This window comes from Lutjanus erythropterus, chromosome 14 (genome assembly GCF_056507025.1).
Source record: "Lutjanus erythropterus isolate fLutEry1 chromosome 14, fLutEry1.hap2, whole genome shotgun sequence".
Lineage (NCBI taxonomy): Eukaryota > Metazoa > Chordata > Actinopteri > Lutjaniformes > Lutjanidae > Lutjanus > Lutjanus erythropterus.
Genome location: NC_139330.1, coordinates 20,624,740 through 20,696,828, shown reverse-complemented (window position 1 = coordinate 20,696,828; position 72,089 = coordinate 20,624,740). Strand labels below are relative to the sequence as shown.

The following is a 72,089-nucleotide window of genomic DNA, read 5'->3' as shown; positions in this document are numbered from 1 at the left end:
CTTTTCCTCACACAGGAATGTGGATTAGTAAAGTGCCCTTTGAGCATATTTTCTATCAGTAATAGTGTAAATCTTGAAGTTAAAGTGTGTGGGTGTGTGTGTCTCATGCTTGACTGAGGTGTGCACACATCTCCACAATCAAAAAGACCTTTCATTAATGTTAAACAGCACACCCATATGTGTGTGTGTGTGTGTGTGTGTGTGTGTGTGTGTGTGTGTGTGTGTGTGTGTAAAATTATGCTCACTAATAAGGAATCAGGAATTATTATTATAATTATAAAGCCCCATAAATCTGTGCACAGGACGGGATCACAGCTGTCCAATTGTCTTTAACAGATCAGTCACATGCCAACTGGAGCTGCTGTAGTGTTTGTGTCTACGTGTTTATTGGGATCCAGACAAACAATTTCCTCCCAAGGATCCCAGTCAAACGCCTTCTCCAAATCCACAAAACACATGTAGACTGGATGGGCATACTCCCCCGCTCCCCCCAGGATTCTCATGAGAGTGAAAAGCTGGCCAGTCTTTCTACGGCCAGGACAGAGTCTGCATTGCCCCTCTTCGATCTGAGGTTTGACAATCAGCCTGACCCTACTTTCCAGCAACTCAGAATAAACTTTCCCAGGGAGGCTGACTAATGTGATGCCTCTGTAATTGGCAGTCACCCTCGGGTCCCAGTTTTTGAAAAGGAGAACCACCATCCCAGTCTGCCACTCCTTAGGCACTGCCCCAGACTTCCACGCAATGTTGAAGAGATATGTCATCCATGACAGCCCCTCAACACCCAAAGCCTTCAGCATTTCTGGATGGATCTCATCAATTCCTGGGGCTTTGCCACTGTGGAGTTGTCAGTGACTTCGTCCATCATCCTCCAGCTCTGCCTCTACCATACAGGGTGGGTTAGTTGGTTTCACGAGTTCCTCAAAGTGGTCCTTACCACTCTGATTACCTCCTTATTTGAGGTCGTTTCCACCTCCTGAGGTACCAAATGGTGTTGCAGAGGCACTTTGGTGCTGACCGAAAGTCCTTCTCCATGGCTTCTCCAAATTCCTCCCACACCTGCTGCTTTGCCTGTGTCACGGCTGAGGCTGCCGTCCTTTGGGCCTGTCGGTACCTTACAACTGCCTCCGAGATCCCTGAGATAACATGTTCTGGAAGCTCTCATTCTGCTGTCCACCACAATGTTCAAGGTTTACTGCCCCTTGAGGCACCAATGACCTTGAGACCACAGCTCTCAGCTGCAGCTTAAGCAACGGACGTTGTGAACATCAACCATTCTGTCCCCACCCTCCACAGGGATGCCAGAAAAGCTCCGCCGGAGGTGGGAATTGAAGGTCTCCCAGACAGGGGCCTCCTCCAAACGTTCCCAGTTCACCCACACAACACAAATACAATTTAAAAAATTAACAAAAGATGTTATCACCCAGATGCACTGTGTTAAATTGTTAAATGAATGCTACAAATAAAATGCTAAAATACAATAAAATGCTGCCCAGGCCTGTTAACAAGCACTAAAACAATGGCTGCTTAGTACATAAACACCATTTAATGTCCCAGTTCAATCCAGCAGTTCCTCCTGTGTCCATGTCCTCTCTCTGTCACTCCAACACCACTCTTGCACGCCACTCTTGCATGTCTCCCACACCAACCCCAGGATGCCCCACTGCTACACTAGCTAGCCAGCAATGTCTCCTACTAGCCGGCCTTGCTGTGTCCTTTTTCCACATTAATGAGTGTATTTCTGTCAACTATCATGTAGATATACCTGCTGTATTTCACCATCTGACCATTGTTTGCTGAGATGTAAGCTAGCTTTATCTTCAGTCTTTTAGCATTAATGTTATAACATGTTTGCAGCTGCTTTTTGCGAGTTCTTGTTTTAAAATGTGCCAGATGTAAATATTCAAACATCAGCTGGAAAATAACTTCTTTGCTCACTCAAGGAGTTGGCATTATCTTAGATTAGTCAGCTACACTTTTGAAACCTGCTGGTGAGAGTCGTTTTAGCTGATTAAATCCACTGTCGTAAGCTAGAAATGAGAGGCTCTTTTTGTTTACTTTTTTAAGGAACCACAGACCTCATGTTTCAACAATTACTCCCAATGTCAATGTTAAATCTGCCACTGTTATCACTGTAAACACCATATATTCAGCGCGAGGAGTGGGTGTCTCTTCTGAGGTCATCATAGTTCAAAAAACAAAGCAAAGCAAATGAAGTGATTAAAAAGTAAGGTATTAGCGCACCAGTTTCAAATCTATAAAAGCACAAAAAACGAAATAAAAAACAGGACTAAATAATAATAAAAAAAATATGAGCAGAAAACATAAAATTATAAAATTATGTGCACATACATTTCTGACCCTGCCACAGTTATATCAGAGGAAAGCCAGTATTAATGTGATTGCTCCCTAGTTTTGATGCCTGAAAAAAAAGTCCAGCTATATTTTGACAGCTCTCTGATTCAGATCAGTAACTCATTACACATGTGCAAGCCTATGTATAAAATACAGTGTAGCCATAGTTATTGACTGCACTTTTTGCATAGTCATCTGTACAGTCCATCACAGTTCCCACTGCGTTGCATCGTTTGCATAATTTTTCATCCCTTACGATGGCAGTTAGTTACATACAACAACACTGTATGGAGTCAGAAACAGCGCACACGCTTTACAATTGACCTTTATGATTGTATGCAGTATTGCTATTTTATTCCCTCATTAACTAGTGCTACAGTAATTGCTTTAACTCAGCAGATTAGATGCGGTGCACCTCCTCATCTTTGCGGTGAGATTGAGCGTCTGTTGTTAACACAGATAAGAAGCGTGACACTGTGAGGGGCTGACAGGATTGGCTGTCATGCCAGCTCAAATCAGAGGGCATATACACGTGTTTGAATTGGCTAGATGGAGGCTGCTTGTTACACTCCTCACCTGTGACAGTCATGCCTACAGCATGTGGGAGGGAGACTCTCGCTCCAAACACATACACACATTCACAAACATCTCACTCAACCTTGGCAGTTTGTTATAGCGTTGCATTCATACAGTGATGCTACACTTTTTGCTGGTAGCTGTTTTTTTTTTTTTTTTTTTGCAAAGGTTAGTTTGCATTATAATACATTTTTCATGAGAACAACTTTGAAATTTACCATCTGTTCCTCTCCCTTGCCCATTGTTATGTTCTTATGCAGAATGTATTATTTGCATCATAAACCTCAACTGTCTCCCAACAACAATAATTGCTGCTATCATACATGGGAAGCTCCCTGATACATATTCAGTCTAACAAACTGGGAACAACATACATGAAATGTTGGGAAGTACGGTACTGGTGCTTTGCTCGCTGATGGTATTCTTACATTATGTTCAGCCAGGCAAGCGGCTCTTCCAAAACCATTTCAGCACCAGATCAGCTGAAAGTGAGCACACAGTCCTGCCAAGGCTGCACAGTCTTCTAGATTTGCTGTTGTAATAAAAGAAAATGCACAAGAAGTACAATGTAAGAGAAAAGCAGAAAATGGCCCAAAATGTGTTGCATTATTAGGAAAATAAAAAATGTAAAAAAAAAAAATCAGTTCTCACCCAGAAAGTAATCATGAGGGTGAACTTTTCCCCACACTTCACTCTGTTTTGACGTTTCTGAGATGCCCTGCTAACTACCAAAATGACAAACAAACGGGACTGCAAACAGAACCTCAGTGGCAGAAGTAATTACACTGAAGGTATAAGGGAGGCACGAGAGTTCATAATCAGTTTGTCAGCCTTAATAAGACCTCACTCCCGCTGAGAAGAAGTAATCTACTGGAAACTGATTTGACTGATGAACCTCCAAATAAGCCACCAAGCCAGTGAATCCATCACATTATACAGAACATTATCTCAGTGTTATTATGGTGATCACAGAGGTTACAGTACAGAACCTGTCTGTCATCATTCGGGCAGTTTAGTCAGTGATGATATTACACTCTAAATGATTTATGATCCAGGCTCTGACAACAGGTAGTGGTGAAATTAAGTAAAGGCCTACATGCTACCTCACCTGAATTAAACAGACATAAGAAACTCCTTAGTCTGCTGTGCATGCCTTATAATGTTTTACAACTTCTGCCACTGAAGAGTCACACATATTCTCTATGGGGAGATGAATGGGGTTTTCTGTCAGGAACTCTGTTATACACTGTGAAGGTAAAAAATTTCTTTAAACTTAAAAAATGAGCTGCCTTAAATTTTTAAGTTGACTGAATTTGGAAAGACAAGTTGATGTGGCTTTGTAATATAAATAATAATAAACATTTCTTTTCAAAAGAGCTTGATATTAATTCAGTTGTACTTGAGAAAACATCAGTAAACTAAAGATGTTGCGTTGAACCAGCAACTCCTCAGTCACTCTGAAAAATATTACAAACAAATTAGATTTCTTTTTGCATTTTCTCCACTTAAAGTTTTAGAGTTTTAACTCTCAAACAATGCATGCTGGGAAGTCTGCTTATATGCTGATCATGTTTCTTTAGGCACTTAATTTCATGGGTTGGTTGAACTCTGTACAGCACATTAATTCATCTCATCATTTCAAGTTAAAAGACTTCAAGTCAGAAGAATGCATGTTTTTAAGTTCTCAAGTGTCCTGAAAAGAAATAGAAAGTTTAATTTAAAGTTTTATGTTTAATTAAATAAATAAAACTTGTATAAATTAATTATAAAAGATTAGTTGATTCCACTAGATTCCTTAATGAGTTATTACAATGTATTTTTATTTTAGGGAAGACTTTTCTCAAATCATATTAAGAGATTTTGTAACTTTGGGATCCAAGTGTTTCTCAAAAGGTAAAGTCTGTATGTTCATTAACATTTCATTGTTATTGTTAAAATATGGAGGATGATGATCTTTGTTTGTGTTGTTTCTTGTCTTGTCTCTGTGATTGTTTGCATGCTTGTGTGGGTGTAGCATCTGTGTTATGAACCATTCTTTTTGATGGTGACGTTAATGTATAAACTGTACAAACTGAAAATAAAATGATTGAAAGAAAGTAGGTTACAGTGAGCTCTCGAATAATTTCTTCGTCACTAGACCTCGGTCCAAAATAAATCAATTCAAAACCACATTTGTGAGGCTCAATTTTAAATTAAATGAAAAAGATTTGTATTAAATAATATATTTCATTGGGCTACTACACAGCATTTTAACATCCTTGTTGTGAAGGTCACTCAAAAGAAACTGTTTACATATTTTATCTTCCAGGTTTATAACCAATTTCTACCTGGTGATTTAATAACATCCATATTCACGCAACACAGACTGCGAAACACTGAGCCTTGATCTCGATGTGATAAAAGATGGACTTGAAGAGTCGAGGGCCAGATGATAGTGTGATACTCAGTATCACACAGTAATTGCTCCTCTCTTCATTACTTAAAGCATTAAAAAAACACACATAGTATATTGCGGCTATGATGGGCATGTGCTAATCATGATCGCTTAAACCCCATAATGTAGGGCACACTGACAGAGGTTTCACAAATTAAAAGATCGCTGAATGTGCAGTGTGACATGATAAACATGCAGTAAAGGGACCATCTGCCCATATGGTGGGCAATTACATTACAGCTTCGGCTCTTTAATGGTGATTGAGTGAGAGAGAGTGATAGATTCACCCTGCATGACAGGTAAATGTGGTCAACATGTTTTTACAGTATGATCCAATGTAGTCAGAGATTTTCCTTGCCCATACAAAAGAGTAATTTTTCATGACAAACTACAGATTCATAATACATTTGTCGTCCTTCTTTGGAACGCCTCACATTGATTCCTGACACGTCTGTCTGCTGCTTCGCGCTGAGAGTTTAATGTTGTCTGTGCAAAAGTACGGAAAGGGCCTGTTGAGTATGTGTGCCCTTGGAAGACATGCCGATTTTAGTGAATGAGACTCATTAGAATGAAAGTGTCATGTGGCAAATCGTGACAATTGTTTTGCGCAGGGAACAGTTGCCCCTGTCCTGGCAGCGACACACAGGACGGCCATCTGCAGCCCACATGTCAGAGAGCAGCGGCCAACATGGTGGCAGATAATTGGTGAGGGAGGAGGGCTGGAGCAGGAGCCTGGGTCTAAACCTGCTGAAATCAATTTGCAAGAGCTGGACAAACAAAACGGTCATAACCACATTTGTGTGCATGTGCGCACACCCATAAACTGGCACAACACATAAGCCCGCTTTGCCCTCAGACTTGACAAGTCCCCTCTTGGCTGGTGTGTTAATTGTATCAGGCTATTATTATTATTTTTGGTAATGCAGGCCACAATGGAGATTTTTGGACACTGTGCCAGAACAATATTTACCTCTATGTAGGAAGCTGACATGTGCACAGATAGACTCCAAGGGGATCTTGAGCCCCTGTTCTTTTGCCCTAAGACTTGACGAGTGCCCTTGTAGCTGCTGTGAATTGTATCAGGCTACTATTATTATGCTGTATTTTTCAGTTAATGAAATGAAGTAAAGGTACATCAGTGGGGTGGGTCAGCAGGGGGGTTTGGGGAAATGTGATGTGCCCTGTGTTATTTTTCTTTCTTGAATGTTATGCTTGTATATTTCACATATATACTGTATTCTCCAGATAGGAGAAATGTCAAAAAATATCTCAACAAAGATTCCAAAAATAATATTTGAATTTGAGCCTGTTCTTTGTTCGATTAAAGTCTGTAAAAGATAGTCAGAGATTTTTTTTGAACACATTAAACATGTTAGAAAATAATTGCTGAAAACATTTGAAAGGTGGTTAAACTATTTGTGTTTACACACCGGAGCCATATTTCCCTTAAACCTATATAAAACCTGGAAACTTTATTTATTTATTTATTTCAAATCAGATTTGACTATGTGGTTAATAACACACATTTCTGTGGTGCGACAAACTCAGAACACATATTATTATACATATTATTGCTCTATGGAGTCTTTAGGGACTTACAGGTAAGTAACTGTGTGGAAATTTGTGGTTAGGGTAAGTGCCCCCTTTTTCTGCTTGAGCCCCTGCCCCCCAAAATGTCTGTGCACGTCCCTGCCCATAAATACAGAGGATGCGAGGACATTACCACTTAGGTATCGTCCATGTATTCTGCAGTACACGTGAGAACCCTTCAGATAGATTCACTGACTGTGAAGGTCTCTGAGTTATTCATGGCCTGAGGGGGGCCATCATTCTTACACATTTCACTGCACCATTTGCTTCCATTTAACATCACTCATGTGAGGTAATGACAAGAGTCAATATGTAAAAAGAAACGAGGAAGCACTATTGTAACAGGACTGTTGACTCAACACAAGTGCTGTGTGCAATGCTTCTGCATTTATGTCTGCATTTGCATGAAGTGTTTATTGTTTGAGTCTGAGTAACAGCCCATAAACATTAATGATTGATTACCCACGCCGTGTTGAAATGAACTCATGTCTTGTTCAATGTGATTTTCCTGGATGCAAGTGGTCACCTTGCTGGTTGAAACACTGCACACACACTTTTTGAGGGAATATTCTCCAACACTGCATTGTGAAATGACAACATTGTCTCAAAATATCCCGAAACAAACACACCCACACACACATGACACACAGTCATACCCACCAAAAGCTATCACACACTGAATGACAGACAATCTGTCAAAACTTGCGTATGTCTCATTTGTCTGGGAATTAAAACAGGAAGACAGCTGAGGAATCTCAGACAGCAATCTATTCCTCAGACAATATGCTTCCACCACTTGTATGAGCCAAATGATTATTTACAGCCTGCTGTCAGCACAGAACGTATGAATAAATTCATGGGAGTGCTTTGGACTGCGTGAGGCGCAAGAATCAACTTGCACGTCTTCCATGCATGAATTTGAGCTATTGATTCACAGATGAGAATCAAGTTCTGTATTCTCATCTGCCACTGATCCAATTACAAGTGAAAACATAACTTGTATTATTCAGTATTTTTTTGTTGTCCTGTCATTTTAGCAATTCTTTTTATGCCTTTTCTAAACTGCTAATCATCTGTTTCTTTAAGAATACACATATATCAACCTAGAACTGATTACACTACTTTGATTACACTTCCCTTGATCAGTTTCACCGGCTGTTATCATTGATTAATGTTATCTGTTTGGCAGCAGTGTGAGCCTGATGTTGAAAAGAGAGGCTACACCGTCTGGTCCAGTGTATTTCTAGGAGGCTTCATATCAAAGTTGTCAAAACTGGCTTCCAGCGACCAACCATAGCCAAACAGTGATCTCAGACATCAAGCTCTCACCATCCAGCAGCTCAGGGCTGTTGTTTCTTCAAAAGACAAACAAAGGACCATACTGCTCATTAGGACACTAAGTATGACACTGATCATGGACTGTAGGAAGTCATTCAAAAATTAAAATTCTGTTTATTCTCTATCTTTAATCTGTCTCTAATGATCTACTGCCTCCTCTTGACTGTGGTAAATGTGCCCCACTAATTGTACTTGACCTCAGCTTTGCATTTGGTGTAGTTGACCATTCTGCTCTCCAGAACTGTCTTGTGCACCAGGTCGGTATCCCAGTTTGCCTCCTATCTAGGCCAGTCCCTGACTAAGAATTTATTCAGTCAAATCGAATTTGGCTGCACAAAATGTCACGCTAAATTGCTGTATCAGCCTACATGAGTATGTTTTACAAGTAATTTTAATGCCTTTCTTGGTCATCTGTGATGTGAAAGCATTTGATTTTCACACAGTCAGAGAAAGTGAAAGTGCGTCCTCCTACAAATCAATTATAAAATTAACACACCGCATGAGGATCTCTCCCAGGCTGTACCCGCTGTCCAGCTTCACCCTCCATACAAAATCAGTGCTCCTGTCCCTAATGATGTCAGACACTTAAAGTAACAGTCTGAGCCTGGCAGTGGCAGGCAAACAAGACAGAGTCAACTGCCCTGCACGCACTCTGGTGAAGTGGCTGATCACTCCTCCCCTCTTTCATCACAGTTAGTTTTGTTGTTTGTGGTGATTTTGAGACTCAGTTTTCAAAAGTTTACAGCCTGCCATGCTACTGCACTGTACACAATGACGCAGTTAAAGAGCTGAAGCTGTAAGTGGGTTTGAGTCCTGCCTACGGCTCTTTGCTGCTGTTATTCCCCTACTCTCTCTCATTCTTACCTATCATCTCTAGCATAACCCCCCAAAAACAAAACTGTAAATCTGTGTCTGCTCCCATCACATGTGGAGTTAAATAAAATATCTCTAACCTTTGCCACGCACATGACATGCAACTATACCTCCAGTTAGAACCTGGTGGTCATAGTAGTAACTCAGGTAGGTCCCTCCTTGACTGCCTCCAAGATGTGAAATATGAGATGGCAAAAAATTGTTCGAAATGAAATGGCAGTAAGAAAGAAGTGGTCTTATTTGGTCCCATCAACACCATCACTTATGGCCTCTGGCGCCTAACCTTCATGCACCTGCCAACAGAAATCTGAGTGTCATCTTTGATCCAGCTTTAAAATTTGACATTGTTTTGAAATGTTGCTTTTTCCAGGTAAGAAATATCACCAAACTCAAACCATTCCTCTGTTTTAATGACCGGAAGATTCCTCTCTGCTGGATTACTGCAGTGCTCTTTATTTGGGAATTAGCCAGTCATCCTTGTCTTGCTTGCAGCTGGTGCAGGATGCTGCTGTTAAATTACTAACTGGAAGCAAGACAACATCACACCCATACTGACATCCCTGCATCGACTGCTAGTTAAGTATAAGACTGAGTTTGAGGTTCTTTTATTTGTTTTTAAAGCTCTACACTGCCTGCAGCCCCAGTACATATCTGAGCCCCTCTGCCCCCTTTCCAACCCCAGATCTCTCAGAACCTCAGACCAGCTGCTCTTGGCTGTCCCTCGATCCAGGCTTAGGGCTTGGGGCAATTGGGCATTCGCAGTAGCGACCCCAAAGCTTTGGAACCATTTTTCAATTAAGCATTCCCCTTCTGTAGACCCACATGTTTTCTTTTGAGTGTCCTTAAGGTTTTATGTGTCACTCTTTACCCTTCTGTGTTATATATTGTCCACCTGTTCCTTTACTTGTTTATTTGTGTGGGATGGGATGGTATTTTTGTGTTATCTCTACTGCTGTTTTGCTGTTACCATGTTATATTTAAGTTTTGGTATTTTACTGAACAGTAAATTGGTCATCTGATGTTTTTCTTAAATTTGTTTTACAAATAAACTGAATTGATTTTTAAATCTTTTCTTTTCCTTGTGTTACTGAATAATTTTCTTTTCTTTTGCTTATCTAGATCTGGAATGCTTACAAACTAAAAGGATTCAAGGATTCAACAACATTTATTAACATGATATGACGTAGGGTTATACAATGAAGTTAGAGTTGTAGTTCCTTCGTAATGCACACAAAATACAACATATATAGCGATGATTAAATTCACAGTGGAATAGTGTGTAAATATACAACAAAGTAAATACACAGTGTATAAACATACATGTACACACCCAGAAAATAATTCTGTAGTGTATTTTTTAAAATTGCGTCAGTTTGAATGTAAACAGCAGCAAGAAGATGGTGATGACTGTACGAATACAGTGTACGATACAGTACAAAACATCATCGATGTAAAAACACAGAGCCGTCCTCCGTCGTCCTGCGATCCACCCCTCAGGTGCAACCGTCCAATCCAGGATGTTGTAGAGCAGGTCTCTGTGTGTGTTTGGCACAACAGTCTCTCTCAGTCTCTGGTATGCTCCTCTTTAATGCAAACCCTACGCTTCATTTTCCAAACCCTACAATTGTATTTCTGTCATAAGTAATGTGTGTTTCGGCAGTAAAGCCAAAAATTTCTGAAAAAAATCAGTTGATTCTGCTGATTTTCCTTTGTGTCTCTGCAGTGAAACAGCAGAATTTAGTCAAAAAGCAAAACCTGTTAACACGGGGATTATCATCTGTGACGGTGTCACTAAATTTGGAGAGACACACTGCTGACGTCAGATATAATCTCTGTCTATGTTGATCACCACAGAGCAGATGACACTGAGTGCATTGTAATGGGGTGATACAGGGAAAGTTTAAGCAAATAGTCAGAATAATCTGAATGAACAGAAGAAGCTTGAGGTGAAACTAATGATAATCGTAAATGTGTTTTTATGTTATGCTTTCCATCAAGGTCATTCAAAGATGTGTTGCTCTAATAGCTCTTTGTATGGAAACTTTTGCTGTGCTTTTGCATTATGTTCTGTTTATGCTGCAGCAGCTATGTGCATATTTGAAAGTCAGCCAAAAATCTTGTTGTGTGATGTTTGCTTTATCACAGCCAGCAGCCATTAGATAGAATACGTTTGAAGCACACAGAGAAAGAAACTTATTTTTCACATAGTGGATTACAATCAACTGCGACTTCTGGATGCATTAATCAAATACTGTTAGCACATCAGAGGATTTATTCAAGGGCAGCTATTAAGTCTGCATTTATCAGCTGTTACAGCATCTCTGACTGTCCAGGTACATTTATTATATAATACAAGTCCAGGACCTGCATCCATACAGCCGTTAAAGCATTATTACCTCTGCCAAAGAGGTTAGGTTTTGGTTTGGTTTGTTTGTCTGTTTGTCAGCAGGATTAAGGAAAAACTACTGGCACAAAGCTTGGTGGAAAGGTGTACCACGGGCCAAGGAAGAACCCATTAAATTTTGGAGTGCATCCGAATCACAGGGCAGACACACGAGTTATGTTTTCCTTTTCTTTTTTTGAGTTCTAGTTTTTGGCTTTTTGCCTTAATTGGACACGACAGGCGAAGATAGACAGGAAAGGAAAGGTGGTAGAGAGAAAAGGGATGATATGCAGCAAAGGAACACATGCCGGAATTGAACCCAGGCTGCTGTGAAAGAGACTCAGTTTATGTACTGCACCTATTTTTCATTTTTATTAACATTACAAGATAGATTTTAAACAGTAATTGTTATATTTATTATTCTTGGTGTGGATGCTCCTTTACTGTTCAAAGTCGATATAACCAAATTAAGACTATTTAAAGCTTATTGTGGACTAGCATAATGTAAATAACTTCTCATTGTTTCTTACGATGTATTAGCTTTAACAATCATACAATTTGACTTAGCTGTTGATTAAACATTGATGCAGATTGTCTTCATTTCAGCCAGCAGTGCTTTGTCTTATCACATGTATACATACTGTATATGTATGTAATTACAAAGTGATTTGTGTGATCAGTGATCCTGTATAATGCTTATAACAGATTGTGTTCATGTGTGTTAATGCAGCTTCATTCTGTTTTTTTGAACCATTGATAATTGTATATAGTTGTATTTTCACATAATGCTGTCTGCTTTCTACACTGTAAAACAGAGCCTGCAATTATTTCACTATGTGTAAATATTAAGTTGCTAAATCACACTGGTTTGTGTATTTTTTGTTCTGTTTGCAATGCAAATTTGTCTCAAGTTAACATTTCTTCACTGTTTTTGATAAGATGCAATGTTCATGATTCATTTGACATGTGTACATGTTTAAAAACAGTTTATTTTTCACAAATTCCATTTCAGAAGTGCAAAATAAATGCACAGCTGAGCTGATGATGCTTCAGATAGGCACAACTATTTTTTGACATAATTTTATAGGTTTGGAAATATATGTGCTTGCATATTAGTATATCATAGAAGAATGGACTATTGGCCTTTGTGGTGGTCTGCATTCTCCAAGTGTCCCTCTAGTTTATAAAGGATTTTGAGCTTTTTGGTTTTCTACATTTTGGCCTCTTGGGGCTGGACAATATGTCGGTTGGGTGGATTCTTTATTCCAACAACAACATGACATCTTTATCACAAAGATCTTTACTGAAACAGAAATATGCAACAATTACATGTCCACACCTTATGGTATGCGATTATATTTTTCTGTTATTAAGGCAGCCTAGCGTTTCCAGTTAGTTTATTAAAGATCAACTAGGCCTACTTGAATTTGTATAATCTGCAGTTTAAAAAATGTGCGACTTGTGAGAATTGTGGTTTGAATGTGGGACATCTAATTGATAATGAATATTAATATTATGCAGAATAAGGATGTTTGGCACAAGACGTTCATGTGATACTCAGCAGTAGATCGTTTAAATTAAATATGTATTGTTTTTATCATCTTTAGGATGCTCTATTTCAAGCCATGACACACCATACAGTGTGAAAGAATGAAAAATACATGCATCTCTCAACAGCTACCATGACCATAAACTGCTATTACTGTATATACATTCAGACCCATTAATCAACATAATACGGTTTAGTGGGGCAATTAAGAGTACAGGCTTAATTTGAACAAATCTTCCCATTTCAGAAACTTGCAGTGAAGTGGCACTGGCCCAGTATAGAACATCTTTCCCGTCCACAGTATCATAGTCAAGAATTATTATGAGAAAGGTTCCACACTGATAATGCAAAGGTCAACATACATCTAACGACTTTATGCAGGATAAGCAGTCTGTACAAAATGCACAGGCACTGCTAATGGCAGTGTCAAGAGGAGTCTATAAACAAACACACTTAACCTTTTCACCAACCCTTGCCTCAGTAACCCCCTGAGCAATGTTATGCTGATTATCCATTTAGACATGTGTGGTAGTTCTGGACATCTTGGTTTAAATGGAATAGCTTGACCTTCATGACCTGAGGTATTACAGGAGAGTTCATAACCCTAAATGCAGCCTCTTGGCATGGGTTGCCCTGCTACCCTGTACTTCGATTAATGATCATTTTATGGAGTATGTGGAAGTAGCTGCTGACTGTGTTACTGACTCCCCCTCAGCCTGAAATGATCCTGAGTGCAGCCTGAGATCCTACGATGGGTCCTTGAAAGTGGTTCTGAAAGCAGCCTGCCGTAGAGAGCAACCATCTTTATCTCTTTTACAATCTCTTTTAAAAGTGCATCATCATCGCAATGTCATTTATGATTCTTGACAGTTAGCACGACATGGTGGGTACCAATGATGCCCTAGTTCTTCCAGTTGCATCTGTTACCAGTTTCCTCATTCTAGCTTTAAAACTGAGCCTGCTACACTCTGCTACAGCCTTGTCCGACACTAATGTCAGACAAGGTGTCTCTGTGGACTTTACTGATGCAGTATGTGGAGCTGTGAAAGGCTACTTTGGTGCCCCCTCTGAGACTTGGTGCCCCAAGCACACCATGTTATGTCCATGTGTGTAGCAGCAGCCCTGTCTTTGGTTTGTTCAGTTGGTTCAGCCTTAAGGCCTTAATACACGAACAGCAGCAAGGAAAAAAAATGCATGAAATAAAAAAAAAATATCATGCTGTGGCAAAAAGGATTGAATCAACTTCTGGTGGTCCTTTTACTTCATAAAAAAGAGGATAAAATAATATACCTGGATACACCAAATATTGAGAAAAAGAGAACTTGGCGAGGTTCACTGCCTGTTCAGGAGCTGAAACTGAGTCGCAGCCGCTTCACAAAGTTAGCACTGCTGCAAAAACTAATGCCAAGCATGAAGAAGCAGAGGAGTAAATTCAGAGACCCGACTGGATCAGCTAGCTGTAGATACGATGTATATTGTGAGTTGTAAACAGTTCCAGCTGTGCACAGTGCTCATTTGGTTTCTGCTCAGGGTCGAAAATATTATTAATGTGCAAGTTAATCATTTGAGAAAAATGTATCTGGTACACAAAGGCCCTTATATTTGTAGTTTTAGTAGTTATTACTGTGGGCAAACGCTTTTAGCTAAGTGATGCAATATGTAGAAAAAAAAGTGGAAGTCATAACAGTAAGGAGCCAAAAACAAACTTGTACACACATTTTTTAACTTATTGATAAGTGAGGCCCAATGAGAGATACAGCAACCTACAGAACTGTGAACCTTAACCTCCCTGCAGCTTATCTGTGTTGTTCTCATCCTGTCTTAAATAATCAATTATTTACTTAGATCAAATATCACTATTAGTATCTCATGGTGTCATAACTGTACAATCTTCCTCTGCAAATATTTAAATTGCGCCGTCTTTATTGAACTCGCTCAGCGGTTACTCCGCACTTTCTTGTTATAGAAGCAGCAGCAGTGTCAGACTTCACACTGTGACAGACTGGCTGCTTCCAGTAGTGCCCTCAGCTCTTGGCTCTGTGACAGTTCAGTTGAAAGATGGGTGTAGTTAAAGTGGGACAGAAAGGGGACGCCTCCTCTGTCTCTCCCAGCATCAGTTCTGTGCTAATACAGACGGGCGTCCTGCTCTTGTGCGGAATGGATACCACACACCGCTACCAACCCATCCTCTTGCTTTGACTAATGACCCACCCCTGGCTCTGTCCGTTCAGAAGCCTGCTGCAAGTGTGTGTTGACAGGAACAGAGAGGGTGGTTCAGTGTGCGCGTGTGTGTGTATGCATGTCTCTGTGTGTGTTCATGCCTCTGTGGTAAAACACGGAAACTGAAATTACAAGGACAGATGATGAGAACTGCAAATGGTTGCGTGCTTTATCAAAAACGTTTAGTCTTTGTTTTCTTTCTGTGTTGACATCTCCCATATGTTAGAGGCATGACCAGCAGCAGAATGGGCTCAGTGCTTGTCTTACGTGGCATCTTCAGGAGATATACTGGCTACAGTGGATTACAAGGGAGACTGATAAATTGGCTGTCATAATTTGTCATACCTCTCATCGTTCAGCAGAGTCATAGTTTTGTCAACTGAGATAGAGAGATACTGCATGCAAAATGACTGCATTTTAAAAGGTCCCACAACATAATCATGTAATCTTAATGATATGAGTTGAATAATGCAATAACATGCTTAATCTTTAATGCTTGGCCTAGAGCTTTAAAGTAGCCTATTTTAAAAAAGGAGTATTTAAAATGTATACATTATTGATACAGTACCTGAAAACAACAAAATCCATGCTTGTCATTTACAACATGTTCTCATTCCCAGTTCATCAAATGGTCAAGTTTAAAAAAAAAAAAAAAAAAAAAAAAGGAAATTAGCGTCTTGCTAAATCTTGTGCAACCATGTTTTCATTTCTTGTAAGTGATCAATGTCACTGCATACTGTCCTTTTATAAATCAAATAGACTAAACTAAATGTCCGGGGAGACTTTCAAAATAAAGGTGCAAAACTACATGGTTAAGTCTAGGAAAATATAATTGTTAAAATTAATATGTTACTTAAAGTTCCCATGAAATTGAAACTGATGTTAAAGTATTTTTATCACATATGTTTTGATCTATATGTCACCTATATGCCAATGATATTCTCTCAAATTTTTAATGATATTTCATAGTTTGTCTTTTATTGCAAAACAATTTGGAACTATTCATGAGTCATCCTGCACGTGGGGGTGATACTAAATCTTTGTCCAGTGAAACACTTTATCATTTATGACGCAGTGGAATATAGAGGACAAATACATCTGTCCACTGGAGCGAGCAGAGTGGTTTATTCTCTCTAAACTCCCTCTAAAATGAAACATGGATGCATCCTGGGAAAAAATTACTGAACCCTAAAGGTCTGCAAGAGGAGGAGCTTCAATGTTTAAGCTTTAATTATGGTGTCCTCTACAAACACCTTTATTCAAATCTTTGCTAATCTCCACCGGTTACATCTGGCAGCTGTGGTGGCATTGCAGTAGGTGTTTCACTATCTGTTGTCTGGTGGAGATTTGCATTCTATCGAGAGCAGTCCTCTAGTTTAATCTGCACTCCATGTGATTTTTCACATCACTCACAGTTATTCACACAAGTTGTATAAATCTAACATTTGCATTATTAATATTTTTACAATTCAGTTATATTGAATTATAGTTCAACCTTCAAAAATTAGAGGCAATTATATAAAAAATAAAATTCATTTAAAATACAAAGTCATACGACTGGCATATGATTGGTTCATTATAGGTACAACTGCAGTATAATGCATTGTCTGAACAATAACCTAATTTGACCCAGTTTAGCCCCAATTAAGTGTTCCTTCTGCATTCTGTTGAGCTCTAAATCTCACATTGTGATGGTTCTCACAGGCTTTCTCAAAACTCGAAACTTAGCCAATTATTACAGCAGCTTTAGACTTTGATGGGTTACAAGAAAACTTATTTATGTTTAAAAAGCATCAGCCAGGTTTTTGTTAATGAGCCCCAGTGCAATAAGTATGGTACAGCACTTTCACTACCCACTTTCACATAACATGGTTAGAGCAGTGAAGCAGCGTGTAGGAGTGAGTTGCTGTGAAATTGACTTTGTTATTCGTCCAACTGTGGGTAAATAAAAACTGGAATTAGGCAACATTTGAAAATGTTCCCCCGAGGATAGGACTGTCAGACTTAAACAGGCTTATGTTTGACACTTGGATGGTGCATCGTTTGACACATTTCATAGAGAACATTTAGACAAGCCCTTAACCTTAGTTTCATTGCTTAGCTCGCCTGCAGCCAGGATGACTGTGCATGGGGAATTATTTTGAATGAATTACAAATAAGGCAATTTGCAAAACTCAACACATGAGATGACAAAGCCAGGACCTTTTAGACCTCTTTGTTAATTAAAACCAGTGGATTATGTTTAAAAAATTCAGATTAATTGCAAATTTGACACTATTTCAAAGGGAAATATACATTTAAATAAAAAAAAAACTTGGATTATTGTGTTGAGGAGAGGTTTATATTTCTGCTGCTATTGCTGCCTCAATTTTATTTTGTGTTGTGTGATCTTAGTAAATCCAAAATAACATTTTAAAAGAAAAGGCAGCAATAGACCAGTAACTTCCTTGTTCTGCAAGGTAAGATGACTTTGTTTGATAAAATATTTTTGACAGTGGAGTCTGGTTGGTTTGGAGAGACCTGATGGCAAAGTAAAAAAAAATAAATAAATGCAGTGTATACTTGAAGTGATATTATATTTTTTAGGTAGGTCTTTTTTAAGTGGATTTAGGTGATCCCTGTTTGCTGCTGGAGAGAGTGTGCCTACCTTTCATTGACATTAAGTGTTTTTTTTATTTTATTATGATCATTTCTGATCTAAAAGTAGCTCAAATGTTTAAAAATAGCGAAGTAATATGATCAAAAAGCTGGGATGTTAAAGCACACGTTTGCTCCCCCAGGTCTAACAGTGGGGTGTGGCTGCTCCACTTGCTCCATTGCTCTGGTGCCTCTGACTACACTCACTGTCAATAAGTACCTCATATGACCCCACATCATATAATCCAAACTATCACTTCAAATGCTTTCCACCATGTTTTAATCTCATTCTTACACATATTGTACACTCAAAGGAGCACAAAGAAGGAAAGCGTTTCTCTGACTGTTCCTCTTTCCATCGGTTGATGTGCCAGTTGGACATCATTCTTTTGCCTGCAGACAACATGGATGTGGGAGAGGAAAAAAAACAAGTCAGGGACATGCAGACAGTGAGCAAGAAATGGAAAGAAATGGGGGATTTGTGACTGAAACAGTGTACAAATTTAAGATGAACCTCAGTTCAAAACACTGCTGCTCTTGGTATTCCCCTTTCACACCTTGACGTATAGTATTCCACAGATGCTGCCCTGATTTCATGTCCCTTTTACCAATTTATCAACCCCCCCCCTTGCAGAGTAAATGTACTGTCTTTCTGCGCCCCGTGTGTCTGATAACTTGGTAAGTGGACTTGAAATTAATTTGAGCACTGCAGTTTTCATCCCTCGTGCTCTTCTCTGCTCTCCTCTCTGTTTCTCCTGCTGCTTTAGAGGGTTAAATGGTTTGAGAGATTGCTGGCAGCAGCAGTAAAGCATGCTGACAATGGGAGACACGAGGGCTCACATGATAGGTGGGGGCAGGCGATGGCTCTGCAAATGTTGCTGTGGTGCAGCCGTTTGACAAAAGAGCTCAGATATGAGTCTAAATGCCCGACCTGATCAAATCCCAGAGAAAGAACCTGACATAGATGACAGAGGACAAAACAGCCTCTTTATGAAACTGGTTCGCCCATTAGAAACAAAGCCTGCAGTATATTGCATGCATGGCATGTTCCAACTCATGCAAAATGCATGATGGATTATAATATAATTTTAGGTGGGATATACTGTGTATCAATATACATGATCTCATATTTCAGAGGTATTATTGGCACTATCTTTTTTGGCACATCAACTAAATACATATCCCATAGCACCCTGATATGTTATGATAAAAACCTGTATATGTATATAGATCTATGAATGTATTTATGTATGTCATTACATTGTCATAACCATGTCATGATGCCTGTCATGAAGAGACTTCTGAAATGATGTCGACTTGGCATTACAACTGATAGAAATGACTGAGTGACACTTCATGACAACAGTCACACTCATTCATAATACTCTTTCATGTAAATGACAGGTGTCATTACATGGTATTGGCAGTGTCATGACAGTCTTATGCACATCCTGTCAAATAAGGTGTTATCAAACAAACACTCATCTATACCAAAAGGTATGAAAAATACACATCTTGCCCCAAATATTTTAGTAGGAAATTCTGGTCTTTTTCTAACAAAATGAAAGGGGATGATGCACTAATGAAGCTTTTTGGAAATTCTTTCCCTTAATTGGATGTTTCACATTGTTTGGACTGAGCTTGCACTGATGTGCAATGCAAGGAAACTGGCACAACCCTCTCTAAAGATCACATTTGGTACACAGCCTTGGTCAACACTGCAAATTTCTCTTGGCATCTCAATGTACCCCACTGGGCATTGATTGTGGAGCTACTGCAGATACGTTTGAGTCCATATAATACATGCATTTCAAACAGAGAAAACATAAAATGTGCCAGGAAGGAAGCGGACTGGAGCTGTTGTGTTAATTATAAAATCCCAAACAAATGTTGCGGGTGATCAAAATTCTCATTTGTTTAATTTCATGCTGTAGTACATTTGTGACAGTGCATAAAAAGTTAGTTACTGTGGTTTAGTTTTTCATACAAGCTGCAGTGCGAGGGAATAAATTAAGATGTAGTGGGACAAGCTAAACTACTTGGAAACGATACATTCCTTTAGAGCACTAATGGATGTTTCAAGCACTACTTCCACCATAGCAGAACAAATGTATTAAGTCGAGTGCTTCTCAACATGAAAACTTGGGATCAAATCTCTGCTGATCGTAATATGCTTCTTATACAGTTTTATTGTTTAACATATATTTTTGTACTTAAAAGAATACAGGTCACAAAGATTTGAAAGATAAGTTCCTTAAGTGCTTATTTGTTTTCTTCCATAGAGTAGATAAGAAGTCAGGACTGGTCTGTCTTTACGATAAATATGAGTCTAGATGGTGATTAGCTGAGTCTGTTACGACACAGAGGATGGAAGCAGGTCAGTCAAGGTTTCAAAAATCCTTCTAAATGCATCTCTAAAGCTGAACAATTGATATATTGTATCTTGTTTATTTAAAGGGTTACTTTATAGGGCACTTTTCATGTGGATGTCCAGTCAGTGTTGATGGTAAATGTAGTCAATTCACCATTGTGCCCCTTGCATAGGAGGAAGTGGTGGTTTTAAGGGGTGGGGCCAGAGTATCACTGGGTGTTCAGGGCAGGCTGGGGGAGAGATGACATGACATGATCATGTCAGAACCCAAAACAAGCAAATTCCAAGAATTTGAAATATCCAAGGTCATCCAAGGCATACTCTATGTATCTATCTATCTATATGTCCAGGCAGTCTGAAACCATTCTCATGGCCGACAGATTCATCCAGATATATGAGAGAGAGAGAGAGAGAGAGAGAGAGAGAGAGGGAGAGAGAGAGAGAGAGAGAGAGCTCTACTTAAAATGCAGGGGCAAATATAATGTTTGTCCCTACAATCAGTGCAGTCAATGTTGAAAGATAACGTTTATGCCTCTTGGAAAAGCAGTAAAGATCATTTCTCAGAATCAGAATTGACAATGTCATCATGACAAGTAGTTTGTGATAAAAAAGTAATTTGTTTTGAGACAAAACTAACACCTTGAATTAATTAGCATACTTGTATGAGTTTTTATTGTGTGGTTTTAAATGGTGGAAAAATGTGTTTTTGTACTTGAAGCATTCAAGCACTTTTTGGTGCTTAGAGCTCCAATAAATAATCAAATAAAACACAATCATTCGATTTTTCTCACCTCACATGATCATTAATCTGTGGAAACTGATTCTCTGCTGGCACCATCCATTTGTAATCATGCCTTCCTCAGCAAATGTCCTCTGTTGTGTAAGTTGTCAACAACCAGAGAAACACTCAGAAAAAAACTGAATACAAGGTCTGATGCTCAGTTAATGAACTGGGTGGATGGGTTTGACTCTCTTAGGTATTTGGGTTAAATTTGCAAAATTTTGTCTCAGTCTGTTTCTTTGCCTGGAGCGGATCATGCAGTCGCGTCTGTGTGTGCATGTCTGAGTGAGTGAGTGTGTGTGATCACCACATGTTCACCGCATGTTCACAGCTAATATTAGATTCTACAGGACTGATTAACCTGTTTATTGGTGCACATGACACATGACAGAAGGGACTCTGTGCTTCACAATGTTTGACCCCACTATTGTGAATATGATATTTCATGAACGCCCTGAAGGAATTTCTTTAAACTTGGCACAAAAGTTCACTTGGACTCAAAGATGAACTGATTAGATTCTGGGGTTCAGTGATCAATGGCCAAGGCCAGGATGACCTCACTAAACACACATTTTTGGCCACAACTCAAGATTGCAATGACACAATTACACACAATTATTTAATAGGATAAAACGATGGGGCTTCGACATTTCAAAAAGGTTAAAGGTCAACTACACTGTGACATCATAATGTTCAGCTCTCTATCAGTCCTCTGTACTCTTTTGTAAAATCTCTAAATGCAAATGTAAATGTCTCTCAATGAAGACAGCATGTACAACATTCACTGGAATCTACATGTACAGTGAGAACTTCCATTTTGGCAAAAAAAACAATACCTTTTATTAAATTCCTTCAAAGTTTTCACTTTTAAATTTGTTTCAGCTCCAGACAATGTATGTGGAGATCATGTTAATGTTGGCAGAACATTTCAAATCTCTGCTAGTTGCATCTGGCAGCTGTGGTGGTATTGCAGTAGGTGCTTCAACATCTGTTGTCTGGCAGGGATCTGCACTTTACTCTTCTTAACTGTGGCTCTTTATCTTATTGTGGATGTTGGAATCCCCACTGATGACGAATATCTTAATATTAAGACAATGTCCATCTCTAATGTGTATTAAATATTTTTGTTGCGGATCAACAACATACAAATATGACACCCCATTTATGTGTAGAAGGCATGGTGGTATGGAAATAGAAGTCTAACTGTTTTTCAGTGATGATGAATCAACATAAGCCTTTTTCAATAATTCACTGTACAATGAATTTGTAACAAATAGCAATTGTGTGTATTATTAAATCTTTTTCTATTCATCTCAATAGCCGACTCAAATATAATCATCACTACTGCAAAGGCTGAGTCATGTAAACATCATTGGTACATTTAGCAGATTGTGTGCAATTTTTATATTTTCTGTTATTTGGCAGCAGCTATTGTTTTCAGTTTGTTTCATCAGCTGACAGAAATGGGAAGATGTTTATACAGCATGCTGTAGAAAATAGGGAATTCCAGCTTTGGTCTGTGACTTTACAGTACAAGACATCTGATTGGCTGTTTGGTGAGAGTGTGCAAAAAAGGGATGTGACAAAGGTAGTAAAAGCAGACTGAGAACAAGTGAAACAAATTTTATCTGTGTCAGACACAACAACTCTCTCATCAAAGCCAAACTACTGCAGTATGGGGAATAACAGCAGAGACAGACTGCAGACATACTTTGAGGCATTTGATATTTCTAAAGAGGTTGGATTTGTCCTAGAAGAGCCACTGGTAAGTTTCACTGTCATCTTTTGTCATACAACAGATGTTTCCTGTCTTTATAATTTATTTTCAATCAAAACAAGCATACCATGCCATAACAATACTGTCCATACTGTACAGACAGGTTAGCTAGAGCTATTTTCTCTCTATCTGTTTCCTTTCTTTAAGTCAGCAGTCCCTCTGGGCTCACACAGATTACGCTTGTTTTTTTGAGTTACATTACCAGGAGTTATTGATCTGATGAAAACCTCTCCATAGGTTCATATTGAGCCATTCACATGACTGGACCTGCTCACTGTCCTCTGCAGCACTGTCTATTACACAGTGTTATCAAATGCAACATTAGGATGTTTTTGTCATTTTTATTTCTGAGGAGACATTTGGTATAAATAAAACAGCTGGCTCAAAAATGGCTCAAATTTGACAGTTTATACAATAGGAAAATAAGTCGACAACTTGTGAGAATAATAGATTTGTAAATGTTGTGAAACTTATGAGCATTGACGTTAATTTAAAAATAAAATGCTGAAGAACTTAACATTAAGCACAGCCTACTTGTCTGATTGTACAGTGATTTCCCATCTGGGCATCCCCTGTTTTATGCTTGGCTAATTTTCTACTGTTTTCTACTGCCTCCTCTTTTAAATTGCTTTTTCTTTCTGATTGATAGCTCCAGTCATTCCTTGACACTCAGGTCAGGCACCATGGCAAACATGAGCTGATGATATTACTGATTACACCCTACATGAAAATCCCCCATGCAAAAAAAAACAATCAAAAATCAATGAGCAAGTCATTTTGTTCTTATTATCGTCTAGACTACCCTTCCAGACTATTATCGGGTGTGGATGGACCTGGCAAATAATCTCGCACATCTGATAGAATCACATAAACTGCGGGACCTGGTTCATAAGGTGAGAATGAGCAAGTGCAATCACGGTTGAATCCATGCATGTAAATGTGGACACAGTTTCAGTTGTGATGGTGCTCACTGTTCCTGAAAGCCAAAATATAAGAACAGAAAATCTGATCACAATCCAGATGCCGGTCTTGAGTCCTTGTTTCTTGAGTAACCATCGGGAGTTCAGGCTGGCTCACCTGGCGCTGGGATTCATCAGCATGGGATATGTGTGGCAGGAAGGACAACATGCTCCTGCTGAGGTAAAACAACACTACAGTGAAGCGAGGAATTGTAGAAGTCTGTGAAGATGTGTATGCTAGTGGGTCCTTGAAGCTGTACTTAGGCCAAGCAATGCTTTGAACTAAATGCTAGCATCAACAATCTTCACCATCTTAGTGTAGCTTGTTAGCAAGATAACATTTATTAGTTACCAGAAAACACAACAACAGATGGGAATGTCCTTAATTTTGCACGTATTTAGCCATATACACAAGTATTGGAAAAAAAATAATGTTGATTTGATGATGGCACCAGAAGAAAAACCAGGGGGTTTCCAAATTATTGCAGTTCATTTTGAAGGGTACCAAAATCAAATTTCACAGTTAATAGTTGTTAAGACTTAACTTAAGCAGATAGTTTGAATTATTTGGTGTAAAGTTGTACGAGGTACTTATTGATAGTCAATATATTACTACAGTAGATGCCAGTCTGCATCTTGGAGGAGTTTGGAGAGGCAGAGAGGGCCACCGGCATGGAAGTTAAGCAATGTACTGCCATGCACAGCATCAGCAACAAAAAGTTTGTTTGCCACTTAAAAAAACCCAAAACAATATCAGTTAAAGTGCACACTATATTTAGAATATATTCACTGCTTTACTTTGCTATCAGACAGCCTTTTCTGACAGGAAATTGCCATTATATGAGCCAAATACCCCTCTCTCCAAACCAAACAGACTCCTTTGTCAAAAACAGTCATTTTACCTCGCAGAACAAAGAAACCTCTGGGTTTTTTAAAGGTTAGTTTTGATTTACTTAAGGCACACAATACCATAAAACAAACCCACACATCAAGGCAACAGTAGACCTGCAACTCCTGTGTCCTGCGCGATGAAATGACTGTTTGTGCCGAAGGAGTCCGGTTCAGCAAAAGAGAGAGATATTTTGTAATATAACAGCAGTTTCAGGTTACAAAAAGCTGTCTGACAGCAAGATAAAGTAGTAAAAATATTCTCTACTCCATAGGTGAAATCAGTAATTTTACCTCTCAGAACATGGGAGTTTCTTGCTGGTATTCTTCTCTGCTTCTCCAAACTAGGGGCATGCCGACCGGCATCTATTATAGCCAATACAATATATTCCTTTAAAACTACAAATGTGAGCCTCATGGTGGCGTAAAAGTCAGAGGAATTATCTGAGTCAGAGGGATTCATCCTTTGGGCACCAGAATTTCACGACAAACCATCAAATAGTTGTTGAGGTATTTCAATCTGGTGTTGCACTGACCTACAGACAGCCAATACTAACCCTAGAGACATGCCCCTGCCATGACTAAAAATGTCCGATGTCTCAATAAGGCAGCACAGCAGGAGTTGAAACTGTACCATTATGGTTGTTTGACAGATTCTCCCAAACACACTGGCCTGGCCCTATTGGCTGGTGTCTCGCAGGCTCGGCCTCCCACCCATCCTGACTTATGCAGATTCTGTTTTAGCCAACTGGAAATTAAAGGATCCTGCAGGGTGAGTGATGTTGTTTTGTTGCCTCATTTAATGTCCTGATAATAACATCCATAGCCTACAGACTGTCCTTCATTATAATAGTTATATTACAATAAAGCTGCATGTCTGAACTTCTGTCTCTCACACAGAAAAATAACTAGATACTTCTTTTTCCCTTTCTGTCTTGCTTCTCTTTTCTTTCATTTTCATTTTAGGGATATGGAAATTGGGTGAGTAGAAGGAAAAGAAAAATCATCCACTTCCCAATTGCACTTTCACATGATTTGCATAGTCTGACACTCATGTGATGTTTCAAAACATCATTTCAAAAATAGGAACATGGACTTGATATTTTCCTTTCCTGGTGGAGAGAGTTGCAGGGGTTTCTTCATCGTGTCATTGTTGGTTGAGATGGCTGCCAGCTCAGGCATAACGGTTAGTACTGTGTTCCTTTTTTTCCATGTTAACACTTTCTGAATCTCAGCCTGATGCTATCTGTCCATTTGTCCCCTTCCATCCACATCCAGTGTATCTTTGTTGCCTGTCCCTTAGTGATGGATTTTAAACTTTCAACTCTAACCAGGGGGCTCTGGAGGTGATGCATGCTATGAAAGTCTCAGACCTCATTGGCATACAGAAGGGTCTCGTCAAAGTAACTCAGTCTTTGAAGAAGATGAAGGAAACTTTCAAACTCATGCATAGTAAGTTAGAATAAAACCTATCGCAATCTGAATTTAATCGATTTACATGCTGAGCCTTTTATGAAAGCGGAGAAATTCAAGGTAATTAGAATAACTGGATTTGTCCTCTTTGCAGATCATGTGGATCCAGCTGTGTTTCACGGAACATTGAGAATTTTTGTCTCAGGGTGAGTTTCAGGGCTGTCGCAATATCCCACATACTGAAGTTATTAATACTTTTAATATTTATCTCATCTGGTGCAGATTTATCTCACGACAAGCCATCGAAATCCCCCTCTGCTTCTAATTCTATCTATTGCAGTATGTTTAACTGGGTCGCACTTTATTTTACAGTACACTAATTAGATGTAACTAGCTTTACTTTGTATCAAATTAGACAAATAATAATGAATCCACATCCTTTATTAGATGTTATGTGACCCTTTATTAAATCCTTATCAGAATTTATTATAGGGTAATTATGGACACATTATAACAGAACTGTACTGCAAACAAAGTGAAAACATATCTGCTACTTGAGACACACCTTCTGTTTATTGTCCCATATAACTGGCAGCATAACCAGGACTGATGCCTACTTCTTTGATCAAATCACATTATCTGCCTACAGTATTACAATTAGTCTGTGCAGTCACCCATAGACAAAATATTCATCTGCTTCTATGATTTTGGCCTTCACTTGGTAGATCTGGCTCACATTTAGCTTTTAAAAGTGGGAAGAAGAAGATATGTGGTTTCACTTTAGTTTACGCTACAGTTCTGTTGTAATGTTTCCCAAATTATCCTCCAAGAAAGGCTAATAAGGGCTAAACAGTGGGAAACAATACATTTTAGTTTGCAGTAAACTTGTTATGTGTCTCTAATTACCATCTAATGGAGTCTAATAAGTGTCTAATACTGTCTAATAAAGGACATATTTTTCCTAGTTTTTTGTTTAATTTAATCCAAATTAGGGCTTGAAGCGCACTATAAAAGAAAGTGCCAAAGCAGGTTTATAGAACATGTATATTGTTTGGATTGTTTTAGGTGGCGAGACAACCCCATGCTACCAAGGGGGCTTGTGTATGAAGGTGTGAGCAATGAGCCAATATTGTTATCAGGTGGAAGTGCAGCCCAGAGTTCAGCCATTCAGTGTTTTGATGCTTTGCTGTGCATCCAGCATGAGGATGAGACAGGTAAAGATGCATTTTCTTCCACCTTTGACCCCGTCAGATGCTTGTCATGAATGAATCACACTGTTTGTGCAGTCAGTTGATTGCTCTGACAGAAAATGTCTCCAGGAAAGGTTGTTATTTTCTTTCTTTCAAACTCTCTTTTCTGTTCTCCTCATTGATTCGGCTCTATCCAGGAGCCTTCCTGACACGCATGAGGGATTACATGCCTCCTGCCCATCGCCAGCTGATAGAAACTCTGTCTGTCTGTCCATCTCTGCGAGACCTCATCCTGTCCCACTCCAGCTCTGATCTCCGCCAGGCCTACAACTCCTGTGTCGCAGCGCTGGTGGATTTGCGAAACTATCACCTCAATACTGTGACCAAGTACATTATTGTGCCCGGTAATCGATCCCGTGCCATGGGATGCCCATTTAGAGGTGTGTGCACTGCGCTGAACACGACCGGAACTGGCGGGTCCAGCCTGATGGTCTTCCTCAAGAGTGTTCGTAACACCGCCCAAAAAACACTGATTTTAGAGAGACCATCTGCGTCAGGAGAAACTGAAGTGTAATTTATAGCATGGGTATTATAATATGAGCAATATTAAACACCTTTTTCTGCAGTACACTCTTGAGGTTGTAGTTATGAAAGATTTACAAAGGAATAAGTATTCACAAATACAGCTACCATTATTGTAATCATACAATTGTATTTGTCATCACAATTCAGTGGGTCAGCTGTGTAACTTGCTGTATTATAGTGCTTGGTGAATGTTTAGAGTGCTCTTTAGTAGCCATTACCCTTAGATAAATCCAGAAAGAAGAGCAATTTAAAGGGAAAATTCAGCACTTTTCATGTGGAGGTCCAGTTCCACTAGAATTAGTGCCTTTGCTGCAAAATCTTTTGCTCTTCCTCCATCCAGTGATGTAACAGTGATGTAACTTGGTGCAGGAAGAACTACAGGCTGTTCCAGCTTGGATTTCTAGTCTCCACCTCTGGGTAGTCAGGAGGCTTGCTGAATGAGTGTTATTGTGACCTAACACTATGTTTTGGCCAAAGCTGAATAGCTAAGGTGGTGATAACATGGCAGCATGGACGTGGGAGTCATAAGCTTGACTGCAGTGCATTCTGGTAAATGTAGGTACTGCTGTGCGGCTCAGTGAGCAGGAAAAGTCAGTTTTCTTGGTCAGTATAGCAGCACTGAGGAATTCACTGCTTTAACTGACTACATTTGCCATCAACAGTGGACTAGATATCCAGCTGAAAACTGTCAAATCTTCCCTTTACTACCAGCTGAAAGTGTTATTTTTGTTGATCTCTGGTGGTTGAACTTGTCATTTTGTTGCAGTGATGTAGTATATGTAGTTTGTTTGACATAGACATATATACATAAATGCTGCAGTGACTGCGTGACCCTGTTGCTGCGATATGTCAGTGTCACCGTTATATTGGAACGGGCAAGACTGGCTAGTGATCCAATGCAAGCTGCAGATTTTCTGGATACAGAGTAGGAAAAAGTTTTCTTTCAAATTTCTTTCTAAACCCTTGAATATCACTCATTGAAATTGGTTGAGTAATGCAAATGCTTTAGTACTTTTTATCTATAAAAACTGCATTTCCCCTGTTTATGTGTTTTTGTTTACAGGCCAGTCTAGCCCCGCCCTCCAAAGGCCAATGTGTCATCTTTGTATATATCTATGGAGTTTGATGTGTGGTAGGATGTGGTCAAACAGAAGACACTTTTTTTCATTCCAATGTTTTTACTTGATAATAACTACTGTCATGCTTTGGAAGCCTATTTCTGCGAGGGGAAAATGAAATCTATTAAAAGTTATACATGATAAAAAATGGAAATAGTCATGGTAAGCGAAAATGAGGAAATACAAAATCAAAAACACAACAAACCAATTTTTCTGACTTACTGCCTCAAACAAACTTTTTCTTTTTCTTACCTTTTCTTAGCAGTAATTGGCTTCCATATGGCACAGTTAGTTAGGCGATATCACTAAATAAACTGCACTTACACAATACTTTATTATATACATAATCATGTGCATGATTGTATCATGAAATGTGTAATTTGCAGAATCCAAATGTATCTGTATATCCTTGAATCTTTAATATTATTTTTGAGCTGCATCATTTCAATTATATTTTGAAAATATTTTAAGTAATATAGATATAAATAATCTTATCAGTTAGTCTTACGATGCCTGATTTTTATCTGTTTTATGACTATAACAAAACAAAAATGTACACATACATAAAATGATACTAATAAAGCAAAAAATGAAGTGTTTTTTGTAAACTGCACTTGATCAATACACTAATTTGGCTTTTGTAAACAGAAACTGTAAATGGGAACTCCTACGTGCCTGAGAGCAAGACGCAGATGGCAGAGGAGGGAGATAAACGTAGAGAGAACCATGAGCTGTGGAAAAAAAAGGAAGGAAATGCGGAAGGAGTCATGTGATAGAGGACATTGGTGAAATAAAAGCAAAAGTGAGTCAGCTGAGGAGAATGAAAGAGACAGACTCAGTAGGGGTAATCAGGGTACAGGGATGGATGTGCGGGATCAGGTCACTCAGTTTGATGGACTTCAACCCCTACTCCCCTCCTGGTCTTCACTTGAAAGTTGTGACTCCTACTGCTATTGAGGGCTAATCACATTTGAAAAGAGAGGCAGGAGCTCAGCTGTACTGGTGCTGAGCCCTGGTCATGGTCCAACTCTGCTTCACTACAGCACAAAAGATGTCAAATGTGGGCTGTTTGACACTGGGTGAATGTAGCTCCGACTGCAACTACACCCAGCACTGGTGTAGTTGTCTGCTGTTGTATAGAGATGAGAAGTGTGAGAGGCCACTGGTGCTCCAAGTGTTTTAATCCTTTTTTTTAACACTTCTGTCAACAATATCCTCAATGTTACTTAACATAGAGATAGAGCCTTTCCGTCCATCATTTTAGCATGGGGATGCTTTTAAATACTACAATACCCATGATCCTCAGCTGCTGCTATACCAGGTGCAAGCCACAGCAGTAGAGAATTTGTTCTTGCAGCTGTACTTGCTGAATTCAACCAAAATTGATCCTTTGTTAAGCCCTGCTCCCCTTAGTTACTGTTGCTACATCTGTCAAGCTTTTCATTCTCGTCCTGCACATACACACTTTACAGTGATATAGTGAGATTTAACATCCATATTGGCATAGTGGCAGTGATTTTAAAACACTCAGGGTTTGATTCCACAGATAAGTACACAAAAGCAGCTTCTCACTTCTAGTTGACAACCACGGAGGGTAAAAGATGACTCTCGTTAGCAGATTTTTAAGTGTAGCTTGTTAATATAAGCTAATCCTAATGTTTGCACTCCTTGAGTCAGCTGAGAAGTCTGTCTCCAGGCTAAAGCTAAAGCTACATACAGCAAACACTGAGATTGTACATGATTGGTATTTGTGCCATTCAAATCTAATGTTAGCACAGTTTATAACTCACCTGTTACTAAGTGGATCACCTTCTCTTAATTCTTAATCTGTTTGGTGTGTGTCAACAACTGCAATTGTCACAGTTTCAAACAATGGGAGAATTAGTTATGTAACAAACTTTATTAATTTGATATAAGAAATCAGAACAAGTAAGGATTAAAACAGGTGTGGTGTAGAATAGGATGAATGAAATACTCGTGCCCTGACACGAGACACTGATGCCGCTTTTCACAAAACTACTAAAGCAAGGAGAAGCCAGGAATTTGCCCTCTTGTTCCCTGGCCATCTGTGAACTTCAGATCATCTCTGCAACCCTGTGCCCTGCCTTGTCCAGCCTGTAGGCAGGTTGTCCTGCACAGAGACCTGATGAGCGCCTAAAGCTGTAGCCCAAGCACCAATGAAGGTGCTGAAGGGCCAACCTCTTGCCAACCTGAGGGACAAGAACCACCTGAAAGAAATCTGGTCCATGCCTACATTTCTAACATGACCAAAGTTAGAAGGCAAGACTGTGAAAAACTGATAAATGTCACCATCGCATCTCCAGAGCACCCACTGAGGGTGTGTGAGGATGTCCTCACCCTGCTGCTTGCTGAGAGAGACAGCTGACACAAGCCATGTTGCTACATGGGATCAGTTACACCTAAGATTGTCTGAGGACTCCATGAGGGTCACAGAGAAGCAACCAATCTCCTCTTCCCCACAAAAACAACTCCTTCCCTGTCACCTAAGTCACCAGAGATGCTATGGTTAGACTAAGAGCATTTTAAAATGTTACGTCTACTGCAAGTTGGGGTCTCCCATCATTATATCTTCATTTCTTTAGATGGTTAATTATTCCTGGTAATGATGTCTAATAATGTTGTTTAGACTCAATTGGTTCTCTTCTGTTGACAGACCTGTGTTTAAGGGAATTTCACATCTTAATCTTAGAGATTCAATCCTCCTGTCTCCAAGGTTTCACTTATTAGTGTACTTGTACTTGTACAGTGTACTTGTGTACATGACACGCTTGATCTTTCACTAATTTTGTCTGCTGCCGTATCCATGGTTTCATTCATTTAAATCTTTTGTTAATTATTTGTACACTACTGTAATCACTGCAATCATTAATGATTGTTTCTAAGTTGATAACATTTATGAGTTCATTAATTTGTGTGATCAGCCGTCTTTAGTTGTGTGTGTGAGTGAGTGCATTCATTGAAACTATTCACTTTTATTCATGGTTGCATTTAGTCCTTCATTTCCCAGTAATTAGTAGTTTTGTGTGTAGGTTGTCATTTGTTGTATGTCTGTAGTTTGTGGCGAAAAAAACCTTCCATTTATAAAAAACTGTACAGAAGTTTAAGACCCTGCTGCAATGTTCAGATCAAGACTGAATTAATAAACTTAATATTAAATTGTCTCCTTATACGAAGGAGTTAATTCTGATATCCTGCTATATAATAAATGCTGATTCTGTCTGGAAGTGAGTATAAATCGGCCCTAACCCTTTGTTAAAATCATTTTAATGCTTTTAACCAATGTATCACTTCACAGTTGCTAATTTTTTTAAAGTTACATTTCAACCAGGGAGAGTTTCATGCTGATCAAAGCTGTAAGAGTGCACCAACTGTGAGACTGGTGACACTGTCTATTGAAAAAATGAATGTGACTTTTACTTGTGGAACCGGGGGCACCCAAAATAGCTCCTCGCACTTTGCAACTCTATTGCCTCTAGCATTCAGTAGACATAGTAGCACACTGGATCACCTTCAGTTGAAAATGTTTTAATTGTGATGTAGAAACAGTAGAAAAATGCATAATATTGCACATAATCACTAAATTGCACTTTCTCAAGGTACAGATCTTTGCATGGACATTGGTGACCTGAATAATGTAATCTACTGCGTAGTCTAAAGATGGGAGGCCAGTATGTGTCTTCCTGACATTTCTTTGACATTTAACAGTACCATAATCTACATAAGAGTTGCTGTTATAAAATTACTTTAAGAAGTCTTTAAGTACCTGCTTTGTAACAGCGTGCAAGTTCAGTATCATTGCTACATCATCAGTGTTTTTTTTTCTGCTTAACCAAAGCTGGTGGCTACAAGTCTTCTCTGCTATAAGATGGCTACCATACTCCTTTAGCACTGTATATAGCCCTTCTACTCTTGCAAGTTCAGTGCACAGTTGTTTGTGTGGGTTGGTAGACAGATGTTTGGTGTTCTGTAATTGTCTGTGAAAAAAAAAAGTTGTCTCATTTTACAAGATGGAACTTGCAGTGGCAAGATAAATCAATATTCCAACACTTCATATGTTAGCTAAGTGGACATGAAACAAGTTACTTAAAAATAGTTCCCGTTCAAGACTTCACATCAGAGCTTTGCTGTGACACATAGAGTGACTGAGAGGCAAGGCAAACTCTTAATAGACTCAAAGAGAAATGTCAAAATAGCCTTTACTTTTTTGTTGGAAATTCAAAACAAAAAAACTCCCCAAACACTTGTTCTAAGTTATCATAGAAAATATTCTGTCTTAGAAGTAGTCAAAACATTATATGTGTTGTTAAAAAAATCGGACCTAACCCAGAAGACTTTTTCAGTATTTTTAACATACCTGCTTCAAGAGGAGGGGCCCAAACATATATGCTTTAAAATATCATTTCACAGTACTTTGCTAAAAAGATGCAGATATTCTTCTAAAATATAGATTCTGAACATTATGCGTCAGTGTAGCCAACAGAAAAGGACAGGATGACTGAGGCAAAGTTGGCTGGCTAGTCGGTTGATTGCACAGTGAGCTAAATGGAGGGATAGAAAGAGAATAAGGCAGGGAGAGATAGAGGGGAAAAGTTATACAGAGAGGGAGGAGACAGGGGTCATTAACAAAGGCAGGCAGACGTTCAGTCAGACAGACAAACTGAGAAGGACGTTCAACAGATAAGGAGGAAGAGGAGAGAATGGACAGGGTTATAAGAACAGCGCTGACACACTGCCATGTACTGTACTGTGTTTCAGTCTTTTTTACGCATGTTTCTCTCAAAAGTCAAATGTTTGTGCTTTGCCGGAGGTGGGGCTGATGTCCATTCAAAGATTATCGCTTCACTCATAAAAGGCCCTCCACATGGCGCCTCCTCTTGTTGACAAGCAATATGCTCTAAGGGGAAAAAGACCAAAAGTGCATTGCATTGGAAGATGCAATAAAAAGACATAAAAAATAAAGTGAGAGGTGCAGTATATAAATAACATCCATCTCTACACAAGCTTTAAAAATACATGTGAAAAAAAGCATCCCAACGCTCACCTAGTTTTTGCAGGTGTGTGTCGATCCTCTTCAGCAAACATACCAGAAAAAGGTCTGACAGAATTTAAAATGTTTTTTTTTTTGTCTCTGCTGTCCCCCAGCTGACTTACTGTGCAGTCTCAAATGAACTGGATTCTGTCGTTATCCATTCTCATATGTTGATTGCTCCCTCTGAGTATGCCTTCATCCATTTTGCAAATAACAGGGATATTAATGTGCCCAATGAGAAAAAGGCTGTTTCCAAAGCCTTCATGTTTTATTCAAAGGAACCAGAGTTTCCAACGAGCATGCTTTTTGGACTCTGACTTGGACTTGCGTTTTGGCGTGGATGTGAACACTTCGTTGGAGTAAGGCAGAGCGGGGCATTGCTGGGTGTCCAGGGGGCAAAGTCTCTTCATCAGGGGCTGTAGCTTGTCCTCCTGCAGCTTGAAGTCCAGCTCGACACTGTAACACAAGTATAAGAGACAGAGTTTTAGAACATTTAGACCAGAGGTTCTCATTTTTTTTCTCAGTCAAGGACTCCTTACAAGATAGAAAATATACCAGAGACCCCCCTGTGTTGGAATAATTTGATGTTATTTGCAGGTGTCAGAGACCAACAATGCTATATGCAGCTAGGGTCTAACAGTGACTGTAGCTATTCACACTTGGGTGTATATAGTCTAGGATGGTAGAGATAAGTACACAGGTATCAGTAGTTAACAATGCTATTTGTACTTGGTACTTTTGGTATTTATACCTGCATTGGAAAGACAAACCATGATCTTTTCCTAAACCTAAGCAAGTAGTTTTGTTGCCTAAACCAGATCTCTCAGTATTTAACCCATACATCCACTACAACCTATTCAGCATGTATTAAAAACGAATATGTGTATATACATACATACATAGATACATATATATACATATACATATATATATATATATATATATATATATATATATATATATATATATATATATATATATATCGATTGTTCAGTTCAGTACAAGACAAGATTTTCGTGGTAGATTCAGGTGCATTAATCTGAATGTTTTTAAAGTTCTCTGTTGGGTGCCAATAACATGTATGATTCAGTCTTTGACTTGTTCTTTTAATGTTTGTAATCCAGCAATGTCCAGATGGAGGCTGGGAGGGAGGCAAACGGCTCAACTGCACTGACAGACACTTTGGCAGCACAAATCTCTTGCGGCACATATCCACATTTCAGAGACTCCTCCGAGTAATAGAGTCCCTTTGCATCATCTCTGCATTTTTTATGCATGCAGTCAAAGGGCTTTTCCTGCATAGATTATATGTGTATCAAAAAACAAGCCAGAATGTGGGTTGCTCCTGACATCAGACTTCCACATCCGCCAGCATAATCCCAGGCTGGTCATCGTCTGATTTTGTTCCGGCACCGTAGTTGAACTCTCTGTCCGATTAAATCTCTCAGGCCTGCGAGAGATGCGGGGCTTAATCCCATCCAAATGAAACCATTGAGAGGCCAAGCAGGCCCTGATTAACTGCTGTATTCAAGCACGGGATAAATGCATTATTATACACCATCTCCTTTCACTTTATTGCTATTGATTTGTAGTGCTCTGTTAATGTATTTATTCCTGGGGTGTGCAATAAATTTTGAAAGCATCATAGTGGAAATAAAAGAGAATGAATCATCTGCTATTTGCCTGCCAAAGTGACACTCCTCAACAAACCGTAATACCTGATAATGAAATGTTCTGTTGCGTTTTTGGTTTCGGGCATTTTTGATTCATCCTCATTTTTTTTATCACCAACATTATTTAACACGCTGCATTAAAAAAGCTCACTGAATACTACGACTTACAAAGCTCATTTCTGTCATTCAAAGTCTGGAGGATTAAAGGTGGAAGGGAGAACTAAAGCTGCCAGAAGAGATGACATCTGACATGTCAAGGTCAAACACGCAGCCCTATCCTTGTCTGCAGGCACACAAATAGACGTTGAGGTATAAAGCTCGGCCCGGCTTTGATGGGCAGTGTAATTAGTTCGCTGAAGGATATGCCATACTCAAAGTGACATAATGAATCCTGGGAACTGTCCTCACCCTTAAGATAAGTGTCAGTTAAGAACAGAGCTCTATTAAAGCCTGCAGGGGAGAAACCGGATGGAGGGCTGGATAGTAGTTTGTCAGGCTGGGACTTACAATGAATCAGTGTGTTAGATTTAATGAAAAGAAAGTCCAACACGTACAGGAGTCTGGGTGTGTGGCTGCGTGACACTCCAATCACTGATATAAAATGGGATTTTTAAAACTTCTGGAAATACGGCTTTAAATAGTAGGAATGCATGTATGATATCAAAGTTTAGTTTCCCTATCAGGAATCTGCTGTTAAGACTATTTCTCAAGACTGTGTAGGAGTGGCAGATCATGTTTTGATTGGCGTGTCCCTCAGGAATCCCAGCACGGAAGCAAAGCAATGTACTGCAATGTGTGGACCAATGTAGATGGAGACATCAGCAAAACATGTTTTCGTCACCTAAATAAAGGGGCCACCTCAAAAAGGTATGTCAGTTTAAAGGAGAAATATGTAACAATTATGTGTCCAATAATGAGTAAAACAGTCCATATTGGGATACAGTCTATGGTTGAGGCAAGTTGTTTCTACCCCGCCCTCTTCCCCAGACTCAAGCAAGCTCAGGCAGGCTGCATGAACAGGAGTGCAAGATGAATTCAACATTTTGACAATAACCAGCGATGACAGGTCGAGAGAAAGAGAAATGTATTTTTGCAAAGTCAAAATACCATTTTTGTCAAAGGAGTGACTTTATTGTTGTTGAGTTGGCTTAGACAGATTATGCCACCGGGAGTAGAAAAGTTCTGTTGCACCCATTTGCGTTTGACAACTTAGCAAAGGACGTTGATTTTTTTTATTATGGGTTTGTGAAATAAATTGTATAATTTGCGTAAGACATGTCAAAGCATTGCCACGCCCAATTGACCCTGCACTAAGCACCGCCCTCCTTAGTTACTCTCGCTGTGCTTGCCAAATTTATATAAGGGGCCCTCCACATCCCTTTTTCTCCCCCTTTTTCAATCCTTGAATAATCAATGAGTGAAAATAAACTTTAATTTAAGGTTGAGTGCAAACAATGAAGCCTCAGGAAAGAAGCTGTTCTGTAGTCTGGTTGTACAACAGTGAATACTTCTGTATCTCTTGCCAGGTTGCTGCAGGGTGAACAGGCTGTAGGTGGGTTGGGAATTGTCTTTTAGTATGCTCCCACTTCCTCCTTTTTTTCCAGTACCAATTTACTTTTTCCAAAGTAAATTGTGAATTACAAAAAGGTTTTTAGAAAAACTTTCTTAACAATAAGTTTATGAGGTATTTTATGGGGTTCTTGGTAGCTTGGGGCCGAAGGGAGTTACCAACTTTTGCCTAATGGTAAGTCCCTCCTCAATTATGAGACCTATTGTGGGTTGAGTGTGCAGAAGCTTTAAGCATGTTTTGTTGTGTCAAAACAAAGCCTCTTGTAGCACCACACTTTGTTAATTCTTCATTTTCTTATGTGTATTTTTGTCTTTTCCACTTTAAATAAAAGCTAACACTTCACTTAATGTCTTCTGAAGGAGGAATCACCGACAATGACAAAATTCAGTTTTAAGGATAGACTTAAGTCTTTATCTTGGCAGAACTGCTGTTTCTTGCAGTATGTGATGCACTTGTTTTACAACATCTCTTGTTCATGTCATCCATTGTTTCATTTTCTCATCCTTTTATCTCTGTTTGTATCTTTTGTTTTATGCTAAAAAATCGTTGTGTCTTATACAACGCTGTTTAAATAATGTTGACTGGACAGAAAGTGGAGCAGCATCACAGCAGCACAGTGCAACACAGAATAGCCTCAGCAATTATTAAGCAATTAATCACTTGGCAGATCACTGCAATTACTGTACGCTGTGGACAAATGCCTCAGTGGGAAGCCAGAGGCGGTACTGTACGATGCGGGTGGCACTGGGGAGCAGGTGCTTCAGCAAACAAAAGCCCTATATCTAAGATCATCTCTGTACACAAACAGATTGAAGCGGCTGGAGACAGGGAGGCTTTTCTAGGGCATTCAGCAAAGCAGATTAATCATCTCTTTAGCTATGCAGTGTGAGTAGCTGTTGCTGTGATCAGTGGCGAGCCGTTTGTTTGTCTGTGGTCGTGGTGTGCTGAGCACCGTTCAATGATTGTTGCTCCTGGGAGGGATTTTGCTGCTGTGAGACGTCTTTTTAGCACTGCATACTCTATTCATCCCACTGTGTATACCTGCTCGCTGCCATTCTCTGTTCTTTCTGCTACCGGCACCTTTCAGCGTAAAGTTATTTCTCCTCCCGTGATTTCCCCTTTGGCCGTTCACAGTTCAAACTCTCCACTTGACAAGATGAGTGGTTCAGGCCCAGTATAGTGTAACATCTTCAGAACTACATGGCGGGGCATAGTAGATTAAATCACCAGAGAGTGACAGTTATTTCCTCCACTGACAGGCAACAGTTGAAGCAGAAACTCCCCACAGGTTATGTAAATCAGATGCAGAAACTCTTCCCCTGTCATGTATATCAGATATAAAAGCCATTGCCGTTGTCTATTACATGGTTTTCTGCTTCACAGACACACAGAGAAAGACCCAATCTCATTAATGAGAACAAAACAGAAAAGGCAATCTTGACAATTGTTCACCAAAACAACCACAGCCCCGCCATCTCAGCGTGGGACACAAGTGCTAATTAGCTCCTCGCGTCTCATCATATTGCATTGCACTTGCCTCTGCCTGAACTTAACTGTTTTTCAAAGTCATTGTTAGCTCCAAATTGGAAACACTACATTGTATACTTTGATTCAAATGCTGGTTCTTATTCAACTCAGCGTGATAGGAATAAAATCATTTAATGCTTTGATCTGAGCACGTTTTTTAAACCAGGCTTCCTGCTGTACACTGAGTCGACTCAGTGGTGGGCCACATAATTCGCAAATGATGCTGTTGTGTTTGAACTACACGTGATAAGTATAGCTAAGAAATATGAAGAGCAGGAGTGGGATACTGTTTAATCATGCAGTGTCCATCTTTGTTTTGGTTCCTTACAGCTGGGTTAGGCCATTTATTTCTGGCTTCATTGGGCTAAAGTTTTATAATAACCTTTAAGCATAATGCAGTTCAGTCAAGTGGCCTGAGAGGAAACTGCTCCTCCTCATGGCTCTGTTTTCAGACTTAAATAAATCTAACCTGCAACAGGAGACTTTGGCCAATCACAGGTTGGTAAGATAGTTGATTTTTGAGTCTCATTCCCAAAACAGTCATTATTCTCCAGAATTGCTTACTGCGATTTTAATAGAGTTGTTTGGTTAAAAAAAAATCCTCAAGTGCCATCTAGTCATGCAGATTATTTTGTTTTGTCTATAAGATTTCTGCCTCCATCCCAATACAAGGAAGAGGAATGGAATTTGTTCACAGCACTGAAAAATTAAACAGCATTGTGCCCTCCAAGAAACCAAGAAATGTCTGATTACTTCTCAAAGTAAAAGCCAATTCATTTTAGCCGTAGAGAACGTTACGTGACTTGGAGCACTTAACTACTGCTTGGATGGACATCAAAAGCTCATCAGTAAACTATAACTACAAAAGATTAAGAATAATGTCTGAAGATATCTAGTTCTTTGATAAAATGTTTAAGGTATAAGCTACTGTATTTAAGGTAGGCATGAAAACTTTGATCGATTCACTGTTAAATTCTGTGTCAATTGTGGATTAATTCAGCAACTACTGTATGTTGCCATTTGCCTTGCCAACTGTGGCCAAAACTCATGGGTACTGTAGTATTTTGAGCTGTGCACCATGCCATAATAGTGATAAAGAAACAATGAACTGGTGGCTGTAACATAAACCTGCAGGATCAATACATCTTCATACAGTCCCATCTTCCTACATTAAGTAATACTATAGACATTTTTAAAAGAGGCGTAACATGTTTTTTAAGCTGCAAACTAAATTACATTACAATATAATGATAAAACACATCAATGCTAATTGCTATTATACTGACATATAATAAAATTGGGAATTCATCAAGTGTTGAAAATGGCTCAACATGCGACCTACTGCTTGATATCATCCTGAAGCTTGTAAGGGTAATGCTGACACAGAGTCATGAAAATGAATATATGAAATGAAATGAAATGTATATATGTATATAAAGGATTTTAATGCCGTCTAATCAGAGTTGGGTAGTTCCCCTCTTCAAGCCCTTGCTACTGACACTCACCCAGGGCCACACACATGCTGGAGAGCCTCTCAGCCTCACTGAGCAGCTCGCATTAGCTCAGCTAACTACAACACACGTAACACACACAGAATCTTTTACCAAGGGCCACGAATATGCTTCTAGTGACAGTCAAAGCTCCAGCGGACTCTCTATTTCCAGCACAGACACGGAGAGATTGATAGCAGATGCTCATGACTTGTTAGCTCTGACTGGGCCTAGCAGCCCTATATGTCTGTTTCTGCTACACAGAGTGCTGGTCAGTCTGTCACTCTGTCTGTCTGGTTGGTATGTCCTTACCTCCCATACCACACATGACATACTCACGGGTCCACCCCACCTACAGTGGTTGTATGGTATTTTCGACGGCATCATTGTACTTATTCTCCTAATTTATCATCCATGCATTGAGCCTCTCTCTCCCTCTCTCTTACTTGCCATATGTATGCCCTATTTGTTGCAGTGATGTATGAGATGCTGCAGTGCAAGGTGGGTGGAGACTGTCAGGGGAGAGCTGAAGTCTGGATAATACCCATAGATTGACTACCTGAGCTCAGCAGCTGCTAGAGTCCTGAATTTATTGGACATACTGGAGATGCTGGACTGCTCTAAAATTAAGGGCCACATCTCAGGGGCCGCTAATATTGGTTACAGTTTCACAATGAGGTTCTAACTTTGAGGAGTAATTGGTCTGTTGGTCCCAACTTGCTTTTCTGGGCCAGCCTTACTGTGCTCAGGCCTCGTCCTCATGTCACACAGAGTGGTTTGTCCAGCGAGGTGATTACTGCTGCCCTATCAGCAGCTTAACTCTCTGGACTGACAGATTATTCAGCAGTTTCAGTAGTGAGATAGTTTTACAATATGTGACAGTAAAACGTACATCTGAAATAAAAGGTAAACAATAAACAATGCCCTTTTTCTCAAAAAGGTTGATTCAGTGTTGGAAGGTTTGTGCAGCTGGGTCTTGCTGAAGAATATTAAACAGCACTATTTGCAGAATTTAAGATATTTATGACAATTGCTTTGGCAGAGATAGATAGGACCATGATAGATTACTACCCTGCTTGCCAACTACAGCTCCGCTCGGCTCAAAAGACAGTGAAAAACCAGTTGGGTGAACTGAAATAAACAACTAATGATACAGATCACAGATGAAATGATAATCTTCCACTTTCTTAGCACTCTGCAGGGTGCATCCTCTCTGTGATTTTATTACTATACCACATGCTTTGGTTTAGTGACAATAGACTGGTGGCACTTTCATTGCCACCAGAAATGGTTCAGAGTTCGTTAATTAAGTCATAAGACATACAAAGTTGGCACACTTTGTCTTATCAAGATAAGATCAGTGAGACGAAAAAAAGAGAAACTCGATACTGGCTTTAGGACTAGTCTTCGCTCCTCTGTGCAGTGGGCTTCTTGCCCTGGTCTTGCAAATTATGTTGCTGTTACATCTGAAATGTTAGATGAAACTCAAATGAACTGTGTTGCTCCATTTATCTGCCCTGAGACATAATTAAATAATAGGTCTGGTCAAAAAACATGACACAGACAATACCTTTCACAGACTCATATAACAATTTGTTTATATAGTACTAAATATTCTTACATACCCACCCTGCTTAAACCACAAGACTGAAAGCCACACTTACTTACAGTAATGGCTAAACCCATGAAAACAAATCAATGAAAAGGCCTGTCTGATCAATAGGGACACAAATCGACACACAGACACACTGCAGTATTCTGGCTGTTACACAAGACAGCACCTATGGTACTATATATCAAAATAGACTTAGAAGATTGAACACAGGTTAAAATGTATTTGAAAAATGAAAAAAAAAATTCTTTACTACAGTACACATCTGGATTAAGCCTCACCCTGTATGCATTACTATGAGCAAGAGTTATCATTTATTTTCTGACAGTGGAAACTGCTGGATTCCCCACAGAAAGTTGTTTTAAATTACTGCAGGTCTGTTATGGGTCACAGTTTCTAATTTTAAGCTCCACAAAACCAAGGGATCCTGAATTATTTACAATTCCATATCATTGTCTGTGATGCAGTGCACCAATTTTCAGGTACACTTTATTAAGGTCATTATCCTGTTGATGACTTTGCTTAATATGAAAATTACTTCTCTAACTGGTGGATGAGCAAATGTTCATTACTTTGCCTTCAACCCATCTTTTCAGTGCCACATGATCTCATTTTCTACTTTGCTGTATTCTTAAGGGCAAGAAATGACATTTAAATCAGATTAATTCTACCATGAAAGTCCTGTGAAGCATGCATTATCATAATCAAGACAAGTGTCATGTAGTGCTGAGATGATGTGAGTCAAAAACGAAAAGAAGTTCATTTTTTGGACTGTGTCCAAACCAAAATCTGTCTTGTCTTTATTTAGCTGAAAAAAAAAAATGTAGTGCCATCCAATCAGTAATTTCAGAACTGTTAGATGCAAGATTGTTAACTGGACTCAGTTTGTTCAGTGATATAAAGCAGTGTGTCATCTGTGTAAAGATAGAATTCAACCATGTTTCCTAGAAATCACCTGTGTATATTAATCAGTTGTTTTCATAATAACATTGTGGTGACCACGTCATTCCTTCCTAGATTATGCTCACAGACAAATTTGAAACAAAACATTTATATAACATGCTAGATTTGCAAGGAGGGAATTCTGGTTAATGGCAGGCGAAGTGCAGGGCTTTAACACCACAGTCCAGGATTTGTGTCCAGACTCCTGCAACATAAGTGCTTTGCATAAGGTAAGGAAATATTATTATTTGGGTAGGTTTATGTAAAAAAAGCACCTTGATTACAGGGGAAACATCATCATTTTGGTATAGGTTTAGTCAACAAAACATACCTCAAGCAAGGTTAGGGAAAGATTATCATTTTGGTTACATATTCATAAATACATTTCATGTCCCAGGTAACTGCTGACTTAAATAGGCTGAGCGTTCAAAATTTTTGCAATTTGCCAGATATGTTACTTAACAACATCTGGTCATTTTAAGAGAAAACATTTCAGTTGGCATTATGTTTCCCTCAAAACATTTTTGCTGTTGGCAATTGGTTACATAAAAATGTAATTTCTAGCACCTGTAATGGCAGCATGTATTTACAGAAGAGAATGGGGCCAAGACTAAACCTTGGGGCACACCCCAAGAAATGTATAGTCTGACAGAACTCCCCAAGGGTAACAGAGCAGTATCTTGAAGGGCCACTGACTCAAGAAGAGAGTCAAGGAGATCAAGCTAAACTGTACGGAATGAAGCAGTGACACCATAATGGATGTTTATTAGGTATCCAGATCTATTCTGTCAGTCGCTGACTGACTTTACTACTTGAAAAGAAAGCTGTTTCAGTTCTGTCCTCTCCAATTTTCTGGCTCAGTGAAGTCCTTGGGACTAAGGCAGAAAATAAGTAGAAAATAAAGCATTTGGAAAACTGGTGCAGGGAAGACCATGACCCCAGAGATAATAATTGTTTTTTGATCTTGACAGCTTGACAAGATTTTGCCAAGTTGGAGCAAAGTAACAGAAAGAGGGCGACAATTTGTGTAGGAGAATGGTGCCATTTGTCTCTCATCACCAACCTCCACCTTGTTTAGCATCTTTAAGAGTGGTCTGAACAGCTGGATGTAGGATTATTGTAGGTTAAAGGTGAACAGCTTTACTCTATTTGGGTGAAGTCCGTCTGTTTTAATAACATAATTTTGTCCCACATGCACAATAAGAACCTTCACAGATTGTTAGGCAGACAAGGTCTGAAGGATCTCTTTAGTTAGGTTCGACACCAGGTCATCAGGAAAGCAGCAGCCTTGAAATTTTTACTGCTGACACCTGTCAGTGTCTCTGATAGCAGAATGAGGTCCAGTTTTTTGGTGTTAACTGGTATGTTGCCTTATGTCAAGTCAGTTTTTCAGTTCTCGCTGAGGACTGGTGATCTCTCTTTTGCCTTACTGTCGATGGCTGTTGAACCGTATTCTTTGATGGCGACTGAGACTGCATTCTGTAGAGGCTTAAATCTGTTTTCCAGTTTTATTGACTACAGTCCGCAGCTGCTCTCTGTTTTGCAATGGTGTGAAGGAGTGAGAGTGGCTGTCGCTCTGCAGCACTCTGCCCCTGTTATCTTGCTGTGTTTTGGAGAGATATCGATGGAGGAAAGCCTTTTGTTTCTATTTTTGCTTTTACCTATCAACATCAGACCAAAGCTCCTGTTTCGATGCACCAATAAAGCATGAAATACTCTTAAGTCTTGCTCCCCAGGCAAGATACGGGCTCATGTCTGGGTCAGCTGTGATGTTCGTATCCAGTAGGTCTTGATTAGTGTGCTGCCCAGAGCAGGGAATGTGTCATCAAAATCTCCAATAGGAGGTAAATTGTGATGTTAAGTTTGTATACTTCCATTTGCCATTTCCATTCACAGTACACGATGCTGTGAGCATGAAGTCAATGGGCTTCATGTAGCAGTGAAACGCAGCCTGTTCCCTGAAATTTATGGTCTTATTTTCTATGGTCTAATGTCACCTGACCTCACGGTGGCATATGACATTTCAAGAATATCTGAACTTGCTTTTCATCATAGTATAATATAAACTCTTCATCATGCAATTATTTATTAACTACTGTAACAATGCTGGGTTAATAAGCATATCCAGCACCGTTTGTGATCTTTTTCAAACAAATCTGTCTTGGTCGCTGAAAACCACTAATTTAAAATTAATTTAGTCTTTCCTGTGACATTTTTGTTTCAGTGTTAGCCTGCTACGTAGTCATGTTCATGCACGTAGTGCATACGTCATCCATGATTAGTTACAAGCTAAACTGTGAAGGCAGTAAGCCACTGTCTTTACCAACCCATTCACACCCCAGTTCCTGTGGCTGTGGCTGACAACAGCCAAAAATAAATAATCTTATTAGGAATAAATCTGCGTCCTGTGCGAACTGGCTGTAGCTGAATAGAGTAAACCTACACTGCTGTATTTTAGCATCAGTCATAATGGTGGTACATGTAAAGCCTAATATTTTGTGAGGTGGTATGCACTGCACTGTAAAAAGTGAGAAACACGTGTCAAAACCATAGGCATTCAAAGTGTAGCTTACAAGGGAGGATGAGTATTAATAACTCCTATCAGTGATAATGGGTAACCTGACAAGCCAGATGGTTTGTTACATAGAACCATCTGGGAAGTTGTCCTCAGGAACTGTTTAGAAAAGGGTAGACACTTACAAAAAACGCTTGGCAGGTGATTGGATGAACCATCTGCCTATCATGTCTGACAAAGGATAACTTCAGATCATCAGATCAAACCGAGGCCTGTTGGGAGAAGAGTCATCTTTTCCATTGAGAAAAGCCATCAGTGCCTTTCTTTCTTTCTTTCTTTCTTTCTTTCTTTCTTTCTTTCTTTCTTTCTTTCAATAAAGATAATAATCTTCATTACCGATATAAGTCATGCTATTGCAGTATCTCTGCTAAACTCTTCAGGAGCCGCCATTGTTTGTTTGAGACAAGTTTTTCCATGGCTGATTCTCGTTGTCATCACACCTTAAATCACTCCAGTAGCTGCCAGCAGTCCCTCCTAGGACACTGATTGGCTGCACGCCTTTTAGTGCAGATACGACCTTGTGATATCGCAAAACCAGCTGCCTTGCAAGGTAAGATAATGGGTACAATGATAGATAATTAACTGACAGTTGTCTCTAAAATAACACAGCTACACAAAAATAATATAGCGGATTAGTAAGAGAATTGCAGCAGACATTTTTAAGTAACACAAAAGTAAGTACTTTTACATGCAATAATTCAATTACTTTTGGTAGAAATCATTGGAAACTATATCTAACCAAATTCAGAGACTTGTCCAGTAGTGGTTAGTGATTAGGGGACCCAAAAAGTGAGAAAATATTACTACAGCTGTCAGAGCTGCACTTACAAAAATAAAGAATGATGTCATATAGGTTTAGAAAAAATGTCTTGCTAGAGCAAAGCAGGTCCTGATTTAGATGATAGGTGGTCAAGAGGACGTGACAGATGGACACAAGAGCACATTTCATTATAAGTGATGCGATATTGTCCAGGTAGAATGGAGACAGCAACTTTGGACCCTGAGCTGGCTGTTGGAATGTGAGAATTTTCTTCTTTATATCACATTGGGTTTTACTTTATTGTTAGTTTGATATGTTTTAATGCATGTCAACAACTTTTTTCACCCTATGGAGAAAGACTATACATATGTGTCATACAGCAGGCCTGGACCACTTTTATTTGAATTTTGTTTGTGCCTCAGAGAAACTTCAAAATATGTGTAGATCAGTGAATGCTACACTTTTCTAGTTAAAAAAAATATTTTTTTTTTTTACAATTGGCTCTTGCAAGAGGCCCAATGATGTCTCATTCCTCACTATCTGATATGAAATAGAGATCCTGCTTTAAGTTCCACAATGGTCTTAGTTACACCACAATCTGGGTCAGCTTGACACAATGCACTCGCCGAGGGAGAAGAGAGAGGAGGCATCTCCAAACTGTTACATAAAGTGAAAATCCTAAAAAACATGCCCAGGAAAGGGCAGTTTTCCTTTCCTTTGCAGTAAAAATGTCAACAGGTAAGCTGAAATTTATCCAAAATAGAAGCAGAGTAAGACTGTAGGCCTACTTGCTGATAAAATATTACAGTAGGTATGGCAGAAAGGGAAGCATAAAGCAGAAGTTGGGAAGAGGATCTCTTTACTGCAGCTAACTTTTATACTCAGAAAGGACGGAAAGTTTACATCCATAATTTGTGTGATTTTGTGGTTTTTAAAGTTCCTTCCCTCAGGCCAATGTGAAAATGACTGTCAGGTCCCACTGTACAGTGTGTAGTATCAGGGATTGAGAGTACTTTCCAAACAGCTGTCTGTTTCCTGTTTTAGAAAACACGGTAACGAGTGGGTTCAGCAGCGGAAGCTTTTGGATTGAAGTGACAAATGACACAAGGTTAAAGCTTGAGTGGATTTCCCACCTGCTTCTGAGCCACTTTCCAGCACAGAGCAAATCAGAACGCTTACAACACACAAAATCATTGTGTATTTTGCTTTGGTGTGTAACACACAATGTACCTTTGGATTTTATTTACTGATACACACAAAAGCTCTCATTTTCATTTTATTTATCATTTCTATTATTAATATTTTCATAATTGTATTTCTTGCTTTACTTGGATCACTGTACAATTCAGTCTCACAACAGCTGAGCCATTGTCATGAAAATTTAATCAATAAATTTGTATATATGGATATGAGTTTTTAATTTTGTCATGGTCAGCTTAGCAATATACAATATTTGCTGTACTTTCAAAATAAAGCAGTTTGGTCAGATTTAGGAAACCATCATGGATTGGGTTAAAGTAAGTACACTAGTTAATAGCATCAACATACATATTACCCAGCTATTATTATTGCATGTCTGTAACTGACAAAAATACCAAAGGAAATAAGAAATTATTCAGTAAATCAATTTTTTTTAAGTTTATGTGGGATATGCATATAATTTTGTTATAAACAAAGTAGAAAACTATAACTTCAATGTAGATACATCTTTGATCACATACATATTTCCAAGGTGGGAGTTAGAATCTCCTGTAGGGGCCTGTTCTCCACCCAACACCTTGATGGAGGGCCTGCTTTCCTTAAGGGCCCCCACGTCCAGCCCATGGGCCCAGTGCAAATGAACAGCCTGCACTGTCCGTATTTACCCTTAAAACAATCAAAACTGACTATTGGTCTTACGTGAGACTAACATCTTTGTGACTATTTCACAAACTGCTGTGATACTTGGCTGAAATGCAGCACCCTCCGAATACTTAAAAATACAGAGAAGCATCACTGCACCAAACGCCTCCAGTGAGCACCCCTTTCACAGTAAAGCAAATGATCATACAGAAAACAGCATTTAATGCAGCATTAATGACATGCTGGCGGTGAAAAGGACCCACCTGTAAATGATGCATGCGCTGTTTCGACAAGTGTCACAATTTGCTGTGTCTTGTCCCGTTCGGTACGAGAGCCTGTGAACAGAGAGATGAAAAGATATACGTGATCTCCAGTGGCAGGCTTCAGCTTCATATTTCAACACCTGTGGGCATCAGCTATCAGCCAAATTTGTTCAGCTCGGTTCTCAGCCTGTGTTGTTTATTCCGAACAGTTGAGAATGCGGCAGGAGCTCTGATCCTGCAGTTCTGTGAGATTTGGTTAATAAAGTGTGTAGACTTGCTGATTTTACATAATAGGATTACCTCGCATTGCCATGACATAGTTTTAAAATATGTCTCTTTTCTATAGGCAATAGGAAGTAAGTAGCAACTAAATGCTGCATGAATCATGTAGAATGGAAAAATCAATGCCTTTGCATTCTGTGCTTGTACATCTTTTTTTATTTCTTGTCCAGATGAATTTGCTGCAGACACAATGAGCATCAAGAATTCAAAAGAGCAATCAACAAGAAAAATTGTATCTACTCAGTTTATGGCATAGGTACACGGCCCCAAGGGTCTGTTGCCTTTACTGTATAACAGTTGTAATTTTTCTGTGTTGAAAGACCTTCACAAAGGACCAACTTAAACCATTTCTTCAGGGATGACGGAGGCTTATGTCAAAGAGAACTCATTAGCCTAAATATCCCTTAGCGTTTAATGGTTGTAGCAGTCCCCGTCTCCACCTGCTCTTCATGCATATTTCCTCATTTGAGTTTACATCAGCATGCAGGTGTGTATATTGTTATTCATGCTATACGTCACTGCATGCAATAGCAGGCTGCAGTAGTATGGGGATGATGGGAGGGGCTGTGTTCGAGCCACACATGTAATTGCTTGCTGTCACGGTAGCCGGTCACCCTGTTGGATGACATGTGGAGGGGTTGAACCTTGACTGTTCACCGTGACATGAGAGGTGACCTCATCGGGGGAGACAGAACAGCCTCCGTACGGATCGAAAATGCTGATGGGAGCTCAAGGTCAGCAAGTTCATCCATCCTAGCCTGTTCTCAAATGAAGTCTCTTTGAACAGCTGTGCGCAAGGACAGTAACTCACTGCACAGACGAGGTCTGCACTAGTGCTGTGCTGCTGCTGCTGCCTGGCTTTTCATGTACATCCTTGTCATTTAAAGAGCTTCGCTCTAATAATCAAAGCGTATTAACCTAAATTCGTAATCACTGCGTGTACTCAGAATAAAAAAAAAACACTTATTTTTCTCATTCAGGGTAAAATGTTCATGACCTAATATAGCGGCACTGTATTAAAGCACAGGATGTCACAGAGAATGATTTCATAGATGCTTCATGGGGGGTGGGGGGACCTGCAGCTCTGAAAGTCGTTCCCTAAGCGAACTGTTTGTTGGCACAGATTCACTGCTGTGTTGTTTGCCCACGTCAGCTGTCCTGGGATATGTCCTGCCCTCGTCATTCCTGTTTCACTGTCCACACCCCCTGCCTACGTGCCTGCTGCTCTGCCTGCCTGAGCACTGCGTAGTATTTTGTGTTTGTGATAACCTGTGAAGAAAAGCTACAAGCGGATGAGGTGACATCACATCTTTATATAAGAGGTAAATACCGTATGTCATCATATGTTATACACATGTTTTGTGCACAGTATACAAACACATACATATTTACTGACTGTATGATGCAGATGTAGCAAACTAAGAATTATATTACATGCAAGTTTTTTTCTGCATAATAATAATAATAATAATAATAATCTTTGAATTCTTTGAATGGGTAGAGACCATTATATGTGTAAATGCTAATCTATGTATTAATGTATGTTTCAACTGTGCAACTTCCTATTTGCAATGGTGTTAATTCAACTGTTGAGGCTGCTTCTTGTCTATATTGTACATACTATATATATTTATTCTACCTTTTACATTTCCTCTTGTTTATAGTGTTACTGTTTTTGAAAACATTTTCTATGTATGGTAATTTTATCAATTAGAACTTGATATATCTGTTGATTGATATTATCAGTTTGATATCTGTACAGCCCAACATGCAGATGTATTATTTCCAGTTCCTTTTTGCTGCATGTAATCGTGAAAATCAAACGTTTGGTGTGACTTCATCAAATTTAAGAGGACGTGAAACAGGCACATACATTGTTTTGAGTTCCTGCTGGACTTTTGCAGGGAATATTTGTCATGTTTGTAACTGGCTCATTGGCCATGTGAGGAACATAAAAAAAGACAAAGAAAAAAGAAGAAGTAAGACAAAGACTTTGTAATAATGTTGAAATGAAAATACTTTCCAACAAACATTGTGCCTTTATTCTTTATCCTTTTGCCACTGCGTGTATGCTGAAAGCAGTTGCTTAAAAATCACTGGACACAATGTATTTATTCCCAGTGAGAAAAGGCTTTTGGCTGCTCTTTGCTTCATCTCAAAGTATAGCTTTAAAGGAGGCTATCTGACTGTCCAGCCATGCAAAAAGGGGAAAGGATTCGAAAACATAGTATAGATGGCAGACTTTGTGTCCTGTAACTGCACCTCTCTAATAACGCAGATGGAACACAACACATAGAGGCACTACAGCAGGCACAGTTTTGTGGAGATGAAAGGCAAAGTGTTATGAGGCTGCACTAATTGGGCCTTTAAAAACCAAGTTCCACAGAGCCGCACCAGGGTGTCTTGTTCTCTACTGGATATGGATAAGACTTAAATACAATTTGCTTTGTGTTGCTATGGGTTTTAGAGATGGAGTACATTGATTGGTACAATATTGCACTGCTGTAAGAGTCAGGCTTTGGACATGGCTTGAGGACTTTATGGCGCTTGTTAATGCATTTTCTCCCTTACAGGTACATCTCTGATGAAATATGACACATAAAGAATTATTGGGGACGCATTTGCTCTCGCATTAAAATTACACTGAGAGACAGTAATAACGTGTATTGTGCTGTTTTTGAAATGCACCATTGGACTTTGATGGTTTAATATCATATGATGGTAATACAAAAGTGATTCTCAGACTTTTACTCCTGGCCACAAGCAGGTCAAAGTTTCCACAAGTTTTAGTGTAATATCTCAACAACTATTCAATGAATTGCTTTACAACTTGTTACAGACACTCATAGTATACAGAGGATGTACTAAATGCTAGCATGTTATGTGATCACTGACCTAACTACAGTATCACAGATTTGCTAGCCTGGGTGTAGGATGTAAACTTATCCCCTAAACAGGACTAATTCCTGCATGATTTGGGTCTTAATTTCGCAGTTTAGACCATAATTGTAAGTGTTGTAACATTTCACTTACTAAGTGATGTGTTGAAATCTGGAAATTAGGGCTTGGTGTAATTTGAAAAATCACTACACAAGTATCAACACCAGTATCCTTAGAGCACCAGTGTGCAGGATTTGGTGGCAACTAGCACAATGTGAAAGACCCTTTCATTAGTCAGTGTTTGGTTTGTCTGTTCTGGGCTACTGTCGAAAAAGGGCAGTGCAAGATGGTGACCTCCACGGAAGACGACCATCCTCTGTAGATATTCATGGCTCATTCTGAAGTAAGAAATACACAATTCTTATTTTCAGGCTATTATACACTGATTGAAACATATTTATGAATATAATTTTCCATTTGCCATATTTGGCCAATGATTGCCCATAAATGTTACATACTGGATCTTTAAAATGATACAAATACCAATAGAGTGGCCTACTTTATTCAGTACTTTTTTCACACAGTGCAGCTGTCCACCCTGCAGTTTTCTCTGTGCTTGGTGAGGTGCTTTATTGTGTTACTGGTATTCACAGTTTTTTCTGGAATAATCCAATTTATGCACTTATTTTTATCAGACACCGCTTGCATGTATTAAGCTATAGACATTCTTTTAAATGTTTTGGTGGCTTGCTGAATTACCAGCTCCATCAGAAATACCATGCACAACCTCACCACCACATACTATATGTAGGGATTAAATGCAAGCATTGTTTGGCTGGAGAAGTTTCGATACAACTTGGCACTGGGTTTTTTTTCAATTGGTACCTTATTGGTATCAAGTACCAATACCTATCCCTGCTGGGAATACAGTGATATCACAAAAAATAATTCTGACAAGGCAAGAAACACCAGCAATCCAGTCCATTCTCCTCAATTTTCATACAAATAACATGCTGAAATTTCATGATACACTTTTGTCCAATATTTGTGTGTAATTGGCCAGTGTCAGATAATGCAGTGTTAAAGAGCAAGACATTCTGCAAATGGACGAGGAAGAGTGGTGGGGGTCAACCAAACACAGGACTTTCATTGAGGAGGCCAGGGTTCATGTATTGTGTTAAGACAAAAGTCAACCTTAAGTCAGAAAGTGCAGTCAACCCTGAAGTTTTAAATAACGTAACATTACTTAATTATGACAATGGTCACCTGACTGTGGATCTGCTCTTCACAGAAATTAATGGGAAAGACTGGTGTATCACATGGACGCAAAATTGGATTTTGGCATATGCACTGCATGCAATTTGAAAGCGTAAAGTGTTTTTTGTATGCAGATTGAAGAGACCAGATTGAGCAGTCAGCACACCATGCAGGTTTTAAATACATATTTGGGTTACAGCCAAACTCATCTGGAAGAGAAACCACAGGCAAACTGTAAAATTATTTCCAAAACTGATCAATGTGAACATCCATCACAGCTCACAGAGTGTCTTCTCGATTCAAATTTGACCTAATGTTCTTGCTTTTATTTGTGCACACAGTTTCCTTGTTCACAGTTTACCAGTTCGACTGTGCTTGTGTTTCTTGGCATCGAGCTCCATTGTACTAATGTTCCCAGATGTTAGTAATTAGCCTTTAGTGACAATGTTATCATAACCAATAGAAATGATGGCCAAACCTATGAAAATAAGACTCAAGTCATGATAACCTGGAATTATCCTTTTTCCTGACAGCACACTGTGCATTGTGCATGCATGCAGAGTGAATAATGCATGTTTGGTTACATGTTTAAAAGTGTGCAGTGTAAATAAATCCTCTTCTACTCACCCCTCTCTCTGTGCTTCACCTTTCTCCAGCTCCTGTATAACTCCAAGCAGGACCTTGATGGTCTCCTGGCTCGAGCTGATGAGACTCTCCATGGCCTGCAGCTGTGCTTTGATATCCTTGTCTCCAGATAAGGGCATTATCTGCTGGCTGCTCCCCATGCCCGGGGCGCCTGTGTCTCGTGGAGGAAAGCCCTCGTCCCCCCCAACTGTTTGCTGGAGTTTAGAGGAAGCTGACACATGCCTTGTCCGACACTGCCCTTGTGACTGTACAGAACATTTGGCACTATGGGGAAGTGTCTGTGACTGCTGCTCGTTTAGCTGCGGACCCTTTTTCCGTTTACAGCTCACAGATGGGCTTCCTAAAGACTCCACCTGTGTCAAAGAGTTCCACACAACGGGGCCGGTGCCCTTTGACTTGTCCTGTGAAAACTCTGAATTAGCCAGCTGGCGCTTCGAGGAAGTGCCAGCGTCCATGTCCTCTTTGGGTAATCCTTTGTGTTTGGTCCTTGTCCCACAAACCTGGTACTCTGGTTCTCTTTTGGAAGGAGAACTGTGAGGATGGCACTCCTCCGAGAAATGTGAAGAGTCTGGACAAGAGGGTCCATCCACACAGTTGGCACTGGAAAGCAAATCCTCCGTATCACTGCTGTCATCAGTGTGGTGAAGCAGAGCTTTTGTCTGCCCCACAATCTTACCCTTGTACTTAGAGGACTCCCCGATAGGTTGTCCATCCTCTCCTCCTGCTTTTATATCACTCAAAAATCCATTATTTTGTCCTCTGTAATCTTCCACCAAAGCAGTATGTTTAAATGTATGTCCTTTTTTCCTCTCAAAAGGGAAAGTCTTGTATCGTTTAGTAAGGTCTGGCGAGGTCTGGACACCAGTACTCTTGGTCACGTTGGGAATAGAGCGTCTGGCAGGCATGGTCATGTATTTTCTGTGTGTCACTTTACAGGAAATGGATCTGGAGCGTCGTCCCCGATGCTCATTCTGAGCTTCACAGATATCCTTAAAACGCACTTGTAAGGCCTTGTTTCTCTTCTTCACTTGCTGCTTGCCTGGTTCTGATGCATCGAGGCTGTGTGATGGGCCTGTCTCTGAGTCTGATTCATCTGAATTTGAGAGAACAACGCATTTGGTGTCCTCTTTGCTCACCATATTTCCTGAAAAAGGTAAAAGAGAAAAAAGTCTCTGTGTTACGATGTTATCCAGTGGGAAGGAATCACTCCAGTATACTGTAGCAGGTAACCTGATTCTTTTATCCTTTTGGGACCATACCTTCACATTCACAACACACTGTGAACCTCTGTGAAAGACACGAGGTGTCTTCCAAAATCTAAACTTTAAAGCAGTATTTATCAATACAGCTGTGCCAAAAGTAAATTTAAAAATAAGATAAAAACTAATCATGTATGTGTAACACTTGTATCTAGTCCCACAAATTATTGATTGGGATGTTCTAGAGGTGTTTTTCTCCCACTCTGAATTACTGTTTCAAATGTCTCTTTCAATGCCATCCTCAGTGTCAGAAACACAGGATGACCTCACAATCTGACAGGGCAGCAATATCTTAACTAAAGAATGTCCTTCATCCACACACATAGAATTTTACATTCATATATTGAATGTTTCTTGCACAAATGCTCTCCAGAGTCATAATTAATGTCTCACTTGACGCTTTAATGTACAGCTACTTGTATCTGTGACTTATCAAAGAACAGATACCTGCTAACACAGATGTTCATTTATTGTATTGCTGATTCAACCAGTTTTTCATGTTGATTCAAGCTCTAAAGATGCTATAACTGTGAGTCACCTAACATTGCAGATGGAAAAAAATGACTGGAACTTCCACCCTCATCCCAGCTCGTTAAAAAATAATGACGTCTTCGTCACGCCCCTCTGCGTCTTATACTGGTGCACAAGCTGCCCTTTAGCAGCCAGAATGCCTTTTTAACACATGGTTAATGTTGTAAAACAGTTGCAGTTTGGGTGCAAAAAATACTTTGACCTATCCATCCATCCCACCTTCTCCATAGGCAGACGATCTCTGTCTTTATGCTATGTCACCTGACACGCATGGCTTTACTTTAAAGTACACTGCTTCTCATACAGTTGCTAAGAGGTACCTTGTGTGTCTATAACGTTGGTATATGACGACTTGGGAATGACAAGGAACTGCATCCAAGTGCGCCTAGCTAGCTCCTGCCATGTCTACAACTCTACACTCTGCCTGCTTTTTTGTTGTACTCTCACTTCTGCTGCACAACTCATTGCTAACTTTGCCAACACTTGTATTGACTGTGTTTGCACTTTGCTCCTTTAACCATTCAGAAAATCTGTTCATTGACTGCTCCTTATATCAGCTGTCAGCCTCAAAAAGACACTTCAAACTATAAGCACAGTCGTTGCTATCTTGTGGTGTTATTCCTGTTGGGCACCAGATCACTGCTTTACCTCATCAAGGTAGTAGTAGTATCTGCTAGTGCTGCTGCCTGTGTCTCCCTGGAACAAACACATAAAATCACATCATGTCTTGCCAGAATGTTTACATTCTAAACTGATAAAAAAAAATATATACAAATTTAAAATGCATCTGAAATCTATTTATTTTACTGTAAAAGTACATCACAGCAATAATCAAATTTGCTGAGGGTAATGTTAAGTTTCTCATTGCCTCTTAACAAACTTGAACTATGCAGAGGGCTTTTAATTTGAAATGGACAAAGGAAGTGTTGAGCTTGTATTGACCAGTATTTTAACGGGGCAAATGGGAGTGGATCATCATTAGGTTTTGAACTAAGATATTGTAGTGATGGGCCACATTTCCCATAATGCCTAGACTGAGTAGTCTGTTAAGTCTGTGAAATGTTTTTCTTTTTTCATGCTGCACCATGTTCTTGTCATTTTTGTGCTAGTTTATAGTTTTAACCACTAGTGAGGTGAGTGTTACATGTCTTGACCTCAGCTGTATTTGGTTACTGTGTTTTGGAGTTCTTAATTTTTGGCATTTGTCTTACAAATGCATTGTGACACATTTACGTTGCTGATTTATATTGTGGTAAAATAGCAAAACTGATGTGTCAGGATCAGGTGTTTCTGTGGCTTATTCTCCTGTGGCTGACGTTATTTGTGCACTTCCCTATTGAATCGCTGCAAACTTTGGTCTCTCCTACAGGGTAGTAGAGGACATTAGCTTTAGTAATTTAAACACGACTGCTGTCTCGCATGCAGCCCATTCACTGGGTTTCATGGGAAAGTCTCTTTTCATGCACAGGGGAGAGTAACATTTACATTTTGTCCACACAGATTTATTCAGCCATACATTAGGGAAACATTCCAACTCAAACAAATGGGTTTATGTGACGGCTCGCTTTACTGTCCTTCATATCATAATTACATCTGAACTGCTGAGCTCCAGTTCTCTACTCTGCATTCATACACTCTGCCACATTTATTGCCAACCTGAAGCTGTGCCTGTATGTCCACCCACTTACGGCCACCTCCTTATAAATGCAGCATAACATTTCCTCAGATATATTTTTGTACGCTTCTGCATTTAGATTGCTTGTCGTTTTTTTCTCCACAATGGTTGGAGTTGTTTTGTTAAGGGATAGCCATGGGGCTGTTGGTGATTTGCCCACTAGTCGAAGGTGTTCACCATATAATGTATTCTTCTTGTGCTCTGAGGTCCCTGGAAAAAGAATTGACCATACAGCAGCTGAGGCCTGCACATAGTAGACTCTACATAATAGCTGGTGTTAGGCTCCTCCACCTGTATCCACCTGTAGGCTCTGAGTCTCTAGAGGGAAATTTATTATCATCGCTCCCAAACCTCTGCTGTACTGTGTGGAGTGATGAGGTCAGAGCCGAGGCACCAACTACACACTCACTCAGATACATACTCACATTATCAATCTGCTCCACGTGAGCTGGCTGACTGAACTCACCTTAACATTTAAATGTTTGCAGATTATTGTTTGTTACAACTTCATATTAAAGGCTGGTCATGGATTTGCAACTGAGTAATAAGGAATTTACCAGACTTATGAATGGCTTGAAATCACTTGAACATATTTTTGTAAATGAGAAACAGTTTTTGCTTTGGAGTAGGAGTGTTACAGTCTCCAAAAGGTGTTAAGTGTTATTTTCTAACAACTGTTTTCGCATATGGTTTATAATACATGATGCAGTGCAACTGTTATATGATACATACCGGTAGAATTGCTTTGAAGGATTCAGATCATACTTGTTGCAGCACATTATTCAAAAAAATCAATAAAATTGTGAATTTGTGTGTTTGTAAATGCAGCACTGTGATATATTTGATGTGCTTCATTTATTTATGAGATATATCTTCTTTAACAACTGCCATACTAATGAAGCAACAATCATTAACCCACTTTTATCATGAAATTACTGAGTTTTCTTGTTTAATTCATCATTAGCAATAGTTTAAAGCACTTTGTTTTTTTTTATGATCGTGATATTTATTCTGTCCTTCACTTTTACATATTTCCAATGACATAGCTGGATTTATATTGATTATGCAATAAATCACAAACTGCTTTGATCACATAACAGAGCTAAAAATGAATTTTCATTACACAACAAAGTGCTGTTTGTTTATGGTCACTCCCCATGCACAGTTTCAAATTAAGGTTCATATGATCAAATGAGAAATATTGCATTTTCTGTCTCATCCGTGATGAAACACATTTCACAGCTAGAGCATGAAATATATCAAGCAGCACAAGGAAATGAAATGATGTCTGATATAGTTAAAAGGAAATATCAGAAAGAGCTGGTTAATCATTTTCATATGACAGGACACCACGCGATAAATAAACTCCAATGAATCATTTATAACCACACAAAAGCAAGCTATTCATGGTGTCACAGCTTCTCTGAAAGTAATCATGTTTTATCATTCAGAGACATTATAAATCCATCAATGTGATTGTTCTGGTGGGGAAATTTATACTGAACAGACATTTCCTTACTGTCATTTTTACTACTCCCATGAAATCTGTAAAAGGAAATGCACGGGTAGATTAGATTAATGGTAATTTCTGATCCGCAGCTGATCTACATCAGCAGTGGATGTAGAGCTCCAGTGATGTAATGACTGAATGGATAAAAAGTATGCACAAAGAAATAGTAACTCTGTGTAATATGGGAAGAATTCACACTTTTTAATGATGGCAAAACTGCCATGTGGCTGCATGTTGATTTTTGTGAGTGTACACACATACATATGGGCGCTACATGTTTGTTTATCTCGCTCTCTCTACACTTAGTGTGAGTAACCAGCCCCTTCTCATTCCTAAGTTGTCAAATGTTGATATTTTTTCTCACCCTTCGGCTACAAATACAGATGCACAAGATACCTTTGGCACCAGGCTTTTGATGTAGTATAAAGACTGAAAAACCATGTATGGAATAGGTGGGTGCATGAATGGGTCAAATAAACAGGACTTTCACCCAGGAGACTTGGGTTCATGTCTCATGTGAAACCAAAGTTATCCAGAGCTTTTAGGTAAGTAACATTACATGACTTGCTTCACGCTTCACTTATGTCACATGACATATGTAATGTATAACAAACAAATTGTAACACACAAAAAAATCATCCTTTCCTAAACTCATTTTTGCCTAAATGTGACCAAACTGTAACCATTTCGGTAGTTCTGTAGAACTCAAAATCAGTCTTGGTCTCAAGACCACTTTTTCAAGGTCTCAGTTTCATCTTGGTCATGATCAGATTTTTAGGTCAGACAAAGAGCACTCTAGATTTGACCTCAAGACTGTTCAAGACCACAACAAATGGGATATTGCTAAACTGCCTGTGCATTGTCTGATTTATTTATCATCATTACTATCACTGAATGTAAAACTTCCTGCTTCAAATGCAACCAATAACTTGCGAGTTGAATGACTTTACATTGTGATGATGTCATAGATATTCAAATGCTTTTCCTGGCTCTGGAAAAAATATACAAATAACAATACTCCATGCATCAAAAATTCATATTCAAAAGAGTCATAGAGGCGTCCTGTCAACAGTTTTACAGAGGTCTCTTTTATAGTGATGGCTTATGGGGAAAATGCTTTTTGGGCCATGGAGGAATTTTTCTTTGCAATACTGGGAATGGCCACTGTCAAAAAATGGAAGCAGAGCTGAGAAGCAATGCCCAGTTGTATTATACATCTATACTTGTGATAAATGTTGACACCTAAAGCTATGGAGCCACCACTTCTTGACTTGGTCTCACACCTCAGAGTCTTGTCTCGGTCTCAGTACAGGCTTGTCTTGGACATGACCATTGACATAATTAGAAAAGAACAACATGAGAGCTCGCCAAAAGTGAAGCCGAAGCATCTCAATCACCACCTGGTGGCTGGCTGCAGTATAGGTTGCAGCTCCAACACCTGTCACTGTTGTGCAGACTCTGGCTCCCAATGACGTCACCAGTGCAAGATGGCAGCACTCACTATTTTAGTTTCAGTTTTGTGGGAAGAAGTGGAGCCGCAGCATCCATCTTTATTTACAGTCAGTGGTCATGACTTGGTCTTGGTTTTGGGGGTTGGAGTATGTGAGTGTGAGTATTACTCTCTATTACTCTGTGAGTGTGAGTATTACTTTAGTATTAGTATGTGTGGGCCTAGTTGTAACCTTTTTAAAAAAAAAAGGCCTTTGCCAGCATCTTGAGGAGCGTGTGCACAAACACACACACACAAACACACATACAGGGCCTGATAATAAAAAGCATGAGGTTGTATTTCTCGGGAGTCCTGCCATGTCTTTCACCTTGCAGACTGGCCACTGTAACCTAACCCTCAGCTCAAACATTTGATGAAATGGAATATATTTAAAGGCAACTGTGTTTCGTCTTGCCTCCTATTAAAAAAAACCCTCCATGCCAACAGCTTCTTGTGTCACTTCAGTCACCGCAATGCATTCAGTGCCAGATGAGAAAAAAACACACACAAAAAACAAGCAACTAGCTCAGTGTCATTATACAGGAACAATATGGTATGCTGTGTCATGAATTCACATACAGTTGTTTTGCAATTTGGAGCAGCTGATTTTTATTGGGGGTGATATTTGTTCTGAAACATTTCTTAGTATGCACTTTGATTTTAGCGTAAGTTGTTTGTCAGAAGCGGTTCTGCGGATAAAAAGAATTTGTTCGAGGCTGATTCACATGGGATCATACTATTTCACAGTCAGAAATACCAATCTCACACCACTGAAAAGGTAATCACATCTGCAGGAAGTCTCCTCTAAGCGCATACAATTCCTCATGCAGTCATGTAAGGCATGTAAAGCAGCTAAATGGTAATTCACACAAAGGGAATCAAGAAAAGCTCTTCACTGACTTATTATTGTTGGAAGTCAGATACACAGAGAGTGAGAGTGAAACGAGAGGGGCTGATGTGACACATGGATATATTCAGATGGTTGAGCGTGAATCTCCTTTGCCTCTGCGTCTTCTTTCTCCTCCTCCTCCTCTTCTCAAAGCAAGCTATATCTCTGCTAATGACCTGAGGTCCTTCCCTGATTTGGCCTCAGCTATCCAAAGGATTATGAATAATGCATTGACTCTAAAATTGCAAAAGTAATCCTCTGAAATCTCCTTATGTACCCTGGCAGACCACGTTGTCTGTTCCAATTGCCCTTCAGTTCTTCACGCTAAAATGCTGCATGTATGAAAATAGAAAAAAAAAAAAAAACACCTTTAGCTACAGTATCATGATTGATTTATTATGACCACGATGTTGTAGAAACGTGGCTGTTTGTAAAGAATGTTAATAGGGCGGTTGGATCCATTTTCCATGCAATAGCGGCTCCACAACACTGCTGACTCATGATTTATGCCCCGTTGCAAAGCGGGGAGAAAGAGACGGCTTTGCTTAGATCGCCTTACATCCTTGTCAGCCCGCGTCAACTTCATAATTACTGAAGTGCATCTGTAGGATATTTACATAGGATAAAGCTGTCTAGCCACTCTCATTAATGGTTAAGTAATAGTATTATAGTGGCCCCCCACTCCTCAAACATAGTAAGCTCCACTGCACCATCAATACAAACTGAGTGCATCATGAACATGGGGTATTCTTCAGTGCTACAGCTCATCATTTTTGTATTATATGTGGGGGTGTATACAAAGTCACTTATAACTGCAGATGGACACAAATACATTCAAAAGTATTTTATTACAAATCACAAATACTTGCTCATCAAATATATTTAAATTATGATATGAAATGTATTTAAAATACAAGTAATTTGTGATTTTCAAAATACATGAACACATTCTGTACAAACTGATATTATTGCATTTTAGGTGGCTTCAATGTGGGTCTGACCTTAACCCCCTACACTGAAAAGAGGAGCTCTGCTAATTTTCCACCTCATTTTTATTTTGAAATGATAAATCTGGGAGGTGGGAGGATGCAAATTCAGGGGTGTATGCTTGGCGGTTTCAGCCTGGTCTCACCAGTAAAATGATCATATAGATCGTCTTGTAGTGTGCTGCAGGAATGAGCGCTAAAACACGTCAATGAGTTAGCATATTAACACTTCTAACTCTCTTGTCTTGAAGTCAATAATGGGAATAATTAATTAATTAAATAATTAATTAATTATCAGTTTTGATTATTATCTTGATAAGCAAAAGATGTCAGTGTCATAAACTTTTGTTTGTCACAGAGCTTATTTTCTGCACTAATCCAAAATCTAAAAGAAAAATCAAATTGTCCTTTGTGGAGGAAACCAGGGTGATGCTAACTTACTTAAAAAAAAAAAAGCATAATCTCTACAGCGCTGTTCAGTGGCCTCCTCTAGTGGCCATAGTAATTACAACAGGAGGAAGCCCACACAAGAAAGGATGAGTCAAACTGAGGATTTTCACCCAGGAGACGACAGACTGTGTGCCATGTGTTAGGTTACATTTCAAGATCTGTCACTTACGAAACATAACACGCTGATTTTTGTTTTTTTGGTTTTCTGATCTGTGATTTTTTTTTGGTGCTTAAACTTAACCAAACTGCAATAGTTTAACTACATTAATTACATGATTAACACAACATGACTCATGTTATATGACTTAGATTATGACTTAAGATCCAGTACACTTATCATTGGTACTCTCTAAAGGTCATATATGTTGTTTTGGGAGTCACTGGCAATCAACTTACTCTGCTGTTTAGATATGAGAACGCGTTGAAGTTCTCTAGCTAGTAAGTTTATTTACCAGTTCTAGTATTTGACGTGTTTGCTGATCTCTTTTGGATTTTAGTGTCATTCAAACTTGCCTTATCTGCAATAGCTGATCATACTTTGATTAAATAGCTTTATCTTAGGGGAAATCTGCACGAAAAAATGAAAGCAGCTTCTTTCATCAAGCTGCAGGTCACAAGGAACATGGTGGTTTACAATGAGCATGATGCTGGACCTGACAGGACATGACAGGACATGACAAGACTATGATTAAGCTATTTTTAAGTTTTTTTCTCACAGTTTAAACCTGGAGATTAAAATGTGTCTTACTGGAGAATAAAATGACGTATATTGAATATGTGTACAAATTACTTGAAGTGTTTCAAATAAAAAAACACATCTTAAAAGTATTTTGATACAAAATACTTCATATTTTTTCTGCCAAGCAAAATACAAATTGCAAACCCCTCAAAAGCAATAAATGTGTATTTTAAATACATTTGTGAAGTACTGTCCATGTCTGATAATAACCCAGACTGATGCTGTGCTCCCTCCATGCATTATGCATTGTTGCTCTGCATTGTATCCATTTTGTATAAGGATGTTTTTTCTCATTATTTACAAGTCACATTGCACCAACTTAAGCTTTCATAAGCACAATGTAGAAGATGCGATCACACTCCCCTTCCCTCCTCTATAAGGTTATATGTGTTTGGGTTGCCATATGCATTCCTAGAGAAAGCTATTGTGCAATTGTAAAGTATAGGTTTGGCCCCTACACACGCGGCGTTGCAGCAATCTTCCCCTCAATACACCATCACGCTCTCCTTCCTGCAACAGTGAAAGCCCCTTTGGACCAAGATTTTTATGTTGTCTTTTGTTCAATTTTTGAAAACAATCCCAGGCAGTTTTGAGAGCTTCACAGTCACGCACACACAGTGACACACACACACACTCACACCGTCTTATTCCAGCTGTCGTCCAGAGCTATCTGTATCTACCTGGGCTGCCGGCTACACCTGTGAAAGTTTGCTTTATGACATTGGCTTAAAAGATTTATCACGGAGCAGCACTTTCTGGTTTTGTGGAATAGTTGGAGGTTTTAAAAAGCTCCCATTCCTGTATCTCCTGGATGAGAGCACTGGCTGTGAAATGGATCCTTGGGAAGAGAACGTTTGGAGAGGCTGATATGCAGAGGGGCATTTTGGGTTATTTTTTTGTGATCACACACTCTCGTGCTAGATCTCTTTTTGTATAAAATAATGGAGACTCAGCCTGTCACACTTTTAGAGCTTACATGCATAGTGCATCACCCTGATGAGTCCATCGATTAATAAGGGGCTGGGCTATGGGCATACATGTGTACTCAAGTCAAAATCACAATTAACTCGGGCGTAATGGAGAAGATGATTTATAAGTGGAAAACGATGCTGAGATAGACAGACTATATAGTGTGTTTGGCACCTTACAGCTGTACCCCGTCTGTGTTTCCTGTAAATTCAGGTAGTCAAAGAATGACGTGTAGAAAATAGAGGGACAGAAACAGCGGGGGGAGGAGGAGGGGGGCCAGCGGCTGAGAGCAAATATAAGTGCAGCTCTGTATGTGATGCAGTACCCTAGAGCTTCTTCTTCTTCCCATATCACACATGTCATTAGTCATGATAAGTCTGGATTCACCTTTCATCAAAACCAGCCTTGAGGGGCACATCACTCATCGCATATGAATTTGTCACACAGTCTACGCCACTTAATACGATAGGTGTTTTCCAATAAATGATCATCATTCCGACAGTCTATCACATTACAATATAGCCTATCAGTGCAGTGAGCACTCATCAATATTCTTCACTATTAAAGCGCAGACAATTCACAAGTACAGCAATCTCGATAATCAGCCTCTGCCTCATCAGATAGATGCTGCATGTCTGTCAAAGGCTGCAAAGACACGCATTATGATAAGTGTATAAATCAAATTACATTAGCATTTATCTTAATTTTCTACTGAAGTGAAGGAAAACCTTTGACGTGTCCTCCTTATTAGTCATTAAAACCTTTCAGTGCTTGGATGCAGAAATGCCCCCTCCCTGATTTATCCATATCTAATCCATGCAGGAATCATACACATGCACGCATCACTAAGCAAAGACTTTTAACAGTATTTTCTCATGCATCATGCATGCTTCTTATACACACTTTAATACAATTAAGATTTTAAGATGAATCAGACACTCTTTCTTTGCAATACCTGTGTATATGTGTGCAACTCCCCCCAATAAAGGAACTCTTACCTTGAGAAACAGATCAGAGGTGCAAAGGACAAGAAAGCACAGATCCCCCGTAGAGCCGGTGTTCATCCATGTATTCAGCGGGTGCCAGGGCACCATCCAGCCACTGGAGCAGCTCTCACAGGCTGCGGGAGGACAGAGAGAGAGGCAGCAGCCGGTGCAGTGACAGCTGGAGTAGTTGTGACACATCCAGCAAAGATTCAGGTTATCGGGATGGGAGAGGGGAGAAAGCAGAGAGACATTGCCTCAAAACCTCATCACTGATATCCCCCTCCTTGGCTTTTTACTCTGCTCTCTTCTCCCTTATACACCTCATTCAAGCATCACTGACACTCATTCGCTCTTGTCCCTGCACTCACCGGGAATAGGCACTCACACACGCAGCGGAGATCTCCATCTCGCGGTGCTGCTGCTGTTGCTGCAATCCCTGTGCATTCGTGATTGAGTGTATGTGTGTATGTGTGTGTAAGGGAGGCAGGGAGAGGGTGGGCTGGTGGGTGGATGGGTGGGTGGATATGGCAAAGGGAGGAAGAAGGAGGAGGAGGAGGAGAGGGAGGGAGGAGTGAGGGGTAGTACGCAAGCTGCTGGGGAAAGTCCAGAGTCGCTGAGCTGCATCATCGGCGAAGAAGAAGACCCCCTTAACTTGTCCTCCACAGGCTGGCTGTGTTGACACTGAGCTGTTATATAATCTGAAGGGCTTCAGGAGACGGCAGAGAGGGGGAGCTGTGAAATAATAATGCATTGTGCTTTTAATTGGATGTCTCCTGCCCCCCCTGTTACTTTCATACATCTTACACATTGTTTATGAGAGGTGTTGGAGGGGACTGAATCGGGTGAAGGAGGAGAGAAGGGGTTCTGTGGCTGCACAAAGGGGAGGGGGACAGAGGAGACGAAGAGCCAACAGGGCAGCAGTGTTAATGAGAATCTGAGACGAGAGAGAAAATGAAATGACGAGAGGGAGTAATAGAGACAGTGAGACAGAGAGAGAGGCACACAGAGGAATGTACTTCACTGGGAAACAGGGAATATTGATCTTGTAGATGTCTTCAATTTCTTAGCTTTCTCTGCATTTCTTAATTTAGGGAAATTTCTTAATTTCTTTGTTAAGTCCCGTTACTATAGGGAATGGGCATCTGTACTTCTTAATGAAAGCCAGGGTCTGCAATAAATACTATACTTTTCACAAAAGAGGGGATATTAGGGCTATATTTTGCACAACCAAACTATTATTGTTATTATTGTGGGAACTAGATCATGTTGCAAACACATTTTTATCATGTGAGAATAAGTCTGTCTTACATTAGTCATCATAACTGACACTACTGAAGCCACCATTCTTTTTACCCCCAGTTAATCATCCATTTCTATTACTTTTGAGTTCTGCTGTTTGCTTTATTTACAGTTACTGTGTAGGATTTATCATTACGTTTCTTTGTGCCTCCTAGCGGCAGTACTCTGAAAGACACAGTAATGCCCACAAGACTTCACTGATCCCACTCTGGTGACAGGGAGAACTGAGTGCATCAGCAGGGTGCAGATCTTTGCGAGGCAGCGGATGGTGAAGCATCTACTGCAATGGTACCACAACTGCTAGATGCAACCAGCAGAGAATTGCAAAGTTTTGAATTACGTCTTTTTAAAGGTTTTTCTTTTTCAAGGTTTTTCTTCTTGTTATTATATTTTCTTATTTCTTATTATCTTTTAAAAACAGTTTTAAATAAAGTGTTTTGCACAGTATAGTCTCAGTTTCCTTTCAGACACATAGAATAAAGGTATTGTAACCAAGCGCCCTGGGTTTTCCTAACTGTATAAACTTAATAAACTTGGCACATGAGTCTAATCCCTAAATTTAAACTATTTTTTAAACTATTTTTTGTTTTTATTCCTCAGAACATTACAAGCAACCAAGTGGCTTTACAACAACAAGTGGGCTATGTCGATGAGAGATGATGTCCGCAGTGAAACACTGCTGATGGACAATGACTTTATTGTTGATGTTGTTAAGGGGATATAGATGGGCTGTCCCATATCAAAAAAGTAGACTGAGGGGTTTCCGGGGGGTTTCTTCTGTACACCACATGTCCGTAATACGTAACTATGCCTGCAGAAAAGAAACACAGCTGCCAACCAAGCATCTTGGGTTCATCTATCTGGGAAGTTTTAATAAGAAAAAATTAAACGGAACATGGAGATGTAATGTTACTGTGTATTAATGTTATTTTGTCACGCACATGTAAAACAGAAAGAAATAGAGACACACACTACCATAAATACAGAAGGCTTTTAAATCACAATGTTACAATGGTAGAGGACTCAGTTGTCAATGACAGTCAGCCATTGGCAATGGATGACGACCTCAGTCATTGACCAAACTCATATAGAAATCTACATTGTTTTTCCACAAAAGCTGAAATTCGGAATACTTTACACATGGTGCGGCCTATTTCAGGTCAGAGCCTCAGCAGTGGAAGCCCAGTGGAAGTTGCAGCTCTTCCGAAGGTTAATGTTTTGGCATAGAGCTGATTAGATTGCTCCCAGTAACTGACTTAATTCCAGTATTATGTTTTCATTTTTTTTTCGTTTCTAACAAACCAAATTTCATGCAAATTGGTTCACAATTAAGTGAGCTATATTTAATTTTGTGGTGAAGTCTGCATCTCTCATTTGTTTTCTAGGAGGTCTTGAATGCTATAACATGGCGACCAAACAGATGCTGTCAACATGTGAACATACAGGGTTTTATTTGTCTCAGTGTGCCTTAATTTTAATGGATCATAATATATCTGGTATAAAATTAATTTAAAGTTTAAAAATAAAGTTTTCTATGATTGTCATAATGAAGGCCAAAATGTGGCCAGCTGCAGACTGGACAGCCTGCAACAGACATCCTTGTTTTAAACTAGCAGTTGTTGATCCCATTGGCTGGTTAAGAGGAGTAAGCAGTCAGTAGTCTGTATATTGTAGATTATATATAGGTTTTTCAAGGTCATTAATATGCACAAGCATTTTTAGGCTTATCAGTCCAGTGGTACGCAAGATTAGCTGTGGACAAACCTCAGCCCTATTGGTCACTCTAGTTGCCATGACAGTATATTTCTAAATATGCATATATTGCATGTATATCTGTGTTTGTGTGTTTATGTATGCATATATTCAAATACTTGCACTATAAACCTTGCAAGTTAAAAAGAGTAAGAACTGTAAGACAGCTTGCAGTAAATTCAGTGAACTAATACTTTTAATTTCCTTGGGAGTCATACTGAGTTCCATTGTTTGGCACTTTGCTTCATAAGATTGCCCCGGAGAGTGAGCGACTGTTATAGACCAAAATCTTGCCAATGTACCTTTCACAGTAATAGTCGATTCAACAGCAAATTCTGGTTTAGTCATTTACTGCGGAAGGAAGATTATAGAGCGCTGGAACCTTGAGAGGTCGAACTCATGTTTAAAGGCAAAGCTTGTTATAGCTCTCTATTTAACTTTAATTAACTCTGATTGCTTTGGAGTTATAGGTTAAAGTTTGGACAGAGACGTCAGAGGATGTCTCCACCACAGGACCAAAGTTTTACCATTCTTTGCTTATGTAAGCAACCTGAAACTGAATAGGAGGAAAGCTTTTTTAGATGAGTTTTTTTCTTCCAATACAGTGAGAGGGGAGCAGTAGCCGGCGCAGTGATCTGCTGACTGCTGTCTTATTGATTTAATTGTCTGTTTCCCTCCTGGCCCTGCCTGCTCATAGGCCTATGACGAGCTTCTGACTGCTCCCTCTGCATGCATGCCGCTCCAACCTGCCACGAACCACAGCTCCCCCTCAGTCTCAACACCAGCTTAATCTCACTGTGCTTAATGAGTGGAACAACACAGAGTTGACAAGTAGGGAAAATCCCCCCCTCCACCACTTTCCCCAATCCCTTCTCTACTATGGCGCTTATTGACCTGCCGAAGGCTGTGATGGGAGTGTCCATATTTATGCAAAAAAGTCCTCACTGCTCGCCGATGACTGTCAGCTTAACCATTCATTATGGTTGGATCCCTGAGGACAGCTTGAGCCTGTGGGCCACTGTACATGCAGAGACTTTAAAGTGGTCATACTCCATTGAAACTGAGGAAATGTGTATTTGAATGAAGGCTCTGGAAAGTGAAAATGTGTGAACGGGAAAACAGCAGATGTTGCATAAAAGATTGAAGGAGGATGATGGTGCTCAGACACAAACACTATTCTATTTCTTCCGGTTGATTTCCCAATCTCTTATGACTTCTAGTAAGTCTCTAAGGTGAGAGAAGTGTGCACTGTCAAATGCTTCTCTCAGATCCACTGAGCATCCCTAGGTGAAAGAGAAATGTTTGCATTAGCATATGAAACAGCCAAAGCAGTAAACATACATTTTTATCTTTTATCTAAATTATTCATGAGTATTTTCCCACTGTATGCAGCAAACACATGGGTATCAGAACAAGTAAGATCACTGGATATAGCCATGAATAAACAAGGACTTTCACACTATGAGAGGTTGCTTCACACACCCTGACTGCACCTGCTGAGTAAAGTTTTGGGTGAGTGATATTTGAAACTATGGGACAAGTTGAACAGCATTGCACACTTATGCTCTTATGCTTCAAAGATAGAGAACAATGATGCAAGGGCCTAGGTTTAATTTCATTATTGGAAGGGACACAACAACCCACCCCTGAACCCTGGAAGAAGTGACTCAGGGGGCTGTTAAAAATGTTTTCATAAAGTAATGCGTCTATGTGTGCATGCATTCACACACAAAGACACAACCTCTTGACCTCCCAAAGTCACACCAATGGAAAAACCAACTCTCTGCCAATGTCCTATGAAAAATGCTTCATGAGTTATGAAAGGGTGTGTGGCTAAAGTATAGGCTAACCTTCACCCATGAAAAGGAAACTGCTGAGTCCAGTGATGCCTCCCCCAAGTGTCCGCGACAAATCGTTAATGAGTTATGAAAATGGATGAAAAAGGAAATCTGCTTAGTCCAACAATGACTGTCTAAAACAAATAGTTAATAGGTTATGAGAGGGGCTAACCTATAGTGGACACGGCTAACTCAAAGCATTGAAACAGGAACTCACTGCTGAGACCAATGATGGCTCTCACAAGAGTCTACGACAAACAGTTCCTGAGTTATGCAGAGGGGCGTGGCTATAGTGTAAGGGGCGGGGCATAAGTCACTAATGAAAAGGTGCAATGATGCCTCCAACAAGAGTATCTGACTAACGGGTCATAAATTTGGTCTTATTAAATGAAGCCATTTAGAAGTTATTCACCTTGTTTTGACCTCCATATCAAATTTCAACCTCCTAGAACAAATATTGTGGCCACCAAAGGGTGGGGAAATTTTTGTGGAGCTACCTACCAACCAACCTACCAACTGAGTGACCAGTTGACTGACTGAGTGGCCTATACAGTTAATAAAATGAATTGATTTTACCATAAACTGAGATTGGGAGGTACCAAACTTTTTACAGTCACGATACCTTTTGCTACAATTTTACAGATAAATGTGCTAATAGGTGTGAAAAATAATCTAGTAATTTACAGAAATACTATGACAAAATGATGAATATGAATAAATATGACTGTCATTATCTTCTTGTCTTTGTTCAGCCTTTCAGAGAGTGTTGTTTCTAAACCTTTGAAGAGGTTAGTTGTGTTGCTGCTGTGTGGTACTTTCTAGTCACAAATCTTACATCTTGTTGTATTTTTATCTACAGGTGAAAAGAAGCACCTCATCATGCTTTGTTTCCTTTCTGCCACTCTCTCACAAGTTTGACGAGGAAATGGTGACTCTGATGTCACACAGTCATATGACAGGGGCCACTCCATATTTCAGGGTTGTTTAGTGGCATAAACATTATACGAAAATGCTGAAAACAGTGGGAAGTGAAGCAGCCATCCACTAGTTGTATTTATATAGTTTTATTAGGGATATTCTTTTAAAGGAATCAATATCAAATGAGTAGGAGACATTTATGGCTTCGATTAAAGTAACTGTTTCATCACAGCATGTGTGGGGTGAGAGAAAACACTATGTGGACACTGTTTTAAAATCAAAGAATACATTTATTAATCAGAGAATTCACATAAGAATGTAGCACTAGCAGATCAGTAGGGGGGAGGTGCATAAAAACAGCTGTTTATGTCTTGCAGCTAGCTCTCTCTCTCTCTCTCTCTCTCTCTCTCTCTCTTTCTCTCAGCGCTGTCCATGGTTCTGGAGATGATAGCCCCTGGGAGGGCACATTGGAATTATCTCATATGATTTTACTTCAAAGACAATGCAAATGAGTTTGCGCAATATTGGAAGGGACATTTCTGTCCTTTCAAAATACCGGTAGAGACTCCATACTGTCCATTTGCAAACATATGCCTATATAATGATTAAACCTGGTAAAATCAAGTGATGTTGCAGTTTTTAGTCATGCTGGTGGTGAGGCAAAAGTGATGGTCCGCTTCTTTGGCATAGACTTGAAATATCAACTCAAATAACAACTCTGAATTGTCACTAAGCTTTGTACAGACACATCCAGAGGATGGATCCCCTGACTTTTCTGTTTGTGCCACAAAGAGATCAACATTTGTGGTTTCCGTGGAAATGATGGTACAACTATTCATGATCCTGAGAGGATGAATCCAAAAGACTTTGATCATTCCTTTGGTTTATCTCGTGCATAACCAGCAGGTTAAAATTTCCATTCTGTGAAATATCTCAACATCTACTGCATGTTGCTTATGTGCATGGTTGCCAGATGATGTATCTTACTGACTTTAGTGTTCTGCATCACATTTGACATTTGTGGCTTTTAGTGAATTGTCTTGACAGCTGTTGAATGGATTGCCATGAAATTTGATAAAGACATTTACCCCTTGTCAGAATTCCCACAACTTTTCATCTAGCACCATAATCAGGGCAAACTTTTAATAAGTAAAGTACTTTGGTTTCTGAGCAAATACCTGCAAAACTAATGGGATTCCTTTCACCCACCTAAGCTGTATTTTGTGGTTAGTGCTTATTTACAAATTTTAGCATGCAAAAATGTCTGACTAAAATGGTGACCATGATACATATTACACTCAAAACATCAGAATTGTCTTTGTGAGTAGATTAACTTGCTGCTAGCCATTCCTCTAACTTCCAGGAAAACACAAGATACATCTGATAAGTCAAAG

General features: G+C 39.5%; 2 protein-coding genes across 2 annotated transcripts; one reads left to right on the top strand and one right to left on the bottom strand.

The window, feature by feature from the left end:
- The first annotated feature begins 22,748 nt into the window (after window positions 1-22,748).
- Window positions 22,749-28,657, top strand: LOC146315517 (indoleamine 2,3-dioxygenase 2-like). Its single transcript, XM_084735839.1, has 10 exons — window positions 22,749-22,872; window positions 23,682-23,777; window positions 23,905-24,024; window positions 25,385-25,503; window positions 25,698-25,712; window positions 25,818-25,917; window positions 26,066-26,183; window positions 26,299-26,350; window positions 27,210-27,358; window positions 27,532-28,657. The coding sequence occupies exons 1-10, from the start codon at window positions 22,783-22,785 to the stop codon at window positions 27,906-27,908; spliced, it is 1,236 nt and encodes a 411-aa protein (XP_084591965.1). The 5' UTR covers window positions 22,749-22,782; the 3' UTR covers window positions 27,909-28,657.
- Window positions 28,658-33,237: 4,580 nt separating this feature from the next.
- insyn2ab (inhibitory synaptic factor 2Ab) lies at window positions 33,238-65,388 on the bottom strand. Its single transcript, XM_084735899.1, has 6 exons — window positions 65,257-65,388; window positions 64,901-65,066; window positions 53,388-54,549; window positions 48,342-48,413; window positions 34,100-34,543; window positions 33,238-33,952 (listed from the first exon to the last, which is right to left on the bottom strand). The coding sequence occupies exons 3-5, from the start codon at window positions 54,542-54,544 to the stop codon at window positions 34,360-34,362; spliced, it is 1,413 nt and encodes a 470-aa protein (XP_084592025.1). The 5' UTR covers window positions 54,545-54,549; window positions 64,901-65,066; window positions 65,257-65,388; the 3' UTR covers window positions 33,238-33,952; window positions 34,100-34,359.
- Window positions 65,389-72,089: the final 6,701 nt, after the last annotated feature.

What these genes read in the sequence shown, in the direction of transcription:
- insyn2ab (XM_084735899.1), bottom strand. Translation starts at nt 54,544, where the DNA reads ATGGTGAGCAAAGAGGACACCAAATGCGTTGTTCTCTCAAATTCAGAT. An exon ending in GGTGAAGCACAGAGAGAGGG is followed by an intron (nt 48,414 to 53,387) that starts GTGAGTAGAAGA and finishes CTCTGTTCACAG; the next exon opens with GCTCTCGTACCGAACGGGAC. An exon ending in AGCGCATGCATCATTTACAG is followed by an intron (nt 34,544 to 48,341) that starts GTGGGTCCTTTT and finishes CTTGTGTTACAG; the next exon opens with TGTCGAGCTGGACTTCAAGC.
- LOC146315517 (XM_084735839.1), top strand. Translation starts at nt 22,783, where the DNA reads ATGGGGAATAACAGCAGAGACAGACTGCAGACATACTTTGAGGCATTT. An exon ending in TTGTCCTAGAAGAGCCACTG is followed by an intron (nt 22,873 to 23,681) that starts GTAAGTTTCACT and finishes ATTATCGTCTAG; the next exon opens with ACTACCCTTCCAGACTATTA. An exon ending in AACTTTCAAACTCATGCATA is followed by an intron (nt 26,184 to 26,298) that starts GTAAGTTAGAAT and finishes TCCTCTTTGCAG; the next exon opens with ATCATGTGGATCCAGCTGTG.